The 70,357-nt window shown below is 49.8% G+C and overlaps 4 protein-coding genes across 7 annotated transcripts in view; 3 read left to right on the top strand and 1 right to left on the bottom strand.

Annotated features, from left to right (window-relative positions):
- LOC133357856 (transcriptional repressor CTCF-like) overlaps window positions 1-10,935 on the bottom strand; it is a 15,092-nt gene extending 4,157 nt beyond the window's left edge. The window contains 10 exon segments of the mRNA XM_061576000.1: window positions 663-727; window positions 730-795; window positions 1,229-1,399; window positions 2,130-2,268; window positions 2,995-3,229; window positions 4,037-4,121; window positions 4,270-4,503; window positions 4,902-6,135; window positions 6,994-7,185; window positions 10,685-10,935. Of these exon segments, the coding sequence (XP_061431984.1) occupies window positions 663-727; window positions 730-795; window positions 1,229-1,399; window positions 2,130-2,268; window positions 2,995-3,229; window positions 4,037-4,121; window positions 4,270-4,503; window positions 4,902-6,135; window positions 6,994-7,149 (2,385 nt within the window). The 5' untranslated portion in view covers window positions 7,150-7,185; window positions 10,685-10,935.
- Window positions 10,936-12,836: 1,901 nt separating this feature from the next.
- LOC133357941 (zinc finger protein OZF-like) lies at window positions 12,837-18,763 on the top strand. 2 transcript variants are annotated; one of them, XM_061576140.1, is made up of 4 exons: window positions 12,837-13,340; window positions 13,425-13,567; window positions 15,045-15,152; window positions 16,655-18,763. In XM_061576140.1, exons 2-4 carry the CDS (start codon window positions 13,456-13,458, stop codon window positions 17,818-17,820), a joined length of 1,386 nt encoding a protein of 461 aa, XP_061432124.1. In that variant the 5' UTR covers window positions 12,837-13,340; window positions 13,425-13,455; the 3' UTR covers window positions 17,821-18,763. The 2 variants fall into 2 exon arrangements, with proteins under 2 accessions (XP_061432124.1, XP_061432123.1); XM_061576139.1 differs by having other exon boundaries at window positions 12,837-13,567.
- Window positions 18,764-21,468: 2,705 nt separating this feature from the next.
- Window positions 21,469-33,255, top strand: LOC133357972 (anamorsin-like). Of its 2 annotated transcripts, none has more exons than XM_061576205.1 (9): window positions 21,469-21,489; window positions 23,015-23,187; window positions 25,494-25,643; window positions 26,805-26,881; window positions 26,983-27,145; window positions 28,339-28,415; window positions 30,003-30,115; window positions 31,304-31,382; window positions 32,045-33,255. In XM_061576205.1, exons 2-9 carry the CDS (start codon window positions 23,028-23,030, stop codon window positions 32,156-32,158), a joined length of 933 nt encoding a protein of 310 aa, XP_061432189.1. In that variant the 5' UTR covers window positions 21,469-21,489; window positions 23,015-23,027; the 3' UTR covers window positions 32,159-33,255. The 2 variants fall into 2 exon arrangements, with proteins under 2 accessions (XP_061432189.1, XP_061432188.1); XM_061576204.1 differs by having other exon boundaries at window positions 26,983-27,166.
- Window positions 33,256-39,282: 6,027 nt separating this feature from the next.
- On the top strand, window positions 39,283-59,012 carry LOC133357937 (transcription factor E2F4-like). 2 transcript variants are annotated; one of them, XM_061576129.1, is made up of 10 exons: window positions 39,283-39,419; window positions 42,185-42,294; window positions 43,076-43,237; window positions 44,970-45,013; window positions 47,490-47,554; window positions 48,377-48,959; window positions 50,472-50,588; window positions 52,635-52,664; window positions 53,398-53,442; window positions 55,162-59,012. In XM_061576129.1, exons 1-10 carry the CDS (start codon window positions 39,285-39,287, stop codon window positions 55,275-55,277), a joined length of 1,407 nt encoding a protein of 468 aa, XP_061432113.1. In that variant the 5' UTR covers window positions 39,283-39,284; the 3' UTR covers window positions 55,278-59,012. The 2 variants fall into 2 exon arrangements, with proteins under 2 accessions (XP_061432113.1, XP_061432114.1); XM_061576130.1 differs by lacking the exon at window positions 50,472-50,588.
- Window positions 59,013-70,357: the final 11,345 nt, after the last annotated feature.

The raw sequence follows: 70,357 nt of genomic DNA, 5'->3' as shown, positions 1-70,357 counted from the left end.
AAAGTCCAAAGCAACAGGTCTGCACTCACGCTCACGACGCGCGCCACCACTACACTGAGTCATGTTTTTGGTTGTGGCGTGCGGCATCGCTGCACGTGTGTGCCAAAATTGGACCATTCGATATGGCAATTCGACTAATACTGTAAATATGCCAAAGCGCAGCCATGCAGAATTATCCTCAATTATGAATGATGAAATACCGAAATAATCAGGTTTTACTGTACATCAAAAAGATTATTGCGCACTCAAAACACATGCATACGATCGTGCATATCAGAATCGATTATATTTAATTCATGTGGCCCTGGGGTCAACAACCAAAAAAACAAGAAAAGCATTTTCTTTCAAATTCGGTAAAAACCCAATATTTCAAGAGCCGCAATGCATGTGAATATGAGATGGTCCTTGATACATAAACATTACGAAGCAGTCCTTCAAAATCCGCATGCAGGTCCGTAGGTATGTTCTTGAATCGAATCAGGTTCATGAATCATGACAATGGATCGAATTGAAATGGGGATGCATAATCAGAATAGAATGGAGCTATTCTGGAGGGTCATCACTCATGTGTCTTAGTCTAGAAATTAAGTAAATAAACTTTTGCCCAGATACTTAATACTTAGGGCATTGTCCCGGGTAAAGGGGACACACGCAGGCTCTACCTCCACGCTGGCGTAGTCACACATGGAGCACTTGAAGGGCTTCTCGTGGGTGTGCCGGTAGCGCGGTGGCGCACCAGCTCCCCGCTCGTCACAAACGCCATGTCGCACTCCATGCACTTGTGCGGCTTTGTGCCTGCAGTCGACCAGCGCACACACGCAGACATTGCACCGGGAAGCAGGCACATCTCATCAAAGCCCGTGCGCTCACATGGTCACACCGGTGTGTGGCAGAGGTCGCAACCGGGTACCCGATACCCGTACCCTACCCGATACCCGGCTACCCGTACCCGGCCAGGTACGGGTACCCATTTGCGACCCTGGTGCGGCCGGGTACGGGTACGGGTAGGCCGTGAGTCACCGGTGAGTCACTGTTTGTCACTCATTTCGGGTAGGGTACGGGTAGGGAACGGGTACCCGGCCGGGTACGGGTACCCATTTGCGACCCTGGTGCGGCCAGGTACGGGTACGGGTAAGGAATCAAAACCTGTTTGCGACCTCTGGTGTGTGGGCGGATGGCCCAGCGTGGCCGTGACCGTGCGCGAGAGCCTGCCTGTGCTCGCACGTACCGGTGTGCGTGTTGACATGGTTGCGCAGCAGCGTGACGGTGCGGAAGGCGCGTTCGCACAGGTGGCAGCAGTGTGGTCGCTCGTCCGTGTGGCTCTTCATGTGCCGATCCAGGTTGGAACGGCGTGGGCATGTGTAGCTACACAGCTCGCATTGGAACGTCTTTTTGGCTCCTGGACACACAGTGATGACAACATATGCTGCTGAGTCCACATCTATCGATACATCCCCCTACAAGCGGATTTCATCAGCTCAATGACGATTCAATTCAACATTTTTTGTTTATTTTAAATTCTTTTAATTGTTTCTGTTTTTATCTCATGTAGAGTTTTGTTTAGTATGTTCAGTAAGTTAATCTAATATAATTTACTTCAATGACAAATAACCTATTCTTATCTTCTTGGTTCTTTCGGTAAAGTCACGTAGAAGGGAAATAATAAAATACAATTCTCACAGTGAGAATTGTATTTTATTGTTTATTTGTATTATTTTATTACTATTTTATTATTTCCCTTCTACGTGACTTTACCGAAAGAACCAAGAAGATGAATCCCTGCAGTCACGAATTGTATTTTATTGTTTAGATTTTTATTATTTTATTACTATTTTATTATTTCCCTTCTACGTGACTTTACCGAAAGAACCAAGAAGATGAATCCCTGCAGTCACGAAAGCTTTAAATCGAAACCTATTATTCTTAGACAAAATTCAAAGCATTTATCAGGAATATCAAAATAGCCTTTGATCTATGAATTTTTGCATATCCAATGACCTGTATACTCCTCAGCAGAAATTTGTATTCCCATTCCATCAGAGGCTAGTTATACCCCGTGCCATACGGTCTGCTGGCCAGTTATATGCGAGGCGTAATCCATGCAGAAGTCGGGTGTAAGCGTTGCGAACCTTTCTTCTTAATGCGCGTGGGCTTGGGTGGCTTGGGTGCGATCGCCTTCTCCACGCCGACGTCCTGGCTGCTCACCAGACGCCCCTCCTCCTGCTCCTCAAAGTCGTACACCGAGATGTCGGCGTCGGCCGCCTCTTGCTGAAAACAGAAACGTGCACGCCAACACACATACGCACACATGCTTACATTAATACAGGAGCAGTTACACGTACACATTCACACATTGACATGTGTCTTCGGTGCCCCCCAAACCCACGAGGTTCAGATGAAATTTAAACTAAATTCAATAACATGTACAGCAACCTTGGGTCAATCCACTGCTAGACGAGGGGCTACCGATGCAGGTTGTAGGAGTTATTTGATAATTCTTCGTCATGCTGGTCAGTGCAGGTGTTTTTAAGGTAAGGACATACAGCACAATGGCTTTTGCTGCACTGCCCTCTGCTGTCCACAAAAGTCCCGATTCAATGAAATGGGAAATAACCGTTGACCAAGACCATATCCAGTTTCATACTTTTGCATTTATGAACATTTTTCAGACCCGACAGATATTACCTGGCTTCAGCTTACATAAATGGCAAGGAGCTGTGCTGAGTCATGTTCAGACAACCTGGGCAGGTGCTAATTCTTTCACAAAATCAACCATCAGCCATTACATATTTATACAGGCAGTATGAACGAGGTACATCAAAAACAGCTCCTGGTGCCATCGAATTAATTACCAACATCAGTTATGTATTGTCAGTTGGATTTCAAATTCAACATGAAACACGGATGAAATCAGTTTAAATTAAAGAGGCTGTTAGTGACACGTCCTTGCGCAGGCCACGAAAGAGATGTCTGTTTGCGTGCAGGGTTCCCTGCCTTGTATCGCAGCTTGTTCTTGCGCCCTTTCCGCACAGGCTTCTTTACGGGAAGCTGGTAGTCTGGGTCCTTCTCCTTGCTGCGTTCCTCAGGGTCGGGGGCAGTAATGAGCAACCCAATCCCGTCCCCGTCAACACTCCCGTCCTGCGAGCCCATCGGGGCCCGCTCCACCTCCAGCTCCCCGTTGGGCCCCACTTTCACCACTTGCACCCCCTCCGGCAGCGGCAGCGTGTGGCTATGCAGACACGATCAAAGAAGTGTTAAAACGCACAATTTCTCCCAATCAGACATTGCTTTTCAGTGTCATGTTAAAGATTAAGACATTTTCATAAGGAACTCTGGTAGCAGCAGTGCACACCATATTGTCAGAGCACAGCCATGAGAGATGAGATAAGTCAACCAGTTTTGAAAATGCTTTACCAAGTCTATTCACGTTATTGGCACATCTCACGTCAATCAGATTTTTACCTTCAGAACTGGAGTTAAGCTGAAGTTGTACATGATGATTGTTTGACCAGTCATTGGTAAATCGGGCTAATACTAACTCACTGCACTTGAGAACCCCCGCTTTAGTCTCGCTTGGTTTCCCAAATTCTAACTCAACCTCAGCAGTGCTGACTCAGTTGCAGAGGTCGCAACCGGGTACCCGATACCCGGCTACCCGGCCAGGTACGGGTACGGGTAGTTGTTTGCGACCCTGGTGCGGCCGGGTACGGGTAGGCCGTGAGTCACTGGTGAGTAACCGTTTGTCACTCATTTCGGGTAGGGTACGGGTAGGGAACGGGTACCCGTACCCGGCCGGGTACGGGTACCCGGCCGGGTACGGGTACCCATTTGCGACCCTGGTGCGGCCGGGTACGGGTAAGAAATCAAAACCTGTTTGCGACCTCTGCTCAGTTGTAGGACATTGCATGAACCACCAGAAAACTCATGGTAAATGGCTATGACGATGAATTTCACGATAAGAGTTAGAATGTACAAGTTAAATGCACCCTTGATGTCGCAATGGAAAATGGTGGCGTAAGCAGAGGCATGCACTCACCTGATGCCTCCCTCACCACCAGACTCGACCCCCTCCTGCACCGGCACGATCTGAGCGATGATTCCCTCGTTTATCCCTTCCTCCCCTGTCCGCACACACGAGCCACACAAGCCACACAAACTCATTCATGCGACGTGACTAAGTAACGTTCAAATGCAGAACGTTAGCAACATTAAATGTCAACTTGGTATCTGAGCGACGCAAGAAAACGCCATGACCTGTGCGGCACACACCCGTCGGCACCACCTCTGCCATGAGCCCGTCTGCGGTGAGCTCCTCCCCGTCGGTGACAGTTACGGTGCCGTCCTCGCCGATGCGCACCACCTCGGTGAGCATGCCTCTCTCCACGGGTACCACCTCGGTCACCAGGCCCTGCTGGTCCACGGGGACCATCTCCGTGAGCAGGCCCTGGTTCTCCATGGGCACCACCTGTGTCACGATGCCTGAAGCCTGTGGCGCGTCCCCACCTCCACATGCACAAAGTACATGTTGAGTATTATCAAGACAGGTGCGCATGCTTTTAACACTCATTACGGCGATGTCTGCAAGCACATTTCTCTACTGCACGTGGAACGACTTGCTTTTGTCTAGGCCATCTGAAATTCACGATATGATTTCATTAAGTGAATTGTTATGTGTGGGGACAGGAGAGGCAAAGCCGCATTGATACATTGACTAATATAAATTCTTAAGTTCATTATGCATTAATTGAATCGTGCAATTACCAAAATGTAAAACAATTAGTATTCCTGAATTCAAACATCTCTGAATCACAACAACGCATGGAATCTCTGGAAGGGAAGTGGGCGAATCATAATGCCTCCAGTGCGCAATGCGGTCCCGAGCTGCTGACTTTGACGCTCACCTGCCTGCACCTGCACGAGCGTGATCTCTCCAATGGAGGTTCCTCCTCCTTCTCCCGTCTCTTCCAGGCTCACTGGGTGCAGTGTGATGATGTGTGTGTCCTCAGAGATGGAGGCGCTCGCCCCACCACCCACGTGTTGCGAGGCCACGGCCTGCAGGGCCCGCAGCGCCGCCGAAGTCACGTCCGTCACGCTGGCCACGCTAGTGCTCACGTCCAGGGGACTCGCCACGCTTATGGTTGTCACGAACGCGACGTCCTCTGGTCCGGACACACTCACAACAGTAGCACCACCAGCCACTCCGCCTGCTTCCAACGATTCAATCAAGCCATTGCCCGAGCTGGTCGTCGCTGCCACTTCAGTATCGGCGTTACTGGTGTTGCTGCCGTCAGCCACGTTTGTCATCTCTGTGCCCACGATGACGGCGATGACATCAGTGGTGTCGGACGTTTCCGCTTTCAGCTCATTAACGTCAACGGACTCCACAACAGCGTCGACTTCAGCCGAGTTGGTTTCATCACCGGTGTCTCTTTCTGTGAACCCCTGTTCATTTGTAGCGACGTCGGCATCTGCTGCAGTGCCCACGTAGGCTGTGAAACCTCCCTCGGCGGAGATCTCCTGTACAGAATCGTCGTTCTCTTTAGGCTGGGCTGCGCTGCTGGCAATAGAATCATCTGCAACTGCAGTGGCAAAATTGGTTTCTAAAACATTCGTCACTTCACCTATGCCAGATGTGGCAGTATCCATGGTCTCCACGCTCAGGACCCTCAGCGATCCGGCATCGGCAAAGGCATCATCACTCTCTTTTGCCTCCGTCCCTTCCGTGACTTCCACAACGTCCATCACCGCAGCGGTGTCCATGAATTCAATCACCTCGGCGCCATCTGTAGCAGCATGGAAAGGCAGCGTCTCATCCTTCATTTCCACATCTTCGACGGTCACGTCAGCCACTGTTACGTCAGCAACGCTGTCGACAGAGGTGGCTTCCACCGGAGCCGTGACGTCGGCGGCCATGTTGACAATCTGTTCGGAGGCACCGTCGATCATCACGTGAACCATCATGTCGGGGGCCATGTGAGACATCTCGATAGAGATCACCTCGGCGCTGTCCATAATCGTGGCATTGGCGTTTGTGTCAGCGGGCTCGGAAACTACAGTGCCACCTGCTGATTCAGTGCCATCTTTCACTGCAAGAGCCACTTCTGAAACCAGAGGCACTTGGTCCAGGTCACCATCCTTCAAAATCAAATGCATGTATCAGTTAGGAGGGAATTTCACATTTACTCAGCAGGATGTATCAAACAGTAAAAAGAATACACTGAAATATTACACATGCACTAAATTTACTCACAAAGCTTGGTCAACTTAACTAACAACTCTTCTGTATGGGCTGCCAAAATCCTCATCTCCAAACTCCAAATGATCAAGAATGCAACCACTTAACTTTCACCCATACCTGGAAACAAAAGTATATTCCCCCTCCTCATACCCTTCCACTGGCTCCATATCCAATAACACATCAAGTAAATGATAGGCCTCATTGTTCAACATCCATATCCTCATGCAATACAAAATAATCTTTAACATTAATGTGCAGAATATTAATACATAAATAAGCAAACAATATACTTATTTCTGTCCCTATCCTCATGGACTCTCTCCCGGCTGCTTTTCCCTGCATATTGTTTTATTTGTTTCTCGTGTGCAACAAAGGGTCTCTCAACTGTCTCTCTTGATGCTTCCTCTCTCTGGAACTTGCTCCCCATGGTCGTCTGTATTGTGAAGACCATTCTTCTGTTCTGCGAGGTCTAAACTTGAGACTTACATTCATGGCCGAGTCCCCTTCTATTTGAAGGCTCAATTTGCCCCTTTACCAAATTGTCTCCTCTCTCTCGCTCTGCCATGATGGCCTTCAACTACCTGATACCTCTGATATCCTGCAAGAATAATTCAAATGAGGCCTTCCTTTTTGTACAGAATCTTGAGATATCATTCGTAAATCTAAATGATACTGCAGTGCATACAGTGGGGTGACGTAAGTCACAAAATAAAACTAAAATCGGCCCAGCGAGCTGGCGGCTTCCCCCTACATACCTCCGACTCATCGGGCTTCTTGGGTATGTTTGACGTGGGGTCATCATCCACGAGTCCCGTGCCCTGGGTAGGCGGCCCCCCTTCCTTCAGCCGAGTGAAGCCGTCCAGCTCCTCCTCGCCAGAGGGTGTGGCCTCTGCCACCTCCTCGCTCGCCATCGGCCACGGCTCCTATTGGCCCACCCCCCCCAGATTCTAAAGCAGAGGGACAGGAGACCCTGTGTTAGCAAAGTCATACAAAATCACAATGCGCAGACAGTAAAACATCACGTCTATTGACAATGTTAGGATAGGTTTTTTTCCCCTTTTTTCTGGCAAAAAAATCCTTTTACAAGGAATCATGTCTGCATTAACCACAATACTTGTGGTCAGAATGCAAACAAAAAACACTGATAATATTATATGCATGTATTATCTATTCTCATATTTGGTACTGACAAAGGAGGTCCCATGATATTGACAACGTAAATTTTTTTCTTTCCCAATTTGCGGATGCCTTATGGGTAAGGAAATTAACCGATGCAAGTACAATAATCTTATTTCTGGCACGAAATTATTACCTTTGTTTTCTGTCAGCTGCACTTTATATTTAAAAACCGCAGGGACAGTAAATGGTGCCCACTATGTGATACGAAAAACCGGGGCGGGAGACGGGAGTGTCTCTTCCTCCCACCCTACCATCTTCTCAGTGTAGTGTGCGTTTACAGTAATGGAGATGAACAGTGAATATTTATCACCATCATGTAACAATCAGTAATTTTACAGGGGACGTGTGTATCTTCCCACCGTGGGCATATGGGGCAGCCCTCAGGCATGAGTGTTGTCTCCATATGGGGCAGTCCATAAACTGTGGGTGAATGCATGTAACACTATAAGTATTCAGATTTTTCTTTAACCTGTTTTTACTAATTATGGAGCTGCCTCACTATGGGTAACCCCCACAAGGTATAGGCTCTACGTGGTCCTATCATGGAGCTAACTCCGGGCCCTGGTTGTACCCTTAAAGTGCAATCATGAGTCTACCCAAAGACACAAGTCTTGAGTTGGTAGACTGTACACTGTTTCACTTGATTTCATGGAATCAAATCTACACTTGTTTATTCTACTTTTAAATAGAAGTGTTTTATTTTATTTTACAAGAACCTTTTAATACAGGATTTTAAAAAAACGTTTACATTAGCAGTGGAGTTACTTTGTAGAAGTAGTTTAAAACGTTGAATTAAGACTATTAAATCCTTGTCAAACCACTGTGCGATGAAAGCCTCTACACACCGTGTTAGTCATTTGTTTGGGTATGTTGACCATATTTCGCCACGCTGGCCAGCGTAGGATGAAATAGGCGGAGCCGAGGTCGAGAGTCTAACTCGGCTCAATGGGCTCATCGTGCGGTGCATTGCAGAACAGCAACACCGCCGAGTTAAACATAAATCCGAGTTTCTCCACGAAACCCGTACTACACTGATACTATCTGTGTATGAGGGCTAAAAAAATTGTATATTGAGCCCCCCCAAATCCAAGCACGATCTGCCATGGTGCCATCACGAGACCTTCAACAAACCCAGCTACTGCCCCTGTATTGGGGGGGGGGGCTCTCATGCGCACTGTGCAGTGTGGGTTGGCATGACGATCCTCAGCAATGCGCATTCTTGAGCATCATGCGCAAAGCAGTATTTATTGTAACATGTGCGGGGGGGGGGGGGGTATGTCTCCGAGTGGGCATATGGTGCACCCCTAGGGTCCAGGTGTTGGGGGCTCTGCCAGTCTCCACATGGGATATTTTAAGGACCCAAGGGATGCCTCGTTATAGGCGACTGCACTCTCAAATGCACTACCATGGGGCCCTCTGGGGCAGCTCACGGATGCCAGGTGTTGACGATATGGTGTTGTCATAAACCCACGGTAATGCCCTCCACCAGTCGTACTGTTGTCCCTACGGTCACAAATCCCTCCGCAGGCCCTGGTGTTGTATCTCTATAGCACCCCCCCGCGGCCCCGATGTTGTGTCCCGATTTACCCGTGGGTCACCAAAGGCCACCACCATCACTCCTGGGCCCTGCTCATTAAACTCGGTAATTGTGCCCAAGTCGCTGTGGCGCGGATTAAACCGCGTAGTTTCCAATCGTATCGCGATGTATTGGCGCAACCTCGCGTCGGCTGCGAATGGGGTTTTATCCAAACAAAAGGGGGACATGTGAAATTTAAAGTCTCAAATGTCACCAACTCAATTCACTCATGATAATTGTTTTTTTACCCTTTTATCTGGCAACAAAACTGACACATTTTTTACAAGGAGTCATGTTTGCATTGACCACAATACCTGCAGTCGGAATGCAAACAAAAAAACATAATGTATGACTGTCCTTGAAGTTGATTGGTCCACATCCGAGACAGCTTTACTTAGAGCCTAGTCTCACATGGTGTTGGACCAGATGACGCCAAAAGGCGCACAACTCAAAGACAATGCACCATCAGGGTATGAGAGCTCGGGGTAAGCATTTACACCATTGGAACCTCCTTTGCCAGTAGCAAAATATAATTGGTTTTTTACCCTTTTATCTGGCAACAAAACTGACACCTTTTTTACAAAGAGTCATATTTGCATTGACCACAATACCTGCAGTCGGAATGCAAATAAAACACATAACTCTGATAATGTATGCACTGTCCTTGAAGTTGATTGGTCCACACCCGAGACAGCTTTCCTTAGAGCGTAGTCTCACATGGTGTTGGACCACATGACGCCAAAAGGCGCACAACTCAAAGACAATGCACCATCAGAGTATGAGAGCTAGGGGTAAGCATTTACACCATTGGAACCTCCTTTGCCAGAGTTGTTTTTTATTTGCATTCCGACTGCAGGTACTGTGGTCAATGCAAACATGACTCCTTGTAAAAAAGGTGTCAGTTTTGTTGCCAGACAAAAGGGTAAAAAAACAATTATCATATTTTTATACTGGCAAATAAGGTTCCAATGGTGTCAATTCACTAATTTAACCACAATGCTGTCAAATACCCTCCAAGCAAATTCCCCTCCACCTCGTCGACATGGCGCCCGAGAAACATTGCAACGACAAAACAAAAACTCTTCCAAATTTCGTCTATAACATCAAAACTAAAACATTTTTTTTTAAAAGACGGCCACCCGTGGATGTTCACCGCAGAGGTTGCAACCCTGGTGGGTGCTGCTGGTGGACCCGGGCAGTCGAGGCCAAGGAGTTTCCACCTCCACCGCCTCCTCCTGCCGCTGTTGTTTGTGGGGACCAGAAGGGCCTCGGCCTCCATTTTGATTTTTTTGCACGAAGAGACGCAACGAGACGCGGGCAAGACGACAATCGGCGAGAGGGAGACGGACCACAGCCGCTCGGCATCTCCCCCCACATCATCATCATCACCACAGCCTCAGCCCTCGGCCGCGTCAACCACGCACGCACGCACCCGCCTCGCCACACATAACTCTGCCCCTGTGCGGCAGAAGCGACAATAACAGCTCGCCGTAGCGGAGGGGCAGAAATATATTTAAATATACGTAGCCGTGCTGGTGGTCTCTCGCGCCTGCCCGCCGATATCAGCAGGACACCTAGAGGCGGCCTCACGCTCGTGCAAGCCGCGACAACGCCGCGCCTCACCACCACCACCACCGCGCCGCGGCGCCGCCATGCGACCAGCCCCCCCTGCTGTCGGTCGCAACACTCACCTCGGCTCCTCCTCGCCGCCGCCGCCGGTGGGCGCTCAACTCCCCTCACCACCGCAGCCACCACCGCAGATTTGTCGAGTTTGCGCCGCACGCCGTTTGCCGAAGTGGCGGGGAAGACGGATGAGGAGGAAGATGAAGAAGAGGGCGGCGGGAGGGAGGGGACCGAGTGCGGCAGCGGCAATGGGCGAGAGGGGGAAGAAGGCGCTCTCGCGAAATGGCGGCCGCGTGACACTCAGTGCGCATGCGCGGGCCCGAGCGAGCGCGAGCGCGCGCGCGCGCAGCGGCCGAGGGCGGGAAAAACACAAAGAGGTGGCGCGCGAGAGCCGCTCGCGCCAGGGGGGGAGGGGCTGAGGGGGGGAGGAGGAGGGGGGGAGGGGTTTCCTCACCGTCTCGCGGGTAGCGCGCGCGCGCGTGCCCCCCACCCCCCTCGGTCTCACAGCAGCGAGGCGAGGCTCGCGCAGGGGGGGGGGGGGGGATTTGGACGAGGCGCGTGTGAGAGCGCGCGCGCGCCGGATCACGTGGTCGATCTCTTAACGATTTTAAAAAAATCCCCCCCCCCTCTCCTCCTCCTCTCTCTCTCACACACTCACAGCCTCGCCCATCGTAGATGCAAGGGGAAGTGGGTGGGGGCGGGTTAAGTGGGATGGGGGGATTGGTGAGTGGGGGATTGGGATGGAGAGTGGGAGGGTGGTATAAGTGGGGGGGGTATGAAAAGTGTGGTGGGGGTGGAATGGAAAGTGGGGAGTGAAAAGTTGGGGGGGGGGTATAAATGTGGGGCGGGGGGGGGGTTGGGGGGTATAAATGTGGGGGGGGGGGGGGTGAAAAGTTGGTGGTGTATAAAGGGGGGAGGGGGGGTTGTGAGTGGGGGGATTGGGATGGAAAGTTGGGGGGGGGGTATAAATGGGGGGGGGGGAGTGAGAGTGAGGGGGTTATGATGGAAAGTTGGGGGGGTGTAAATGGGGGGTGTTGTGAGTGGGGGGGGGGGATGGAAAGTTGGGAGGTAAAAATGGGGGGGGGGGGGTGTGAGTGGGTGAATTGGGATGGAAAGTTGGGTGGGGGGGGTATAAATGGGGGTGGGATGGTAAAGGGATTGGGGGGATGTGAGTTGTGAATTGGGGGGGGGAGGTGGGTTGGTGTGATCAATGAGGAGAGACTTTTTGGTGGAGGGATTTGTGGATTGCGAAGGTCATCTTGCATGGGGGGGGGGGGGGGGGGGGGGTGGGAGCTCCTCTGCCCGTCCATATTCGGCCAACTTACACGGGGTTAGAGGCCGTCCATAAATGACGTCACGCACCTAGGAGGGGGGGTCAGACATTTGTGACGATGTCTGACAAGGGGAAGGGGGGGTTTGAGAAATTTGACGTCACATCAAAATGCGCAACTTTAAATAAATATGGACAACACGTTCTACCTTTGATCTTTCAGTAAAGTCACGTAGAAGGGAAATAATAAAATAATAAAACATTATATTATTTTATGATGTTTTATTTCTATTATTTATTTCCCTTCTACGTGACTTTACCGAAAGAACCAAGAAGATGAATCCCTGCAGTCACGAAAGCTTTAAAACGTTCTACTTAATTAAATCGACTTTCTAATAAATTCTAGATTTGAAGCTTTCGTGACTGCAAGGATTCATATTCTTAGGGTTTTTCGGTAAAGTCACGTAGGTAAAACATCAAAATTAATAATTAATTTTTATTAATTTTGATGTTTTACCTACGTGACTTTACCGAAAAACCCTAAGAATATTTCTAATAAATGTTTTCTCCTACATCAGAGTGCAGCGCCACATTATTTTGGGGGGGGGGGTGCAGAGCTTTGTGACGTCATATTTGAGGGGGGGGGTCTGACTTTTTGTGACGCCTTGTGACGAAGTGGGGGGGGGGGTCAAAAATCGTTCAAAATCGCGTGACGTCATTTATGGACAGCCCCTTAGTGGGGGGGCGGGGTTAGGGGGGGGGGTGTAAACATCCGTCATTGGTCAACATAAGCGCCGCCAATGGAAGACTTCGCACGCGCGTGCGGCCATCTTGGTCAAGGTTAAGCGCCGATGCTGAGTTGGTAATAGGGCGGCCATCTTACTTAGGGGGTGATCTGGCGGCCATCTTACTAGGGGGTGATTTGGCGGCCATCTTACTAGGGGGTGATTTGGCGGCGGCGGCGTTGGTGGTGTTGGTGGTGGTGTTGATCGCGCTTGCGTGCAGAAGCCGCGTTAAGAACCTCCGATTGCCCAGTCCCGGGGGGCACCCCCCCCCCCCAAACCGACTCCTCTTCTTCATCAATTCCCCCTAAGACCGGAGGCATCTGCCAGGCTGCCGTGAGTACCGACGGAGCCTTGGCGCCGCTGGACTACCCCCTCGGACATCTTCAAGAGGTGGAGCCCACGGGCCACGGGCCACGCTCTGTCAGTGACGGTGAATGAAATGGGGGGAGCGACGTCGCGGCCAGCACGGTGTCACCTGGAGGTGTGAGGAGTGCCGTGGGGAGCTCGTCTTGCCTGCCCCCGTGCCTTGTGGCCCGCGTGTTACACCAGATCTGCAGGGTGACCTGACCCCAACCAGGTGGGCAGACAGGCGACCTCTGGCGACCTCTGACCCCCCCATGGGAGACCCAATCTGCAAGTGACTGGACCTTCATTTGCACCGACCTCAAGGTGGACAGAGGCACGGGTGACACGACCCCTGGCGTGAGTGAAGCAGCCTCTACAGGTGACCAAACCAACCAACCCACCCCCCAGGTGACCGGACCTTCTACAGGTGACCAGATCCATGGCCGGGCTGGAGGCACACGTGGGCATCCCGGACCCCTACGTGCTCTTGAAGGCGCCGCAGTGCGACTCGGACGTGAAGCTGGAAGCCGGCGACTGCTGCCACGCCGCCAGTGAGTCTCTCAGTGGGCTGTGATACGCGAGTGATGATGATGATGATTTACACCAGCGGTCGGGAACCTATGGCTCGCGAGCCATATATGGCTCTTCCGGTGACGGCATATGGCTCCCAAACAATTTTGAGTTGAAAAAAATAATAACAAAAAATAAAAAATAAAATCAGTTTGGAACTGATTTTAAAATACTTGTGATATTGCTTAATAATACTGTGTCATTTTAAAGTAATCAGAAATTAGCTTTTAAGATACAATTTCACGGGTCACGGGTCCCGTGACCAGAAGTCGCATTAAAAGTAAGACATATTTAATTTATTATACGTTAAAAATACTATATGGCTGTCAATGAAATATATTTAGAAATATTTGGCTTTTATGGCTCTCCCAGTCAAAAAGGTTCCCGACCCCTGATTTACACGGTGCAAAGTACTTGGGTCGATACACTGTTGGATTACGGCCTCGCCACAAAGTGCAGGGCCCTGGGAGTTGTTTGGCCATGGCAGGATGTTGGAAGGTAGGAAGGTATGGGAGCGTAGTTGAGGGTGGTGGTGGTGGTGCGAAATAGTTTAGCGGATCGTGAAATATAATTTATTGATCTCCACTGCCCTCTGTTGACAACACAGCAGCCGACAGCCCCCCCCCCCCCCCCCCCCACTGAACTACGCAGATCTGTCTTCTTGGTTCCTTCGGTAAAGTCACGTAGAATGGAAATAATAAAATAATAAAAATAAAACCCATATAATAATTCTCACGACGTTTCGGCCACAACGCAAGCAGCCGTCCTCAGGTGGAGAACAGGTCCGTCGAGAAGACAGAGTCTGAATGATACACCCCAGGCTTGGAGCGACTATTTATGGCTGGGATGGGATTTAAGCTGGGATACGCAGATCTGACCAGAACGGGTGATTTGAAATTATCTGAAAATTACTTAATTGGGAAAACACGTAGTAGTGCCCTCGTAAAAAAAAGGAAATTTGGCAGGACCCTACCGAAAAAGGATTTTGAGACTATTTTGATGCTTTCCTGGGTAAACGAGTGGAGTAATGATACTACAAATACATTATTGGCCAGAGGCGTCCATTATAATAATTTGAATACTTTGGGGGAGACGGGACAAATATAAACCCAAATGTGGGCCACAGTGGCGAGATGTTAACTACCTCGCCTGGAATATTGGCGGTTGTGGGTTCGATCCCGACCCTGACACCTGTATATTTGGATTTTGCATTTACAGTACTTGTGGTCGAGTGTATTTTTCTCCGGGTCCTCCGATTTCTTCCCTCCACATTTACAAACGTGCGTTCAGAGTATTTGGCTGTGGTACATTTCCACGTGATGAGCCACTTAATTGAGCTATCATTTGCGGCCAGGTTGCTTCTGAAAAAAAGCTACATAGTTCAGCGGGCTTTACCTGGTAAAATAAAATAAGTTTTAGTTTCAAACAAAAACCTGATGACGCTGTGTGCGTTCCCAGAGTTATGCTTCCCGATGGAGGCCCTGGCAGAGCACGATGAAGGGGCACTCTTCATGGGCTCCGAGACGGACGTCGTCACCAGCAACGGGGACCTGGACGCCAGCGAAGGTCGGGTCGCTGTTTGTCTGCGATCGTCGCGTGCCTCCTGGCCCCCACCATGCTGCATCGTGTGCGCACACTGAGCCGCTCACTCCGTTACCTATGGGGTTACTGGACCCCGTGAAAGCACATTGGGTGGTTATAAGTTGACAGGGCACGTGTCTGTATGGAGTTTGTATGTTCTCCCCCTGTTGTGCTTCAATTTCCTCCTGATTTTTTTTTATTTAAGGGTTTCGTGACTGCAGGGATTCATCTTCTTGGTTCTTTTGGTAAAGTCACGTAGGAGGGAAATAATAAAATAAAATAAGTAAAAATAAAACATAATAAAATATTTTATTATGTTTTATTTTGATTATTATTTCCCTTCTACGTGACTTTACCGAAAGAACCAAGAAGATGAATCCCTGCAGTCACGAAAGCTTTAAATCGAAATTTCTTCCCATTGCCGAAACTAAACACCATAACTGGTATTGGGCCAAAAACATTCCATTGCTGAAAAACGACCTGCATATGACTCAATTTGAGATTACACATCACTACCCCCCACTGTGAAAAACTTGGCAGGACCCTCCTGTGAAAGTATTGATGTTCTATGAGGCTTTGCTGGGTAAACAAACGTAATTATCAAAATTATCATAATAATAATTAGGCAGTGTAGGTGTGTAATATGCTACCTCCAGCAGCACCCTCCAACAATTTTATCTTAATGATTCTATGTTGAATTTTTCTAGGTTTTATCTTGGCACAGGTAAAACCCATAGGGCAATGAACGCTTATTTTCGATGGGGACTTGCTTACACAATGAAAACCTGGCTACAGAAAACAAAAATGAACAAAACAATCCAAATACATATTCTTGGTTCTTTCGGTAAAGTCACGTAGAAGGGAAATAAAATAATATAAAACAATATGAATATGAATCCCTGCAGTCACGAAAGCTTTAAATCAAAATCCAAATACAGCTACATTGTCAAGTTATGAATGGTAAGGTCGTGCACCATCAACAAGGTAATATCAGTGCAATAAATCCAAGGCCAATAGAACAGATCACATACTGAAACATGGATTTGGGAACGGATTATTTTTTTACATCTAATTTGATTCGCACGGTTGGCTACATATGGTGTGAAATCAGTTCTAAATACATACATTTGTGTTTTCCCTATGTTTGTACTGGTTTGTTCGCCCCATAAGAATATATATTACATGAATTGTAAATCATCTATTCTAAAATGCTTAATTCAATGCGCATACTGTGAGAGTATAAATTTATGAATAAACGAATGCAGTGCTGCATCCTGCATCACTAATTCAGCATTTAATTCGCATCAATGCACCCAGGTTGCCCTTGCAATGTAGGAAATGTTTTACATGTCTCGAGTTTTATTTAATATTCTGGTGAAAGAAAGGACACTGTGCATAATAATACGGGTACCGTGGGGCACTTGAGACAGTGATTCCCAACTCCTCCACGACTTGGCCTAATTCCCCACGCATTGTCGATCCTACAGGGCATGTGGTCATTGAGGACGGTGAACCGAGCCACCTGCTCCTGCAATGTGCACAGATGGAGGAGGACAAGACCAGCGGCTGTGTGGAAGAGGTGGAGGGTGAGTTGCCTCCCGAACACGCCGCCTTCGGCCTGGATGCGGGAGTGGCGGCGGCGGCAGTGGTGGAGGGCAACGCCGAGGCGATGGAGACACCGCTCAGGGCATGCCGGGAGCGGAGCAAGAGAGCCGTGCGCTGGAGCAAGCGGTGTCCCGCCGAGCCGGAAGGGCCCGACGACCCGGGGGATGCTCCGTTCCGGTGCAACACGTGCCAACAGGAGTTCCGCAACCGCCTGTCGCTGGTGCTACACAGCCGCACGCACGGCGCCGGCGAGCAAGGCGGTGACGAACCGCGCACCAAGAGAGTGGCGACGGGCAAAGCGAAGGTGAAGCCGACGGCGGCGGTGCCGAAGAAGAAGCGCCCGGAGGGGAGGTCGAACGGGGAGAAGCCTTACGTGTGCGAGGACTGCGGCAAGGCGTTTGCGCAGCCCTTCCACCTGCTGCAGCACAGGCGCACGCACACAGGCGAGCGACCGTACACCTGCAGCCAGTGCGGCATGTGCTTCGTCTACTCGTCGGTGCTGCGCCTGCACAAGCGCGTGCACTCGGGCGAGAAGCCGTTCAAGTGCGGCGAGTGCCAGCGCGCCTTCACGCAGTCGTCCAACCTGCGCAAGCACATGACGACGCACACGGGCGAGCGGCCGCACCAGTGCGAGAGCTGCCCCAAGCGCTTCACGCAGCGCTCGGCCCTCAACCGCCACCGCAAGACGCACGGTGGGGAGCGGGCCTTCGTGTGCGAAGACTGCGGCAAAGCCTTCATGTTCCGCACCAACCTGGCGCTGCACCGGCGCGTGCACACGGGCGAGAAGCCGTACATCTGTGACGAGTGCGGAAAGCGCTTCTCGCTCTCGTCCGGCCTCGCGCGCCACAAGAAGGGCCACTCGGGCAAGCGGCCCTACGCGTGCCCCGAGTGCGGCAAGGCCTTCATCCGCATGGCGCACCTCAACCAGCACCGGCACATGCACACGGGCGAGAAGCCGCACGTGTGCACCGTGTGCGGCAAGGGCTTTGCGCAGCACTGCGGCCTCAACTACCACAAGAAGCGCTGCTTCATTAGCCTGTGTACCTGAGTCGGCTGCCATCGCCGCCACTGAGGCCAATGCCGCAGTAGCTGTATTTGCTGCTAAGCCGTGTCCACGCACAGGCATGTGGTGAAGTAACGCCGAGTCTGTTACATTTGCGAGTGTGAGTGCCCGGTTATGGGCGCAGCTTCGAAGGCACAGGTGCCTCCTGTAGGGACACTGACAGCAGTGTAGTTTATTTGGCAGAGCTTTTAGACTACGTTTTCCGTTACCATGCACAGTGTTGGAAGGCAGGTTGTTCACTGAGTGACTGTGGTGGTCCCATGTCCACCCATTTTGTCAGTGTGTGACTGTCATCGACAGCGCCGTTCTACGCCGGCACGTCATACACATCCACATCTCACCCACCACATCTGCCGTGGCCCGGTATTGAGGAGACAGCAGTTTTGTTTGTAAATACGTTTCCATGCTGTACATTTAACAACAACAAACTTTTATGTAAACTGAATTGTTTTCAAGAGCTTAAATATTGCATTGAAATGTAGAATCTGTTTACCTCTAACTTAAGGTATAAAAGCAGTGTTTTAGTTCAAGGGAGACGCACGAAGAGCCGTCATCTGGCAGATACTAAACTAGGATTTGTGTCACACGCAAGCTGCCCGGTTTGAGTTTGAAGTTTCCTTGATGAAAGAAAAACACATTTCGGCATCGGTCTGGCGCTCTGTCATATCTTTTTATTAATGTCATTGCAATGATTATTATTAAAACTGGAGATGACATGACGGCCAGTTTTTCGTTCTCATTCACGAAGCTTCAAGCCCATGTCCGGGACAGCCTGAAGCACACGACCTAAGACGCCTTTACAATAAATGGGATTTTGTCTTGGGGGTTGTATCCTCCTCAAAGCCCTACGGTGTGCTTGAATTTTACCTAATTTATGTGTACTGCTTATCCGAGTTTTGTCGTCAGTAAACCACACGGTTACATCTCTGTCTTTACGTGTGGCAATTACTTCTTGTGTCACCATTGCCCAGTCTCACTCCACTGCGAGTTGATGATGGTCTCTATGCACAATTCACAACACATTCCTGCGGAGGGAGCTGGTAGGAACGTTGGGTTGCTCGGTCAATGGCCTGCAGGGTCAACGGCGGCGTGGTGTATTCTGCAAATATGGCCGACTGTGAGGGCGGGCACAAGCCGGCGTGAGTAGGTTAAACGTTGAGTTTTATAAGGGCACCACGGGGTAACCAGCCCCTCCCCACCAAGCCCCATCCCTCCCACCCAGTCCCACCCTCCCCACCCAGCCCGACCCAGCCCCTCCCCACCCAACCCCTCCCCACCCCACCCAGCCCCTCCCTCCCCACCCAGCCCCTTCTTGCACACCCAGCCCCTTCTTGCACACCCAGCCTCTCCCTGCACGACGGACACAATAATCCCCTGTGGGCTGGTGTAACCAGGAGGTTCCTACCAGTATAACTCCCTTCTTGCCTGTAGCCACGCGTTCCACCACTGCACTCGACATGCCCCGAGCCTTAACCCTCCATCAATGATCATACCCCCCCCCTCTCCCAGTCATGCCTTAGCTAGGCCTCGGAACGTTAAATTAGCCAATCCACAGCCATCAACAACAAGCGATCATTATATAATACCCTCGGTATTAGCACCATTGTTGTAGTGCAGGGCTATTGCGAAGAGGCGCTATGTTTCACACGTGGATATAGTATGGCAGTACAGAGTGATTTTGCATTGCCTAATCCCAATTAAGTATTTTTCTCATTTTGACCATGACATTTAGGGAACAATGAACCTCCACTGCTCAGTAAACGGCGCATATTTTACTGTTAATACAGCCGCAGTAATAAGCAGGGCGGCCTGGAGCAGGTTCTAACCACGGACCTCTGCCACAAGCGGCACACGCGCTATCGCTGGGCTGGGTCACCGCCCGCACAACATTCACGGTTCGAACCATTGAGCAATACCACGGCCATAACCTTTGCTATGCACCTTTTCGCGAGTCATGATCCTAAACCATCACCTAAGCCATGCCGCCATCCATCACCCCAGCCATCATCCCCCAAACATCACCCCAAGCCATGCCCCCATCCAAGCCCCAAACCACCCCAGCCATGCCCTCAACCATGCCCCCAAACCATCACCCCCAACCATGCCCCTATCCATGCCCCCAACCATGCCCAAAACCACCCCAGCCATGCCCCCCTCCATGCCCCCAACCATTACCCCAAGCCATGCCCCCAACCATCACCCCAAGCCATGCCCCAAACCATGCCCCCAAATCATGCCTCATCCATGCTCCCAAACATCGCCCCAACCATGCCCCCAACCATCACCCCCAACCATGCCCCCATCCATGCCCCCAACCATCACCCCATCCATGCCCCCAACCATCACCCCAAACCATCACCCCATCCATGCCCCCAACCATCACCCCAAACCATCACCCCATCCATGCCCCCAACCATCACCCCAAGCCATGCCCCCAACCATCACCCCCAACCATGCCCCCATCCATGCTCCCAAACATGCCCCCAACCATCACCCCAACCATCACCCCAACCATCACCCCCAACCATCACCCCAAGCCATGCCCCCAACCATCACCCCAAACCATGCCCCCATCCATGCTCCCATGCATGCCCCCAACCATCACCCCAAACCATCACCCCAACCATCACCCCAAGCCATGCCTCCATCCATGCCCCCATGCATGCCCCCAACCATGCCCCAAACCACCCCATCCATGCCCCCAAACATCACCCCAGCCATGCCTCCATCCATGCCCTTAAACCATCACCCCAGCCATGCTCTTAGTCATATGCCCTCAAAGCGTATAACTCCAGTCATGCCACAAGCCGGCAGACCTCTTCCCATTCCGGCGGACGTCTTCTAATCCCGGAAGATGTCTTCTAATCCCGGAAGACGTCTTCTAAACCCGGAAGACGTCTTCTAATCCCGGAAGAGGTCTTCTAATTCCGGAAGACGTATTCTAATCCCGGAAGACGTCTTCTAATCCCGGAAGATGTCTTCTAATCCCGGAAGATGTCTTCTAATCCCGGAAGACGTCTTCTAAACCCGGAAGAAGTCTTCTAATCCCGGAAGAGGTCTTCTAATTCCGGAAGAAGTCTTCTAATTCCGGAAGACGTATTCTAATCCCGGAAGAGGTCTTCTAATTCCGGAAGACGTCTTCTAATCCCGGAAGACGTCTTCTAATCCCGGAAGACGTCTTCTAAACCCGGAAGACGTCTTCTAATCCCGGAAGAGGTCTTCTAATTCCGGAAGAAGTCTTCTAATTCCGGAAGACGTATTCTAATCCCGGAAGAGGTCTTCTAATTCCGGAAGACGTCTTCTAATCCCGGAAGACGTCTTCTAATCCCGGAAGACGTCTTCTAAACCCGGAAGACGTCTTCTAATCCCGGAAGACGTCTTCTAATCCCGGAAGAGGTCTTCTAATCCCGGAAGACGTCTTCAATTCCCGGAAGACGTCTTCTAATCCCGGAAGATATCTTCTAATCCCGGAAAACCTCTTCTAATTTCGGAAGACGTCTTCTAATCCCGGAAGAAGTCTTCCAATTCCAGAAGACGTCTTCTAATTCCGGAAGACGTCTTCTAATTCCGGAAGACGTCTTCCATGTGACAGCGTCCAAGTTTATTCGAGAAGACGCCGGGCGACAGTGCACACGCGTTCCTACGTCCTGTGCGGTATGGACTCTTGTTTCGTCGCGTTTGTCTACGTGAACGTGTCCCTGGCCCTCCCCTAGGTCGACTCGACCTATAAAACATCGCCACTCGGGAGAGACAAAGGCGGCCGGGCGTGGTGCTGGCCACCCACAACACCAGCTCGCGTGTCGGCCTTCGTAGGTGCTGCCCGCTCACAGCACTTGATTAAAGGGATGATCTTTGTTTTTTATAATCAATAATAATATGGTGTTAACCATCGTGTGTGTGCTAACTCGCGTTGCCTAAGCCGAGCTTGACGCATACTCCTAAACGTTGACGGTAACAAGCCGAGCCCGATAGAATGATGACTTTAATCTAATTCTAGATTTGAAGCTTTCGTGACTGCAAGGATTCATATTTTTGGGTTTTTCGGTAAAGTCACGTAGGTAAAAAAAATCAAAATAAACGTAAAATAACTTAATCTAAGTTGTCTTGTGTTTGGTTCTTTCGGTAAAGTCACGTAGAAGGGAAGTAATGAAACAAAAATAAAACATAAAATAATTCTCACGACGTTTCTTCACCTGAGGACGGCTGCTTGCGTTGTGGCCGAAACGTCGTGAGAATTATTTTATTATGTTTTATTTTTATTATTTTATTACTTCCCTTCTACGTGACTTTACCGAAAGAACCAAGAAGATGAATCCTATGCAGTCACGAAAGCTTTAAATATAATTATTTTATTATGTTTTATTTTATTACTTACCTTCTACGTGACTTTACCGAAAGAACCAAGAAGATGAATCCTATGCAGTCACGAAAGCTTTAAATCGATATAGTCTAAGTTGTCTTTTGCTTGTTGTTGTTGTTTAACTTGCATCCCCCACTGGGATTTTTTCACAGCGTTGGTGCTTTTTTCTGGAGGACTTTGCAGTTTTTTTCTTGGATTTTTCTGTTTGCGCATAGTCATTTTAAGATGTTTTCTTGTTCATGTTTTTTGTTTGTTGCTGTTGCACCCGATTCAAGAGCCGAATGGCTCACAGGGCTACGCCTAATAAATACAACTGATACTTCACATCCAGCTTACCCCCTCCTCAGCTACTCCCTAACAACCAACGCTTTAGGCCAGGGGTGGGGAACCTTTTTTCTGCCAAGGGCTATTTTTGATATTTACAACATCATTCGCGGGGCCATACAAAATGATCAACTTAAAAATTAGCCCGTTGTTATATTTGGTCAAACATTTAATTAACTCGCCCCTAATGTGATGGCCGGAACTGCTTCTCTTTGGTGTGGCATGTGATGTTAGCTGGTATTGATGATGCTGCTGCTACTCGCAACTGCTTTTCCAGGTTTGCTCCTAGATTTGTTGAATTTCGAGTCCCGCCTGCGGTTGCCTTGGCAGGGCCACACCACATGATTTCGCGGGCCTCACACGGCCCGCGGGCTGGACGTCCCCCGCCCCTGCTTTAGGCCCACCACCCTACCTCTTAACCCGGCCTATCCGTAAGCCCTGACTCCCTACGTCGCTTTACCCCACGGCTGACCGCTCTGCTCATCCCCCGCTCAGAAGACCCCCAGGCATGTCGCAGCGGTGGGCCGTGCGTGCCGGCGACCAGGCCCTGCTCTTGTGGGCCGCGCCCGTGCAGCCCGGGGCAGTGGCGGAGGCCGTCGAGGAGCTACGGTCAGCGGTGGGGCCTCGGGGGGCCGTGGCCGTGGAGAACGTGGACATGCTGGCCCAGTGTGAGCAAGCCGACGCACGCCAGACCGGGGGGGTGTCCTTGTGCTGCGTATATCGAGACCAGGAGAAAGATTTCCACCCCCCAACCCAAACGCCGTGTAGCCTGGAAAAGCGGGTGGGCGATGTGGAACCATCGCCGCTTGGGAGACAACATTGGAGGCTGAGTCTACCTAGGGGAGACCCAGGACTGGTTCGGTTAATAGTCACCGGTGTTTGCCGTCAGCGGGAAACCAAACTCTAGTTACCGGGTTCGTAGCGCAGCGTGCTAACCACTACACTACCAGTTTAACACGTAGGCTTTCACGACAAACAGGTCTGGCTGTCGCCTGATGAAGCTAGTTGTAATTACTGGCGAAACGTCGTACTCAGATTTTAAATGTTGTGGCTTGGCTCTCCAACACACCGGTGTGCTGTACTCGTGACAAATTGGCACGTTCTGTTTACGTGACAACCCTTACTATTTATGCAATCTAACCCAAAAAACCTCTATTATCCACTACACTACCACTTCCCATACGTATATACACTCTCACATGCATACACACATAGTACAATATAAAGGTGCTATCATGGCCAAAGGTGTTGATGCCACTAACTCTTCAAAAAGTGTTATACCGTCAGCCTGATCTCTACTGCACAGCTCATATGCTGCATTCAAGATCTGCCCTGACAGTTTCCCGTTACCTGGCCTTGGACTCGCATAGAGATCCATAGACTCACACCGAGACCTATAGATCTTCTTCTTGGTTCTTTCGGTAAAGTCGCGTAGAAGGGAAGTAATAAAATAATAAAAATAAAACATAATAAAATAATTCTCACGACGTATCGGCTACAACGCAAGCAGCCGTCTTCAGGTGACCTGAAGACGTCTGCTTGCGTTGTAGCCGAAGACGGCTGCTTGCGTTGTAGCCGAAACGTCGTGAGAATTATTTTATTGTGTTTTATTTTTATTATTTTATTACTTCCCTTCTACGTGACTTTACCGAAAGAACCAAGAAGATGAATCCCTGCAGTCACGAAAGCTTTAAATATAAATATTTAAATATGTTTTATTATTATTTTATTATTTCCCTTCTACGTGACTTTACCGAAAGAACCAAGAAGATGAATCCCTGCAGTCACGAAAGCTTTAAATCGAAACCTATAGATCTGCTCTCCCACCATCTGCTCATAGGCCTCCTCTTACTTACCCCCTTGGGGATTGTCTGTCACTGCAATTGGCCCTCATTTTCACAAATACACTCGAACACATACCCCACCACACACAGTATCGATAATAAACCCTTAGTAGAAAGTCTTAAAGACATGCATGCATTGGCCGTTTTAAATACAACTGTACATACCCGCAAGTGAATGTAGTACTACATGTGGAGAAAAAGACACAAGCAACTGCAGACGTATTCTTTGTTATGAGAAATGAGCTGTTCGCCGGGTGAAGTCAATGATTTGACTGCAGATCACAAGCGTCTGATTGGTGCGAAACCAACTGCTTCTGGTGGGTCGCGGCGTTTGTGTGCGCGGTGGGGGACGGAGTCGCCAAAAAGAAACGAATTAATTACGTTTCGATTTAAAGCTTTCGTGACTGCAGGGATTCATCTTCTTGGTTCTTTCGGTAAAGTCACGTAGAAGGGAAATAATAAAATAATAAAACTAAAAAAAATTCTAAAATAATTCTCACGACGTTTCGGCCACAACGCAAGCAGCCGTCCTCAGGTGAAGACCAGGTCTGTCGGGGAGACAGCGTCTGAATGAAGCAACTGCAGACATACTCTTTGTTATGACCTGAGGACGGCTGCTTGCGTTGTGGCTGAAACGTCGTGAGAATTATTTTATTATGTTTTATTTTTATTATTTTATTATTTCCCTTCTACGTGACTTTACCGAAAGAACCAAGAAGATGAATTCCCTGCAGTCACGAAAGCTTTAAATCGAAAAATTCTGTGACAGTTGCGAGCTCGCAAAGCAGAACTGCTGACGAGCCCTGGGCTGGCGGCAGAGGTCGCAACCGGGTACCCGATACCCGTACCCTACCCGGCCGGGTACGGGTACCCATTTGCGACCCTAGTGCGGCCGGGTACGGGTAAGGAATCAAAACCCGTTCGCGACCTCTGGCTGGCGGTGTCTCACGAAGCTTCGTTGTCTCCCTCTTGTCCCTGCGTAGCCGTTCCCTACCCGTACCCGGCCAGGTACGGGTACCCATTTGCGACCCTGGTGCGGCCGGGTACGGGTAAGGAATCAAAACCCGTTTGCGACCTCTGGCTGGCGGTGTCTCACGAAGCTCCGTTGTCTCCCTCTTGTCCCTGCGTAGCGGGACATGAGGCGTCGCGGTTTGACGTGGCACTGGCCGGGGTGCTGCCGGGCTCTGTGCTGGTGCACGGGGAGGAGACGCTGGCGGAACTGGCCAGGGTCCTCAAGCCTGGGGGGACGCTGCAGCTGGTGCAGCCGATAGCGACGCGCGGTAACGCACGCGCTGCCACGACCACTCGGGCACCGCCATCACCGCCACCCTCACCATTAAGGCATCGTTACCGGAAATGATTTTGACGCGCAGTAACGGACACGCTTCCACGACCATCCACCCACGACCACCCACCCACCGCAACCATCACCGCCACCCTCACCATTAAGGCATCGTTACCAGAAATTATAGCAGCGTGCGGTAACGTACGTGCTGCCACGACCACTCACGCACCACAACCACCACCGGCACACTCACTGTTAAGGCATCGTTACCAGAAATGATTTCGACGCGCGGTAACGGACACGCTTCCACGACCATCCACGCACCACCACCACCCTCAGCACCACAACGTTGCAGCCATCATCATCACCACCATCCTCGTCATCACCGGTAAGCCATCATCACGAGCAACAACAACAACCACATTACATCTTAGTTCTTTCGGTAAAGTCACGTAGAAGGGAAATAATAAAATAATAAAAATCAAACATAATAAAATTTAATTCTCACGATGTTTCAGCCACAACACAAGCACTGTCTTTCCGACAGCTCTGTTTCTTCACCTGAGGACGGCTGCTTGTGTTGTGGTCGAAACGTCGTGAGAATTTTATTTTATTATGTTTTATTTTTATTATTTTATTATTTCCCTTCTACGTGACTTTACCGAAAGAACCAAGAAGATGAATCCCTGCAGTCACGAAAGCTTTAAATCGAAATTTAACTACATTACAGTTATACAGAGCCTTTCAGGATCAAGATCCCACAAATCACTTCGCAGTCTAATATGAATAATGTTATTAATTAGAAATAACAGTAAGTTACATAAATACATCAATCAAGAGAATCAAATAAGATAGATAAAAAGCTCCCCTTTCACCGACCCGTGCCGACATGCGTGGTGAAGTATGGCCAAACAATTCCTGTGACCGACACAGCTGGAGGAGGCCTTCTTCCAGCGCGAGAGTTGACATATTGTTGTAAAATTTCGATTTAAAACTTTCGTGACTGTAGGGATTCATCTTCTTGGTTCTTTCGGTAAAGTCCCGTAGAAGGGAAGTAATAAAATAATAAAAATAAAACATAATAAAATATATTGTTGTAAGCTAAGCTGAGCGTCGCTCACTGCGTGGCCTGCACGGCCTTCCCCTCCATCCACAGACGGCGTGGCAGCCGTGCGGACCGCCACTCGGCTGGCCTCTGCTCTAAAGCTCGCGGGACTGGTGGATGTGTCGGAGGTCAGTGCTTTCGCTCCTCGCAGAGTCTCGGCTGACCAATCCCCATCTAAGACGTCCACTCACGGGGCCCGCGTCTCGCTGGGCGTGCGTCTCTTGCCCAGGTCGCCTCCGAGCCGCTGTCCGCCGAGGACGTGAAGGCGGCGATGGAGCTGCTGACCCCTGACCTCTCGGGGTCGCTGCTGCGGGGCCGTGTGACGGCACGCAAGCCGCAGTTCGAGGTCGGTTCGAGTTCTCAGCTCACGCTGGGCGCAGGAAAGCGCGCCGGTACGAACCCCGCGCCCATCGGTGAGACCTACACATTCATTCTTTGGTTCTTTCGGTAAAGTGACGTATAAAGATAAAATAATAAATTAAATTAAATACTAGCATGCGACGTTTCGATTGCAACACAAGCAATCGTCATCAGGTATAAATTAAATAGAAACACAAATCTAGTATACTTAGAAATGTAATGTGATACAACAGAGAGTCGGATAACATAACAGTCAACACCCTCTCTGTTGTATTACATTACATTTCTAAGTATACTAGATTTGTGTTTCTATTTAATTTATACCTGATGATGATTGCTTGTGTTGCAATCGAAACGTCGTATGCTAGTATTTAATTTCATTTATAATTTTTTTTCTCTTCTTGGTTCTTTCGGTAAAGTCACGTAGAAGGGAAGTAATAAAATAATAAAATAAAACATAATAAAATAATTCTCACGACGTTTCGGCCACAACGCAAGCAGCCGTCCTCAGGTGAAACCAGGTCTGTCGAGGCGACAGCGTCTGAATGAAACACCACCACGCTTGGAGCATATATATAAGCTGGGTTGGAGGGGGGGGGGGGCGCCTTGACAAAAGAATTTGCATATCAAGAGGAATCCAGCATACCCATATTATTTTATCTTTATACGTGACTTTACCGAAAGAACCAAAGAATAATTCCTGCAGTCACGAAAGCTCCAAAGTAAGACCTACACATCCCAGGCTGGGGTCTCCTCAGTCGTATTTCTCCCACAGCGAGCCATATGACAAAGCGAGCGCATGCTGGCGGGCCACGTGATGTCGTAGTGTCGCGTGTAGAAACTTCATGACATCACGCGGAGTCGTAATGTCCGTGTATTAGTGACCACTAATCTGCATCTCTTGGGGTTCTTGGCTTTATCTTTTCTCACTTTCATGTCCCCAACCTGAATGTCTTTGCAGCTTTCTCATCTCTTAGCTCTCGTTTTTTTTCATCACACGGTAATGCACCCCTTAATGTTTCTACTCGCATTGCTCAAAAGGGATGAAACAGCATTCAATGCCCACTCACTGCAAAAACCTGGCAGGACGCTTTCCTGGGTAAACGAGTGAAATAATCATAATAATAACTGGGTCACGTGATTTTGTGAGTATGTGTGTTTTTGTGTGTGTGTGTCCATGTGTGTGACATGTCCGTGTGTGTGTGGTCTGTTGCCTGCTGTGAAGACAAGCCAAGCAAGGTCGACCCCAAGGCAGCAGCTGTGTGGGCCCTCTCTGCAAACGACATGGGCGACGATGAAATTGTAAGGCAGATACTGACGCGTAAATAGCGACTAAGATCCCCTGTGCACTGGCATGAAGAATATTAACATAACACAATAAGTTATACTCTTAGGTTTTTTCGGTAAAGTCACGTAGGTAAAAAAATTTAATTAATAAAAGTAAAATAAACTAATTAAAAAATTCACGACGTTTCGGAAGCAACACAAGCCTCCGTCTTCAGGTGGAACCGTCACAGCCACGACAGCTGTATCAAGTGAATGAGAGATCACAAGAAATACTACCCCCCTCAACCATTATATATACGGGGTAGTATTTCTTGTGATCTCTCATTTACTTGATACAGCTGTCGTGGCTGTGACGGTTCCACCTGAAGACGGAGACTTGTGTTGCTTCCGAAACATCGTGAATTTTTTAATTTGTTTTATTTTACTTTTATTAATTTAAAATTTTTACCTACGTGACTTTACCGAAAAAACCTAAGAGTATGAATCCTTGCAGTCACGAAAGCTTCAAATCTAAAAACAATAAGTTATGTTAATCCTCTTCCTCGTGTGGCTGATGTTCATTGACAGCAACGGCCATAATTTGACATTGAGGAAGTTAATGAGTCAGATGATTACTTCAGGAGTAGCGGAAGTGGTCCATTGGTGTGATGGAGCCTCCGTCATAGTTGTGAATTTGGCATGAAGTCATTATATATTTTATGGTTCTGGGTGGTGACCATGGTCTCCGCACACTGACAGTAGATATTTGTATTTACTGTTTGTGCATCATCGTCGAGTATTTGCTGATACCATGGTTTGTGTACGGATGCGGTTCAGGCTTTTGTGGCCCCATGACCATCATGCAATTTCGAAGCCAGGGATCTTCCTCGTCAATTTTTTCACGTGGAGGCGTTTTCTAACTTTGTGACTTCCATTTGGCTTTACGAGCTTCATGTGAAGTGTCGAAGTCATGCTGGCAGGAGGTCACGGAGCAGACCCAGGTTTTATGGGTTAAAATGATTGGCAGGACACCACCTGTATGTACGCAAGTACGTTGAACTTCTTTCGCACCATACATAGCCAACCATGCTAATCGCAGGTGCGGGGGAAGGACAAAAAACCAAACACGAAAATAAGTTATAACCACCAGCCTCCTTCACAAGCCTCATCCAACACACTGTTCAGATTTACACCACTTACGTTGGCCATGCTTCTGTGTGTCCCGCACACAAGACAAATACAAAGATCCCCCCCATAGCCTTAACATACTCTTGGGGCAAGTGCTGTTAGCGAGCACCTATGAAGGCCGACACGGCACACGAGGGGGTGGGTGGCCAGCACCACATCTGGCCGCCTTTGTCTCCCCAGTGCTGATGTTTATACATCACACCAGATACTCATTAGATGCTGAGTCGACCTAGGAGGGGGGCCAGGACCGGTTAAGATAATCCTCACTAGAGTTGGCTGTGAGCAGGACTCGAACTCGGGATGCCGGGTTCGTAGCGCAGCGCGCTAACCACTGGGCCACCGCTCCTCACACGCACAGGCCACTCGCTGTTACACACGCGTGTTTGTCCCGTGCACTTCGCTGCGTCCTCATTACTCCGTGCGTCGCGCTCACAGGAGCTCATCGACTCAGATCAGCTGCTGGAGGAGGAGGATCTGAGGCGGCCGGATCCCTCGGAGCTCAAGGCGCCGAGCTGCGGGCCCGGCAAGAAGCGAGCCTGCAAGAACTGGTGACGCAAGCACGCGCGGGGAGGGTGAAGGGATGCACATTACATGGCTAATAAGCTGCAGTCTTATGAACAGAAGTACGTGTCTGCAGCCTTTTTGTCAACCCACTGCCGTGTGAATTGTTCCTGGCAATCTTCACCGGCAACACAAACAGCTCTGGGCAACTGTCGCAACTGGGTATGGCGATGGCAGAGGGCAATGGAGTTGTGTGGTGCAACGAATGTGACAATCGGCTGCGATCTGAGTAGAAGTTCCTATCCCATTCGCCCACTAGGGGGAGCAGCGATCAGATTTGTCCACGCTCGGGCGGCTATATTTCCACGATGGGGAAGATCTTCTTGGTTCTTTCGGTAAAGTCACGTAGAATGGAAATAATAAAATAATAGAAATAAAACATAATAAAAGAATATGCAAATTACTTTGTCAAGGCGCTCTTCTCGACAGACCTGTTCTCCACCTGAGGACGGCTGCTTGCGTTGTGGCCGAAACGTCGTGAGAATTATTTTATTATGTTTTATTTGTATTATTTTATTATTTCCATTCTACGTGACTTTACCGAAAGAACCAAGAAGAGGAATCCCTGCAGTCACGAAAGCTTTAAATCGAAATTTAATGGGGAAGATGTTGCGGCAACTGTTGCCAGTGATGATTGCCGGCTGAAGATTCAATTGCCCCCCCCCCGTGTACCGTGGAACTTAGTTAATCCAATGCCGACTGATCAATCCAAGCACGTTTTTTTTATTTTACCAGGTAAAGCCCACAGAGCTATTTGCTCTATTTCAGAAACGACCTGGCCACAAATGATAGCTCAACGAAGTGCCTTATCAAGTGGAAATGTATAGCAGCCATATACTCTAAAGCGCATGTTTCTAAATGTGGAGGGAAAAACCCGAGTACCCGGATAAAATCCACGTGACCAGGCGGAGAACACGCAAACTCCAAATATACAGGAGTCCGGCTTGGGATGAAACCCACGACCTCCTGCACACCAGGCGAGGGAGATAACATGTAGACTAGCGAGGAGGCTGTCGACCGTCGAATAAGTTTCGCCAAAGCTGTCGCGCACAATCTTGCCTTCCCGCGCATGTCACACCGTGAGCGTTCGCGCAAAGTCTTCGTGTCATTCTCGAATGTGACCACAAGCGCTGGCGCCGCTGTCTGCGTCCCCCCCCGTCCCCCGCAACCGACAGCTCGTGTGGCCTGGCTGAGGAGTTGGAGCAGGAGGCGACCAAACAGAAGCCGGCGCTGCCCAAGTCGTCCTGTGGCAGCGTACGTGAGCACCAACTGCTGGCATTTCCACACACGCGATGTGGCGCAATCACGTCTCGCACACACGCTGCGTTGCGCACCCACGTCACACACACACACACTGCATCGCACGGTCACGTCACACACACACTGCATCGCACAGTCACGTCACACACACACACACTGCATCGCACGGTCACGTCTCACACACACGCTGCGTTGCGCAGCCACGTCACACACACACACACACTGCATCGCACGGTCACGTCACGCATACACAGTGTCGTGCAGTCACATCACACAGCATTGAGCAGTCACGTCGCACACACACACTGCATCGTGCAGTCACGTCAGTCAAGTTACACATACAGTGTCGCGCAGTCACGTCACACAGCATAGTGCAATCACGTCACACACATTGTCGCGCGCTGGCAGCAGACACACACAACATCGCATGGGAATATCATGTTTGTGACCCAGGTTAAATCCTGGTCGCATTGTACTGTGACAGCGCACACGTACACACCGTCTTGTACGTTCACGTTACACACCCACGTACGCGCACCCACATACACACAGTTGCATCGCGACACCGAATTGCGACAAGCGGTTGAGTTGTGAGGGGGCGAATTGTCTCAATAATTTCCACCTCCCCCCCCCCCCCCCCCTACGTGGGTGTGCAGTGCTACCTGGGCGATGCCTTCAGGTGTGCAGGCTGCCCCTACCTGGGCATGCCGCCCTTCAAGCCCGGAGAGAAGGTGTCACTCTCCACTCGCCAGCTCACACCGGACGTCTGACCCGTCTCCCAGGCTCGGTCACCAACCACTACATCTACCTTGCGACTGACTGCCTCACCCTCTCTCCGTCAAAGAAATATGTCAGCTGATTTGCTGCAGCGTCTTGAGAGCGTGGTTGATATTTAAACGCGATGAAATCCAAATCGAATTTCATCAAGTCACAAAGAGATCCGTAGACTCACACAGAGACTCATAGAATTACGTAGAGGCTTGCATAGAGACCTATAGGCTCTTTGTCCCTAGTCAAGTCTGGGTTGAGCATTTTTTTTTCTCTCGCTGCGGACATCTTTAGGAGTTGCATTGGCTACTCAAAACTTCTCTCTTCTAAACTAAACTATTTTTATGTTACCAGAGTATTTGGCTGCGATACATTTCCACATGATAGGCCGCTTTGTTGAGCTATCATTTGTGGCTTCTGATAAAAAGCTATAAGGCTCAGTGGGCCTCACCTGGTAAAATAAAACAGTTTAGGTAAGCCCACTGAGCGATACAGCTCTTATTACAGGTAGGAACAACAGTTCCACACTGCCCACCAGGGATTATTTGTCTGTCGTGCATAGCCACGCCCTCGATTTGTATTTCATAGAGCGCTTCGGGTGGGCTCAGCACCACGTGACGCGCCGCCCCACTTAGCTTGCGCCGCGTGACACGGATCGCACGAATGCGCTGTCCAACCAAGTTCCTACCTGCCCACTCCGAAGGAACGTGTTTTAGACATGACCCAGCCACAAATTATAGCTTAACGAAGTTACTTATCACGTCCAAGTTTATCACAGCCAAACGCTGAATATGACCAACTCTTATCACATGTTCACCGATTTCGTCCAGCGTCTCGAAATGTGATCACGTTTGGACGCGAATATAATTGCACATTGTGTTGTTAGTGGACCCAGCCGTGTTTCCTACCCCAGCTCCCGGCTATGCACCGGAGTTCCCCAAATGCCGGTCCCCACGCAAACGCCTTGGAAAATATTTTCGAGTTCACCAGATCGGCGAATATTTCGAATGCAAGTTATTTCGTTACAAGGCCCGACGCTCGCTACATACTTTGCACGTGATGTAAAAAGTGCCGAATCAAATAAAATAGAAATCTTGAATGCGTGTGTTTGTGCATGTTTGTGGCTCATACGGGTGAGTGGTGAATTCTAGATTTGAAGTTTTCGTAACCGCAATGATCCTTACTCTTTGATTCTTTCGGTAAAGTCACGCAAGTGAAAACAATAAAATAAAAAATGAAAAAACTAAGTTAAATCACGACGTTTCGGGCGCAACACAAGCGTCCTTCATCAGGTGGAGACCACAGCGAAACCAATCTCTGAAGTATGCCAAAGAGATGGCTGTAACAAGGGATTACCCTATATAGCTGAGGGGGGCGGGCAGGGTGAGTGTGGGGCCAGGGAGAGCGGAAAGGATGTTCCTAGAGTTCGAACTAAAGCTGTGCTAGTACGTTGGCTGGGGGGGGGGGGGGGTGGCGGCAAATCTGCACGATCGAAACACTGCACGTCAAATTTCCGATTTATGGTAGTGTGCAAGGCTGGAGATGTGGGTATGAATATAAACTATAAGGCAGCTAAGGTTTAACTTGGTGGCGCAGTGACTGGTGTACTTGGCCACAAACCTGGCCCCCTGAGTTCGATTCCTGCTCAGGCCTAACGGCGGTGACGAATCTCTGAACTGGTCCTGGGCCTTCCCTAGATCGACTTGACCTTAAATGAGTAGCTGGTGAGACAAAGGCGGCCGGATACCGAGGTGGACCAACTTTGGTTGCCTCGTACCAACCCTCGCCTGTGTTAACTGAGGTGATGTAAGGTGGTTGCGAGTATAGTTCAGGTTAAGTTTGTGCGGAAGAGATGTGCGAAGGGGATGAAATGACAAACATAGAATTATGTTATATTCTTGGTTCTTTTGGTAAAGTCACGTGTTTATGTGAGGATTGCTTGTGTTGCAATCGAAACGTGAGAATTTTATTTATATTTTTTATTTTATTGATTTCCTTCTACGTGACTTTACCGAAAGAACCAAGAATATGAATCCCTGCAGTCACGAAAGCTTTAAATCAAAATAGAATTATGTTATTACGCTTTGCTACCCCAAAAAAATCTCCACGGAGTCGCGTTACGTTATTTCAGGATGATCCTGCCAAGTTTGTTTTTTGCAGTCGGGGGCGATGATTGCTATGAGTTGAATTCCCGTGCCCAATTATCGCCCCAATAGGATTCGAGAAGGGCTCTCAAGAGATGGTTCGGCTCTAAGGGACGTTGGAAATTCCTGGTTGTCTCATTTAACCCGCTGTCTGTAGCCGCTGTCAGCTCGCCTGTGATGAATTACACGTACAATCGTGCACTCCGCTAATAGATTCAGGTAGCGAGAAATGTTTTTTTAAAATCATTATTTTAATAGAAGGCAATGACATACCTGTCAACCCATATGGGAGGGGGGGGGGGTCAGACATTTGTGACGATGTGTGACGAGGGGGGGGGGGGTGAGAAATGTGACGTCACATCAAAATGCGCAACTTTAAATAAATATGGACAACACGTTCTACTTATCTTCTTGGTTCTTTCGGTAAAGTCACGTAGAATGGAAGTAATAAAAGGAAAAAAATGTATGCGAAATTAGTATTATTTAATTATTTCCCTTCTACGTGACTTTACCGAAAGAACTAAGAGTATTTACCGAAAGAACCAAGAAGATGAATCCCTGCAGTCACGAAAGCTTTAAAACGTTCTACTTAATTAAATCGACCTTTTAATAAATGTTTTCTCCTACAACATCAGAGTGCAGCGCCACATTAAATACGCACTACAATGACGATAGTTTAAAGAGATTTGAAGCATGTTTTATTTTTGGGGGGGGGGGGGGCAGAGCTTTGTGACGTCATATTTGAGGGGGGGGGTCTGACTTATTGTGACGCCGTGTGACGAAGGCGGGGGGTCAAAAATCGTCCAAAAGCGCGTGACGTCATTTATGGACGGCCCCTTACCCCGTATTCTTGTACAGGGAAATTGACTTTTCAGGTCCATACGGCGCACAGCCGTTTCAAGACGGGCTAAAAAGTTGTCTATTTGTGTTTCTCCCTTGTGATGGGACTTTGCAGGATGAACGTTGAGATGTATAAGGGGCGCCGGGTGACCAATAAGGTCATGCATTTGTCTGTAAACACATTGTCCTGCGGAGGGAGCTGGTAGGAGCGTTGGGTTGCTCGGTCAATGGCCTGCAGGGTCAACGGCGGCGTGGTGTATTCCGCAAATATGCCCGACTGTGAGGGCGGGCACAAGCCGGCGTGAGTAGGTTAAACGTTGAGTTTTATAAGGGCACCACCGGGTGACCAGCCCCTCCCCACCCAGCCCCATCCTCCCCACCCAGCCCCTCCCCACCCAGCCCCCCCCCCCACCCAGCCCCTCCCCACCCAGCCCCACCCCCCACCCAGCCCCTCCCCACCCAGCCCCTCCCCACCCAGCCCCTCCCCACCCAGCCCCTCCCCCCCCCACCCAGCCCCTCCCCACCCAGCCCCACCCCCCACCCAGCCCCATCCTCCCCACCCAGCCCCTCCCTGCACGACGGACGGATACAATAATCCCCTGTGGGCTGGTGGAACCAGTGGGTTCCTACCACTGATAAGGAGTTGACAGCTAAGAATAAAGTCGTGAGAATTGTCTTTTATTATGTTTTATTTTAAATTTTATTATTTTATTATGTCCCTTCTACGTGACTTTACCGAAAGAACCAATAATAAGAAAAAGTTTAGCTGTTTCGCAACCACCTCGCCCCACGTGGTGCTCAGCTGTTGTTGAGTCTACCACTTCTCCGGAGGACGAAACACAAACGCAGTCTCTCTTATTGCTCGGTTTAACGCGTAGGCTTTCGCGACCAATATCCATAATAGTTTTTTTTGGCGGGGGGGGGGGGGGGGGTTAGATCGCGTAAGGGGCCGTCCATAAATGACGTCACGCGATTTTTAACGATTTTTGCGTCGGACCCCCCCCTCAAATATGACGTCACAAAGCTCTGCCCCCCCTCCCTAGGTGCGTGACGTCATTTATGGACGGCCCCTTACTCGTCTTCGAAATAATTTTTTGTTGTCTATTGATCCAGCCCTGTCTACCTCTACCCCCTCGCAAGGATTCGCGATGAGAGACATACTTTTGACTTTTTAAACAACGTTTATATTTCCGCCAGCAGCAACAGCACTGGAGGCGATTCCGATATGAAACACACAAAGTCACCAGCAACACAAATGAAAACAAACGCTACAAATCCACGCGCTGTGGCGCTAAAAGCACCGCGCACAACACGAAAGAAAAGCCACGTGGTGGTGGTGATGGTTATGGTGGTCATCGCGCACGCCACGGTGACGAGCGAGCGCTTCAGAAGGTGAACACGAGGGTGCCGTCCACGCTGGTACAGAGAGGGGCTTGTCCGGCTCCGTTCGAAGAAGACGTGCACATGATAGAGAGCGAACAGGGCGAACCGGCGACGCGTCCGAGTTTACTGAACAAACCGAACGTATATGGGACTATCGTTTTTAATGGCAAAAGAACGGATACGAAACTAACATGAAAACAAATGTATTTTAATAGCTTCAAAAAGTCAAAAGTCTCCATTTGTTCGCCATCGTTGTCAACACACGCCTGGAATCTTCTCCAGGTGGTCTCCAGAGCCCGGAGGCACATGTCTTGTGGTTATTGTTTGCAAATTCTCAGAAGTGTAAACATTTTTGTAAGCACCCTGTATACACACACACAGCGTTGCAGTACACGAGGACGTCCGCCATCTTGCTCAGGGAGAGGCCTCCATGGTTGCTATGGTAACGCGAAGTTTCCCCCTGAGCAAGATGGCCGTCAATGCACACCGCGTGCTCGTTGTTGTCCCGTGTGGGGGGGAGGGGGGGCGGCGACGGGCATGCCGAACGCTTGTAGCAAATGTAATCGCGCGTCATCACCTGACTCACCCACAAAGACAAAGATCTCCCAGGTAGCCTTAGCAAATTGGGGGGGCAAGTGCCGTGAGGGAACAGCACCTATGAAGGCCGGCAACCACGCCCCCGGCCGCCTTTGTCTCCCCAGTGGCGACGTTTACACATCGCAACTGGTTACTAATTTGAGGCCGAATCGACCTAGGGGAAGGGCCCCAGAACCGGTTCAGACAATCGTCACCGGGTGTTGGCCGTGAGCGGGAATCGAACCCGGTTTGGGCATAGCGCTAACCGCTGCACCACCGCTCCCCCAACAACAACAAACACCATTCGCCACTAAGTGTCGGTGACGTCACCACGGCGCTTGTGCCAGGCTAGGTGCACGTTGAGGCCACGTGAAGTGTCGAACGCCTGCTGGCAGGAGGTCACGGGGCAGACCCAGCAGGTGCCACGGGTCGACTGACTGAGATGACTGAGACGACTGAGATGACTGGCTGATGCACCACCTGTGCCTCGTTGTTGTGAGCGTCGCTTCTCCGCTTTCCATTGTTTTTGGAGCGCGACTGCCTCCAACTGCCCAGTAGCGTCCTTCACGAGCCTCCTCCACAGAGGCCGATCTTGACACCGCTGGTACCACTAATCGGCAAGTCCACTCAGCTCACGTCCTCCTGTACCACATCACTCCATCTCTTCTCTAGCCTGTGCCGCGCCCGTTTAGCCCCCTCGATCTGGCCGAACAAAATCTGTTTCGGCATGCGGTGGCTGGGCATGCGGGCTACATGACCCAGCCAACGCAGCCTTGCCTGCCGGAGGAGATCACCGATGGGACTTTGTCCAGATCTTTCAAGGATTTGGGAGCTCCTCACACAATCCAGCCTGGTTAAACCCAGGATGGATCGTAGGCAGGCCAGCCTAAATGTTTCTAACCGGCGAAGATGCTCCACTATGTGGGTCCACGTTTCGCAAGCGTAGGGAAGGGAGGGAATGACTGTGGCCGAGAAGACCTGAAGCTTCGTGCAGAGTGACAGACCAGGCAGCTTCTACAAAGCGTTATGCAACCGATGAAAAGATATTGCCGCTCGACTGATTCGGAGTGAGACCTCTGCTGTCAAGCCGGAGCCGGTCATGAGCACACTGCCCAGGTATGGGAAACTCTCCACTCTCTCCACTACTGCCCCATCATCGATTGGGAGTTGTGGGGGTGGAATGTCCGATGGTACAAAATACCCAGGTAGGTGCTTAGTTTTGGTGGGGCTGATGGTAAGGCCCCACCTCTTAGTGGCATGCTCCAGTCTCAGCAGCAGCGTCTCCAACTCCTCCTCTGAGTGAGCAGCTATTACCAAATCATCGGCATACATAACGTGGTTGACCAATAGGGAGCCATCCCTTGATCGCACCCGGGCATCGATCAGCCTGCCATTATATCTGTACCAAATGGAAATTCTTCCGGTACAGCTATTGAAGGCTTCACGAACTACGCGGTCAAAATAGATGTTAAATAATGTGGGAGCCAGAGGACATCCCTGTCGCACCCCAAGGTGTACAGGGAATGGCTCTGACTCCCGGCCACGTAGTTTTACCCGGGCCCGCTCACCATCTTGAAGGTCCTTAATGATCGTGAGCAGAGGGTCGGTGACTCCGAAAGCATGAAGAACAACCCAGAGCCCAGGCCTACTGATGGTATCACAGGCCTTGACCAGGTCAATAAAGCAGAAATGTAGGTCTTGTTGGAATTCCCTACACCTCTGCTGTAGCAGACGGACGCTCCAACACACACACACATACTCTTAGGTTTTGTCGGTAAAGTCACGTAGGTAAGAATAATAATTATAAAATAATAATAAATGAAAAGAACAAAATTGTGATTTAATTTAGTTATTTTCATTTATTCTTTTTTTATTGTGATTTAATTTAGTTATTTTCATTTATTTTTATTTTATTGTGATTTAATTTAATTATTTTCATTTATTATTATTTTATTGTGATTTAATTTATTAATTTTCATGTATTCTTATTTTACTATTATTTTTACCTACGTGACTTTACCGAAAAAACCTAAGCGTATGAATCCTTGCAGTCACAAAAGCTTCAAATCTACACACACACAGACAGACATCCACCAACCACCACCCCCACCACCTCGCGTGCCTATCCGTACTAGCAAATAAAATGATATGAGAGCGCCGCGCATGCGCAGTGAGCGCGGCGTGAATGCGGGGCGGCATGGCGGACGGGCCGGGGGTTTCGGGCACGCCGAGCCGACACGAGAAGAGCCTGGGGCTCCTCACCGCCAAGTTCGTGTCGCTGCTGCAGGAGGCCAAGGACGGCGTGCTCGACCTGAAAGTGGTGCGTGTCGCTCGCCCGTCACCTGGGCCCCCTGTCACTCGCTCGCAGGCGTAGCGCGGCGCGAACTCGGGCAGTGTTGTTTGGGAAGGCCCGCGGAGCCTACGGTCTTTCCTAGATTCCCCGCGGGGGGACGAGGCGAGCCGTGCAGCCTGGCCGGATCCCACAGAGGGGGTCGGGGGGGGGGGGCGCGATGGAGCTGAAGCTGATGGAACTTAATCGCTCTGACGAGACCCGTTGTCACCGTTGTCAGAGACCCATTTGACGGGACCCTCTTTACGATAGACCCCGTGAACGAATAATCAGGGGAAGCCCCCAACAGGAGGAGCCTTTATCCGCATCTCATAACGAGGGCAGCTGAATCAACGACAGGCTTCTGTCAAGGGGAGGCTACTGATACGACCCCTTTACGGAGGATGCGGGCTGAGGGGGGGTGGGGGTATAATCCCTTGTACGGGGTCCTCTTGAGCAATATCTTGTCGGCGAGAACGCATTTGAACCCGCAGATAAGACTTCGTGTCTGTGAGCCCCTGGCTTGCTGTTGAGTTCGTGAGTCGCCATGGCAATGAGCTCTCCCCACCCCTCCTCCTCCCCATTGCTCCATCATCGCACTTTGGATTTGTCGATTAAATAAAGGAATTGGCAACGGTGGTGACTCCTCCTGATGCACACAACCTTTTGTGTTCTTGTAATCGCTAGGCCAAGATTGTCCGAGGAACAGAGAGGACGTTCGTTTTGGGGTTTGGGTTGACTTGTTAAGAGACGTCGTCGTTGCACGTTTTGTGTGGGGTTCAGGGCTTGGGAACATTGTTGAGGTTTTCAGGGGTTTGGCACAAGGGTACGTACTTTTGTTTTCATCTTGGCTACAGAAGTCCATTACGATGATGTATGAAGCCAGCTCACCGGTGTTATTCATTCCCACATTATACACCTTGTAGAATTGATGGTGCATACATATGCAGCAGTACAATTATATGCAAATGTAAATAACATATGTGAAAGTTTTTCGAGACGCAGTGCAGAAAGAGTGCTCATTTATGGGTTTTTTTTTAAAGAAAGACAGTCCAAGGCAGATGTGATCGAGAGCAGGGAGTTTTGACAGCACTGACCACTTAGGGATGGGAGTTCCATAGAATAGTGCAGCAGTATAAATTTCGATTTAAAGCTTTCGTGACTGCAGGGATTCATCTTCTTGGTTCTTTCGGTAAAGTCACGTAGAAGGGAAGTAATAAAATAATAAAAAATAAAACATAATAAAATAATTCTCACGACGTTTCGGCCACAACGCAAGTAGCCGTCCTCAGGTGAAACCAAGCACGTGTGCTGTTTCATTCAGACGCTGTCGCCTCGACAGACCTGGTTTCACCTGAGGACGGCTACTTGCGTTGTGGCCGAAACGTCGTGATAATTATTTTATTATGTTTTATTTTTATTATTTTATTACTTCCCTTCTACGTGACTTTACCGAAAGAACCAAGAAGATGAGTGCAGCAGTAGAGAATGAGTGATCTCCCACTGAGCGAAGGTTGACTGTGGGGGCTTCAGTATAGGGCCTTTGTTATTAGACCAGAGAGTTTAGGGGAGTAGAGAGCTAAGAGAGATAAAAGGTAGGAAGGAGATCGCGTGTAGTTTACCAGATACAGGAAGGAGTTCTTAGGGTTTGATCCCGACCCGGACGCCTGTATATTTGGAGTTTGCGTGTCTCTCTCCCCAGTGATTGCATGGATTTTTCTCCGGGCCCTCTGGTTTTCCCCTCCACATTTAGAATTGACATGCGTTCAGAGTTTTGGGCTGCTATATATTATTTCCACGTGATAAGCCACTTCGTTGAGCTATTATTTTTAGGCCAGTTTGCTTCTGAAAAAAGAGCTACATAGCTCAGTGAGCCTTAGCTGGTAGAATAAAACAAGGTAGGGCAGTATATTGAGATGATGAGAAAGACATAGGCGAGTAGGTGCAGGTACTGGAGTGAGTTTTGACAGGGGAGAGATGGGGGCAAGTCAATGGATAGTCTCTGTAGTCTTCAACTGTTGCAGCCCATTGAGATTTGTCGCGATGTGGCCACACTCGTGTCGCGCTACATGTGTTCGGTCTTCCAAGTGCCACCGCTATGTCCTGAGCTGCATGTTGAAAGTGGTGTGAGCGTGATAAGGCGTACGGAAACCGCGGCCAGTGTCGTTGCTTGCTGATGCTTGTTATGTAGCGCCTGTAAATGACCGAGTCTGTTTGCCAACAGCAAGCGCCGCTGGGCTGGGTGGCAGAGTGCCAGAGAGGAAAAGGTCACGCAGGGAGGTTTTTTTCACCATCGTAATCGAGGAATTGGGAGTGGAGCGGTGGTGGCGTAGTGCTTACCGCACGACACTGAACCCGGTGACCTGCGTTCGATTGTGATCCACGGCTAACATCAGGGGGGGCGAGCCATATCAGAACCAGTCCGGTCCCCATTTTCCAACCCGCACTGACTAGTGTGGTGATGTATGGTAAAACGATTCTCATGACTAACACGGCGTGGCGAGAGGCCTTGATCTCGCGTTGGATTGACAAAGGGTTCGTACCACACGTTATACATTTTAATTGAAGATATTCACTCATTGCCAGATTGTGGTAGCGCTCATTTCTTTCAGATATCAGCACATGGAAGACAACAGAACTGGTATGCCATCCTATAATTTCCCCTCCGGCCTAAATAGGCGCTTACTAACAGCATATATATTCGTGCGGTGTAAAGGGTTAAGTGGACGATGTGTGTGTGTGTGTGGGGAGTCCAGGCTGCAGACACGTTGGCTGTGCGGCAGAAGAGACGGATATACGACATTACCAATGTGCTGGAGGGAATCGGCCTCATTGAGAAGAAGTCCAAAAACAGCATCCAGTGGAAGTAAGTAAGGTCCTCTCCTCCGTCATCGGCATCTCATGGTCTTTCAGTGTTAACAATCCTGCTAGCTCCTGCACACAAGCTGACTCGTTGCTCCATTATTTCTGTCATGGATTCTCACCCTTGGCAAGCAATTGTGTCAAATATGTAAATAGGGTATGGGCCTTGCCTAGCTTGACGAGGCCTTAAATCTTAACGGAGTACCTGGTGCATTGCGTAAACAGCAGCACTGGGGAGACAAACGAAGCAGGGCCTGGTGCTGGGCGCATCACCCTCTCACGCACTGTGTTGGCCTTGATACCTACGACATTATGATTGCACGTGACTTTACCGAAAGAACCAAGAAGATGAATCCCTGCAGTCACGAAAGCTTTAAATCGAAAAATTATGATTGTACTAATAATAACAGGTGCTTGCTAGTTGCACATTCCTTAACAGTCTATATAGGCTACATGGGGATCTTTTTAAATCCTTTATATTAAGTTCGCTTGCTTGCTTAGGACCGTGCAAATCTTTAGGTCGTTTTTTAACCCACTTCCCGTGATCCAATCGAGCTGACATTTTGCACACAGACTCGTTGTGCGTGACAATGCATTTTCGTGAAAACAATTTTCAGAATTTTTACACTGTTTAGGGAAATTTTTTAAAATATTTAATTACCAATTGTTTAATGCTGCCAGAGGACGAGAGGACTCTAGCCGCCCCGATGCCACGCGTATAAAGCATTTATATTGAAAAACGTTGTTTTTACGGGTTTACTTGTTCTCTGCTTGCGACGTGCCAGGGGACTGGGTCCAGGCTGCAACACGCGCGAGGTGTCGGAGCGCCTCGTGTGCCTCAAGGCCGAGATGCTGGAGCTGGAACGCCGCGAGCAGGAACTGGAGACGCAGCGGTCGTGGGTCCAGCAGAGCATCCGCAACGTCACCGAGGATGCCGGCAACGCCGCATATCCTCCCAGCCCCGCTCGCACCTACAGCCACGCCCCGCCTGGAAGCACGTGTCCAAACTTTGTCATTTTGGCGGACGAGCCAAGTGTGTCTCCGTTGGTCAATATTTAGAAGGTGCATCGGCATGGGGGATGTTGACGTCTGCAAAACATCCGTCAGATATTTTGTGTTTCACTTTAGTTTGTCTTCATATTTTTTTTTTTATTAGATAACTAAACTATTTCTTATTTTACCAGGTAAGGCCCACTGAGTTATATAGCTGTTTTTCAGAAGCGACCTGGCCACACATTATATCACGTGGACATTTATAGCTGCCAAATACCCTAAATGTGGAAGGAAAAACTGGAAGGACCAGGAGGAAGATCCACGCAACCATGGGGAGAACATCCAAACTCCAAATGTACAGCAGGTTTCAGGATCGAACCCACGACCTCCTGTATACCAGCCGAGGTAGTTAACATCTCGCCACCGTGGTGCCCCAGATATATACGTTATTAATATTAGTATGCGTGCATTTGCAGTCACTGTATGTGCGCACACCGCAATAAATGCTACAATGGACAGAATGGCAAACGAAGGTACCATCAGGATTCTTAGGCTTCAGTGCTGTTGCACAAGACTCGCATAGCCAGAAAGAGACACATTCAGGATTCTTAGGGTTCTGTATAATTGGCTGACAGCCTTCATTGAGAAACAAGGAGGTGAGATGCCGATTGAAGGTAGCGGCGATCAACGAGAAGTTGAGAGAATAGGCCGAAGCTGGTTTGAACGTGCAGCCGGAAGGTTGGAAAAATACCATTGAATAATGGAAAGCTCAGACATTTAAAGCTTTCGTGACTGCAGGGATTCATCTTCTTGGTTCTTTTGGTAAAGTCACGTAGAAGGGAAGTAATAAAATAATAAAAATAAAACATAATAAAATAATTCTCACGACGTTTCGGCCACAACGCAAGCAGCCGTCCTCAGGTGACGGCTGCTTGCGCTGTGGCCGAAACGTCGTGAGAATTATTTTATTGTGTTTTATTTTTATTATTTTATTACTTCCCTTCTACGTGACTTTACCGAAAGAACCAAGAGGATGAAAGCTCAGACAGTGAATGTTTAGGGGAAGGTGGAAGAGGGGAAGGAGTAAGAGGATTAGACTGCGAGAAGTTGTCGATAAGGACATGAGAGCATGTGACGGCTGCTTATTATGATTCCGCTTGTTTGCCCAGGAAAGCCTCACAAGACCCTTTTTCAGGAGGGTCCTGCCAATATTTTCATTAGTTTCTTACAAGTTGGGGGTGATGTCGCCACCTGTAACCCCCAATTGAGTAATTTACAAGCAATTTGTCTTTGCATTGGGATGTTTGAGCAATTGCGGTTACATGGTATGTTTTTGTATCTATGGGAGGAATCCACAGAATTTGGAGAAAACTCATACAGATGAGGGGGGGGGGAACGTACAAACTCCACGTAGAAAGGCTGTCTGACTCGGGAATCAAACCCAGGCTCCTTGCCATCAGGCACACGTATTACAGTTGTACAGCGCCTCTTTTAAAGATGAACCACCCTCGGTGCATGTTACCGTGGAGATGGGTGAAAGACTCTGTTGGACCCAGAAAGCGGGCCCCACCCGGCACAAGTCTCGCGTGGGAATCGACGCGGTTGACGTTAAGCGGTATTGGTAGCCGAGGGTTTGGGACGGGTTCGGCGCTGTCTTGTCGCAAGCTGCTCCTTAACGGCCTGCACGCTGGCGTACCTGCCCTACGAGGACCTGTGCCGCTGCTTCCGTGGTGAGTTGGTTACTCTGTTGATATGTGGTGTGCGAGTGTGTTGCGCACACGTGCATATATCCTGAAGCGCGTTTAACGTGAAAGCTTTGGTTATTTTTCGATTTAAAGCTTTCGTGACTGCAGGGATTCATCTTCTTGGTTCTTTCGGTAAAGTCTACGTGACTTTACCGAAAGAACCAAGAAGACTTTGGTTATTTTACGCGGGTATTATTTTCACGTGCCAATGCATCGCTAAATTTTTTATTGATAAAGACTGCTCACGATTATGTTTAATATCCACGCACGATGTTACGCTGGAACTTTTCTGAGCTTCAGGCAGCAAATTCAGAAATGGAATTCAAAAGTGGAGGCTAAACGACAAGAATTTTAGCATTAAAATTGCCAAGTGGCCTCACAAGAAAGTTAATATGGATCACCCCTGTCTATAATATTGGTCGCGAAAGTCTACGTGTTAAACTAACCATCCCTGTGTTAGTACATATTAGTACAAGTAACCCTATTTCCGTTTGATATGTCTGTAACCGAAGTATAATTGTGCTGTGGCCTAAACTTAATCTGCCCGAGCCGACTTGCGCAAACAGGGAATTTATGACTAAACGTTGCTTTACGTTTATGCACTATTTTAGATTTCTCATGTGACAGTTGATTTTGGGTGGCGACATGTTAACTACCTCGCCTGGTATACAGGAGGTCGTGGGTTCAATCCCTACCCTGACTCCTATATATTTGGCGTTTGCATGTTCTCCCCATGGTCGAGTGGATTTTTCTCCATGTCCTCCGGTTTTTCTCTCCACATTTAGAAACATGCATTTAGAGTATTTGGTTGCCATAAATGTCCACGTGATAAGCCACTTGGTTGAGGTATCATTTGTGGCCAGGTCGCTTCTGAAAAAGAGCTTTATAGTTCAATGGTCGTTACCTGGTAAAATAAACGTTTTTTTCCGATTTATATTCGCTTCATTGCTGTACTTTTTCGATTTAAAGCTTTCGTGACTGCAGGGATTCATCTTCTTGGTTCTTTCGGTAAAGTCACGTAGAAGGTAAATAATAAAATAATAAAAATAAAACATCAAATAATTATCACGACGTTTCGGCCACAACGCATGCAGCCGTCCTCAGACGCTGTCTTTCCGACAGACCTGTTCTTCACCTGAGGACGGCTGCTTGCGTTGTGGCCGAAACGTCGTGAGAATTATTTTATCATGTTTTATTTTTATTATTTTATTATTTCCCTTCTATGTGACTTTACCGAAAGAACCAAGAAGATGTACTTGTTTTTCTTTTATAATTTTCGTGACCATTGTGACTCTTGCAAATGAGACTCAGCCTGGTCTCACTTGAGTTTTCACCCGGTTAAACAACATCAACTTTAAGCGTGCCTTGCTGTATGCACGATGCTTAGGGCTAGACATCACTTCCGGGTGCTGCACCCTGATTGCAGAGCGCTGGTGCAGGCTGGGTAATTGGTAGGCATGTGACCATTCAATTACAAATACTCCCATCCCACCCTCTCCTCCATCTGGGGATTGACGATTTGTAGTTTCATTCACTCAGCTGCCCTTAACGTAACATTTGGATGACTCGGATTAAGCAGTTTTATCTTCGGGACTTCTCCTGCCAGTATACAGGAGGCTGTCTTTGGTGTAGGCCAATCAATTTTAAGAAGAGTGCATATAAATTTGCATACAGTAAAACCTTGGCTGGCGAGCATAAATCGTTTCGGAAACGTGTTTGTAATCCAAAGCACTCGTGTATCAGTTGTGATCACGTGACGCTCGGCAGACAAAGCGTATACACGTACTACTCGTATTGCAAGTCCTCGCTCGTTTATCAAATTAATATTTATTTAAAAAATTTGCTCGGCTTGCAAAACACTCGCAGACCAAGTTACTCGCAATCCAAGGTTTTACTGTGTTTGTATGTTTTACCACAAGTATGTGTGATTAATACAGACTTGATGCCTTGTAACAGGTGTCTATTTGGTGTTTTAACATCTTAACACCTGTGATTTTGCCGGAAGGGGAAAAGCCTTTTCTTCTTTAACCATTTCGATGACATTTGCGTGAATACTCGATAATTGTTACTCGTGCACGCGATTTGACGCTTGCATAGCGAGCCCGGGATACGTGTAAAATAAGAATTGCCGGATCGATGTGTGCCGAGCGATTGATGCGTGTGTGGTTGCCAGAGGTGTGGACTCGAGTCATGTGACTTGGACTCGAGTCAGACTCGAGTCATGAATTTGATGACTTCAGACTCGACTTGGACTTGCATAACAATGACTTTGTCCCACCTCTGAGGTGTGGACTCGAGTCATGTGACTTGGACTCGAGTCAGACTCGAGTCATGAATTTGATGACTTCAGACTCGACTTGGACTTGCATAACAATGACGTTGTCCCACCCCTGGTGGTTGCAGTCTGGTGAGCCATGGTTAATTGAGTGCTACCGCCCTGATGCACATGTTTCTCCTGCAGCGGACACACTGCTCGTCATCAAGGCCCCGGTGGGAACGGAGCTTGAGGTGCCCTTCCCGGACAATGTAGGTGCCTGTTCAAAAAGATATTTTTTCCTGTCATAGTTTTTAAGTGCCGCATTGAGATGAGTGCGGTGTTGGCTGATACGAAAAACGACAGAGGCCAATATTTGAGACGCATTTTTAGGCCAAAAAATGCTAATTTATACACAATGGATATTTTATATGCTGAATAACTATGAGTAATCTTCTTGGTTCTTTCGGTAAAGTCACGTAGAAGGAAAATGATAAAATAATAAAAATAAAACAATAAAATAAAAATAAAACATAATAAAATAATGTTTTATTTTTATTATTTTATCATTTTTCTTCTACGTGACTTTACCGAAAGAACCAAGAAGATGAATCCCTGCAGTCACGAAAGCTTTAAATCGAAAACTATGAATAAGCCAACTAATCATAGATATCCATTGTAATTTATATGACTGCATTCACCCCTGATTAACTCAGTGACAACATCACATTTACCCCTGTATTTAAAACCGAAACAGGCGGATTTCTCCACAATTTTTGGCTGTCGCCTGGTGAGACTGGTTGTAATTACCGGCGAAACGTCATACTCGAATTGTAAATATTGTGGGTTTACTCCCGAACACACCGGTTTGCCGAGTTGGTAACTAATTGTCATGTTTTGTTTACACGACAAACCTTATTAATTAGCTGTGTCGGGTGGTGGCGGGTTTAACGACACATTAATATTTACGCGATCTAACCTAAAAACCCTCTCGTTGACCTTGCTTTGTGTTAAAAATTATGAATTGCTTCTGCGTGTATGCATGCGTGTGTATATTTGTGCGGGTGTGTACGCACCTACGTTCCTGTGCTCAGGTCTCCGGAGGCCAATCCAAGTTCCAGATCCACCTGCGCAGCCAGTCGGGCCCCATCAACGTCCTGCTGGTGAACAAGGACAGCGGCGGCAGCTCCTCGCCCGTCGTGGTCCCCGTGCCGCCTCCGCCTTGCTCCCCGCCGGCGGGGGAGGCACCGGCACGCGCCGCCACTCCGACCACCGACGGCGCGTTCGCGGCGGCCCTGCAGGCACGCTGCGCCGCCACGAGCCACGCGGAAGATGCCGCGCTGTCCATCGCGACGAGCGCTGTCCCGTCCGGTGCGACGAACGCCGGCGACGACGGCGGCGGCGTCGACGACGCAAGGCCACGGCTGCCGACAACGCCGACTGCGCCGTCTGCCGGGGAGGCGGACGAGGGCGGCGGCAAAGGCGGAAAGAACGGCAGGGAGGGGAAGGAGGAGGAGAAAGAGAGAGGAGGGCGGAGGAAGAGCGGCTCGGAGTGGCGGCGTGGGAGCCCGGGGCGGAGGGAAGGGCTGCGCTCGGGGGACCGGGGCCCAGCGGGGGCCGTAGCCGCGGCGGCAGAGCCGAGCGGATGCGCCGCCGCCAAACTGGACCTGGGCTCAGGTGTGCGCAATGTCACCTGCACGCTCGCTCACAACTTTTCACGCCCTCCATACTCGCATACTGGCAAACAAGGAAACTTGTATGCGAAGCGCTTGGGGGAAAGGGAGGGGGATGACGAAATTAGAGGCTGAGCAGGGGTCATCAATAACTCGTCAGTGTTCTTGGTTCTTTCGGTAAAGTCACGTAGAAGGGAAATAATAAAATAATAAAAATAAAACATAATAAAAGAATTCTCACGATGTTTCGGCCACAATGCAAGCAGCCGTCCTCAGGTGAAGAACAGGTCTGTCGGGAAGACAGCGTCTGAATGAAACACCCCAGGCTTGGAGCGTATATATATATGTTGTATTTTTATTATTTTATTATTTCCCTTCTACGTGACTTTACCGAAAGAACCAAGAAGATGAATCCCTGCAGTCACGAAAGCTTTAAATCGAAATTTAACTCGTCAGTGGTCATGGATGATCAGAGTAGTGCGTACGTATGTTGAACTTCTCTCGCACCGTACGTAGCCAACCGTGCCAATCGGAGATGCGGGGGAAGGACGACAAACTAAAACACAAAGAGCAGTTCTACAGAAATGAGTTTTCAATCTAGATTTAAAAGTGCATGTCTGCAGTGGCTTCATAATATTGGAAGGAAGGGCGTTCCATTTGGCCACAGAACGGACAGTAGATGTGAGTTGAGAAGAGGCACAAAATAGAGGTTCAAGGAGAAAGAAATCCGAGCACCCGACCGCATGCGGGAATTGACCTTTATTGGTATTGGAACTGAGCTACGTATGACCCATGAGCTCTGACTCCATCTGTGGGATGAGTTGGTGACACCGTAGAGAGGAAATTGCCGTGACCGGTGCGTGCTTGTTGGGGAGCGGCGGCACGGTGGTTAGCGCACGCTGCTACGAACCCAATGATGCGGGTTCGTTTCCCACTCAGAGCCAACGTCGCTGATGAAATGCTAAACTGGTCATGTGCGCTCCCTTAAATCGACACGGCCTTTAATGAGTAACCGGTGCATTGTGTGAACATCGGCATTGGGGAGGGACATAGGTGGCCGGCGTGATGTCGGCTTTCGTAGGATGCTCTCTCGCAGCACTTGCCCCAACCATCTGCTCAAGGCTACGTGGAGATCTTTGTCTCATGTTCTTAGGTTTTTTCGGTAAAGTCACGTAGGTAAAAAATTTACAATTAATAAAAGTAAAATAAAAGAAAAATCACGACGTTTCGGAGGCAACACAAGCTTCCGTCTTCAGGTGGAACCGTCACAGCACGACAGCTGTATCAAGTAAGAGAAATTCCAAGAAAACAGTCCTTGTGTGAAAGCGATGGGTATTACCTTGTTATCTCGGCATCTCTTTAGGAAGGGCCAGCGTCTCGAGAAGCTGTGACTTCTTGTCTCGTCGTCTGTTTACCTACGTGACTTTACCGAAAAAACCTACGAATATGAATCCTTGCAGTCACGAAAGCTTCAAATCTAGGATCTTTGTCTCTTTGTTGTGTCTGCGCTGGACAGACGGCGGGGTGCCAGGCGCGAGCTCTATGCCGGTGGCAGTGCCACAGGCGGCGGGGGGCCCTCTCGACGCACCCCCACCTCACACATTCCAGCCCATTAAACCAGAGGGCTCCCAAGGTACAAAGAAACGCAGGCCCGCCCGCCCGCCTCGTGCTCTTCGTGTGTCACGCCGCTTCTGAGGGTCCCTGCTCTTGTTGTGTAGATAATGTGCGCGCTGCACATTAGCAACAATTGCCACAGAGCCAATTGGTACCTCTACCAATTCTATCGCTGTGTGTGGTGTGTGTGTGTCGTCGGTAGTTTCACGTTTATTTTGTTTGTGTAAGAGTGACTGGGGGGCGTGCGTCTGCTGGTAGGTGGGCAATGATTGCTGCTGTGTGCATCATCCCAAATGAGTAACTTGTGGTGGGATTTTCGGAGGTGGATAATTTCAAGTGCGGTTAAATCACCATAACGGACCCGCACTGCACGGGTGAGGCCCTCGTTCAGCGGTGGGATTGTAGGAAAGGGCTGTGCACGAGGTCGCAACCGGGTACCCGATACCCGTACCCTACCCGATACCCGGCTACCTGTACCCGGCCGGGTAAGGGTACCCGTTTGCGACCCTGGTGCGGCTGGGTTACGGGTAGGCCGTGAGTCACTGGTGAGTAACCGTTTGTCACTCATTTCCCAACGTCTTGTCTCTTCTCACAATTCAAGTTCCTAAAATCAACCCACCCGCGCCTGCAACATGGCTTCATCCCAGAGGTCGCAATCAGGTACCCGATACCCGTACCCTACCCGTACCCGGCCAGGTACGGGTACGGGTACGGCTGGGTACGGCTACCCGTTTGCGACCCTGGTGCGGCCGGGTACGGGTAAGGAATCAAAACCCGTTTGCGACCTCTGGCTGTGCATGGTCCTCACGAGCACCGTTCGACGAACTGCGAGTGTGAGTCACCATTGATTGATGGCGGGTCACACTCGCAGCTTGCGCTGCCACTGCTGCCACTGCTGCTGCTCCTCCAAGGGCTGGGCGTAGGTGCTCCGTGCATCTTTATGAACGGCCAAGTGGCTGAGCCCTCTCTGGTGGTTTGTCCGTTGCTGGTGGACAGGAGACGCGGTCTGGCCAAGCGCCAGCAAGGGAAGTGGTCAGGCTCGACGGTTGGCAAAAGCCGTTCTGGGGTTGGGGAGGGGGGTTCGGGAGAAGCTTTTCTTTAACGTGCGTCCAAAAACTATAAATTACAAAACTATTTTAAGTTTACAAGGTAAGGCCCACTGAGCTAATATAGCTCTTTCAGAAGCGAATTGGCCGCAGATGATAGCTCGGCGAAGTGGCTTATTATCACGTGGACATTTATAGCGGTAGCCAAATACTCCTAAACGCGTGCTGTGGATTATAAATGGGAAGGGGGAAAATAGAGGACCAGGAGAAAAATGCACTTGACCACAGGGAGAGAGACATACAAACTCCATATATACAGGCTTCAGGGTCAGGATCGAACCCATGAACTCCTGCATACCAGGCGAGGTCGTTAACATCTCGCCACTGCAGCGCCTCATACGTGCGCTCATTCATTCCTTCAAGCAAGTTTCTTGACAGTACTTGTAATGAGTGAAATAAGGACATTGACGAATCGGGCAGAGCAAAAACTGAAAGTTACACAGAGAAGCATGGAAGGTTGCATGCTTGAAATTACACTTGGAGACAAATAGGAACCTATAGATTTGAGAACAGTGGCACGTCACAGACACCATATTGACCGTTACGAAAATGTAGTGGGCTTGTACAGGACCCGTCGCTAGGAGTAGAGACGATGGCCGGTAGTCAAGACTAAATGTTTTGGTGGCAGCCAAAGGAGGGATCGCACCCGAGAGGGCGTCCAACGGAGAGATGGAGCAATGAAAATCCGCTCGTGTGCAGGAGCTTGATGGTTGAACCGTTGCATCGCGGCGCTGCGAGAGGTCGCGACGACTTTGGGGGAGGCCTTCATCCAACAGTGGGTTGATTGTGGCTGACGATGGCGACGATTAAATGTGTAAATGCTGTAAAGTGTTAACTTTGCCGATGAGGTGTAGTGTGATGGCCTAAGATACAGGGCTGTCTAGGAAGAGTATCGGCCTGTTTAAAAGTGCAGTGATGGCCAAACGCCTAACCTCTTCAATGCCTTTTCCGCCCTGCAGGGTTCGAGGACATGTTTGAGTTTGCGAAAGGTACGAGCACACCCCGCACACGCTCGCTACGTACCCCGCACACGCTCGCTACGTACCCCGCACACGCTCACGATCTACCCCACACACACGTCCAAGGCGATGCCTTTAACGGCCTTAGCTGAGCCTTTCCGGCACGGATCAGACGGTCTAGTTTGGCACCGCTTTAGCGCTAGGTTTGAGATGTGGGCCCGGCGTGTGGCGCGTTTGCCGCTCGTTGCAGAGGCTGCCCTGGTCAATACTGCGGTGTGTCTTTACCGTAAAACACTCCGCGCCGGCTGCTTCACAGTGGACGTTAGAGAGCCCATGACGTCATCATAAAACTTGTAAGCCATTGTGTGGTGGCGTCACGGTCCAAATTTGCCAAATTTAGACAAATTACCTGCAAATAACTCGATTGGGATGACACCTAGCAATGATTGCGCCCCTCATCCTTCCTCTACTGGTAGACTAATGCCTGAAACTTGGCAAGACCACTTTCTCGTGTTGAGTTGCCTTGTACCCACAGGGACAGCTGCCGCTGGGGGGGGGGGTGCCCTTTGCAATGTGTTGAGTTGAGATGCAATGAAAGTCGCTCATCACGCGTAAAGTGCCCTAAGACGCCGCAGCATAAAGGAGGGCGGCTCGGCAAAGTCAAATCATAGTCGTTCGTTGTCATCGTTGATATTGTGGGTGCTCGCTGGCCAATTGCCGACGGGAAATTTTCACCGATTCGTGCCTCCCCTCTGCTCCGCAGACGTCGTGGACTCGGAGCTACTGAAGGAGCTGATGTCTGTAGACAGTAAGTGTCCGATCGTGCGTGGTCCGGTGGGGAGCGGTGGCGCAGTGGTTAGCGCACTCTGCTATGAACTCGGCAACCCGAGTTCGTTTCCCCGCTCGCGGCCAAAGTTGGTGACGAATATCTGAACCAGTCCTGGGCCTCCCCTCGGTTGGCTCTGGCTTAAATCGGCATCTGCTGCAGTGTGTGAGATCCAACATTGGGGGGGAGACGGAGGTGGGAATTGATATTCACCCAATGCCGATAAATGGCACTGCAAAATACTCATTTGGGTTTACACCGGGCAACGTCGCCTTCTCCCGCGAAAACTTGGCAAGACCGCTCCTGAAAGAGCGAGTCTTTCCGGACTGGAATTTGGGAACCACCAGTGTCGGATAGACTGCGAGAGACGCCGGGGGGGGGGGGGGGGGGGGGGGGGGCACACAAGGGCCTGCGCGCGCGCGTGTGTGCATCGTCACCAAAAAGCATTCCACGTATCTTCTTGGTTCTTTCGGTAAAGTCACGTAAAGAACCAAGAAGATGAATCCCTGCAGTCACGAAAGCTTTAAACCATTCCACGTATGTTGGTTAACTGTGAATAAACCAACTGGTAATTGGTGTACTGCATATTCTCAGATTGACATAACCAATTGTAATTTATCTGAGTATATTTAGTCCCCCCCTCTGGTCTTCACACCTGATAGGCTCACAGTAATGGCATCACCTTGACTCTGTTGAAGACCGAGACAGGAAGACTTGTTCACAATTCTGTAAAATCGCCGGATGAAGCTGGCTGTAATTGGCAGCTGAACGTCGAACTAATCGAATTGTAAATGTTGTGCATTTAGTCTGCAACACACCGGCGTGCTGACACTCTACACTACATACTACACTACATACTACACGACTATACACGACACTATACACTACTATACACTACACTATACACTACACTATACACTACACTCTACACTACACTCTACACTATTCTCTACACTACACTCCACTCTACACTCCACTCTACACTACAGTCTACACTACATACTAGACGACTATACACGACACTGCTATACACTACACTATACACTACACTATACACTACTATACACAACACTATACTCTACATTATACACTACACTCTACACTACATACTACACGACTATACAGGACATTGCTATACACTCCACTATACACTCCACTATACACTACACTATACACTACACTCTACACTACACTATACACTACACTCTACACTACACTATACACTACACTATACACTACACTATACACTCCACTATACACTACAATATACACTACTATACACTACACTATACACTACACTATTATACACTGCACTCTACACTACACTCTACACTACACTCTACACTACACTCTACACTACACTCGACACTACACTACTATACACTACACTACTATACACTACACACTAATATACACTACACGACTGTACACTACACTATACACTACACTACACACTAATATAAACTACACTACTGTACACTACACTATACACTAAACTATACACTACACTATACACTATACTAGTAACTAATTGGCACGTTTTGTTTACGTGACAAACCTTGACACTTTGGCCGTGTCGGGTGGTGGTGGGTGAACCACGCATTTATATTTACCGCGCTCTTACGCAAAATCCTTTACTGTGGATGATATTGGTCGCGAAAGCCGACTGCGCCGCGTTAAACTGCATCCTCTGCGTTGCAGCCTTCTCCCCACTGCTGCGGCTCTCCCCGCCGCCTGGCGACCAGGACTATTACTTCAACCTGGACGAGAGCGAAGGCCTGTGCGACCTCTTCGACATCCCGCTGCTCGACCTGTGAGGTCGTCCCCCGCTCGCCCGCTCGCTCGCTCGCTCGCTCGTCTGCCACTTGTCCTCTCACCTCCTGATCACGGGGCCCTCTGCCCACATTCATTCCCAACCATCGGCTCGCCCTCACGTTGGCGCGGGTGACGATTCGTCATCGGCACGGGTGACGATAGCCATTCGACGTGTTGTCGTGATTCGGTGGGGTGGGGGGCCGCGATTGGATTGAAGAATCGATAATTTTTTAGTCTTTGTACCGTCTCGCCTCATTTGTTATTGTCTCCCTCAATGTCTCCCGTCAACCTCATTTTTATTGTCTGTCACTTGTATTGCACCCGTCACTTCTGCCATCTCGTTTGTACTGTGTCTGAATGTACGATCTGCTCACTTTCAACTCGACGCCCCCGCGTGGCGTGAGTGTACAACAGAGACGACTCCGATCATGGAAGCGATCACCTTGTTACGCGCCTACCCTCGCATTCACCCACCCCCTCCACCCACAACAACCCCCCCCCCTCCACACTACACCCGAGTCGGAGCAAGCCTAAAACTCCCTTCTCTTGAGCTGCACTGCCCGTAACGAGCTGCGGCCCAAGGCCTGGCCACAGCCGCTTAATTTTAAGCACTTAACTGTTTTTAGACCTTCACCTAATGATTTCATAGCAATGACGAGTGGTTCTTTTTAGTTTAACGAGATGGTGCCAGATGCCTCTCCGACCCGTTGGAATGTTCAGTGTCCTGCCCATGTGTCTTTTGTTCTCTGTCCTGCCTTTTGGTACATTCACTGTCCTGGCCATGGCCTGTATGTTCACTGTCCTGCCCATGCGTGTGTGTGTGTGTGTTCACTCTCCTGCCCGCTTGTATATTCACTGCCCTGCCCGTGTGTGTGTGTGCTCACCGTCTTTCCCTTGTTGGCAGAGTAGGGGGCACACGTGATGCATCTGCTATTCATCTGAGTCAGTCAACTCATGACACCTAGGTGTGTCCCATGACCTTCCGCCAGGCAGCCCCAAATGTCACCTAGCCTGGCACAGGCACCGTGGTGATGTCACCACTACTTGGTGGTGAATGGCAGTTGCCCATGTGTGTATATTCAAGCCTGCCCGGGTGTGTGTGTTTACTGTTCTGCCCATGCGTGTATATTCACTCTTCTGCCCATGTGTGTATATTCAGGCCTGCCCGTGTGTGTATATTCAGGCCTGCCCGTGTGTGTTGACTGTCCCTCTCGCATTGTTTTATACCAGACTCTCGTAATTAGCTCGGGACCGCACCCCGCGTAGACGGTCCCATTTTGTATATTAATACGGTAACAGTAAAGGCATATTTTTCTACTTTAAAATAAGCAGCGCGCGTATGTGTGTCTGTGTTGTGTGTTTATAACAAATGGCGAGGGCCGCAGTGTCCCTGTGTGTGTGTGCGTGTGTTGTCACTGCTGCGGTTTTATCATTGTAATCGGAGCGTCGCTTTGGCCGTGTGCCCCACCGCACGGTGGTGAGGGGACGGTGGGGGGGGGCAGCTTTTTGGCCGTGGGAGATGAGAACCCTGCAGGACGGTCACGAAGCTGCTCCGAGTCTTCTTCTCGTAAAAGAAGAGGCCTTGCGGCGAAGCACGGGACGTGGCTCCGGACACTTATTGGGAAGAGCGAGGCCGTCGCTGCTCGTGCCACACCCTGATGACCGCCACGTGTGGCGCTGACCGACCAACCACCGCCCCTGCCGCTGCCTTTAGATTTCACAGAGCAAGGAATGTACTGACCCTGGCCACACGGGGGTGCCAAGGTTGGCTCGTGAGACTTGTCGAGTGGCCTACGGCACTGGCCAGACCTGCCGCTGTCACCCGCCCGCTCTTGTGTGGGCCGGCGAGGATCAGGTGGTGGATGACCAATTGGCGGTGCCACTTTTTTTTTTAAGTGGTCGGAGGCTGCCACTGTTATGGGGGCGTGGGGGGGGAGCTAAGGTTACGGCATTTATTTCCCCAGGGGTATTAAAAGCCAGTTTTTTTGTGAGGCGTCGTAGCCGAGTGGCACGGATCACTGTAGCAAAGGATGCAAATTCGAATGCCCAAATTGTGCAGCATTGCTCCTTAAAGTTACAACAACTTCAAATGTTGTAATTGATACTCGCTAATGTTTATCGAGTAATAATTATAGCAAACAAAAATATTTTAATTTAAAAAATCCAACGTTGTGACGGGAATTGCATGTTCTTCCCTGCGGCGAGTGCTGCCCTCAGGTGGTTACCGCCTCTCCGAGAAATGCTAGGTTCAACACCAGTTTGGGATGCTCCGGTGTGGAGTGTAAAAGTCATCTCGAGTACGTATATTGCATTCTCGGTGCAACGTAGGTATTGCGTTAATACGTTTTATTTTGACTGCTGCGCAGGCCGCTCACTTACCCCGTGAGCATTTGCATTTTTAGTGGGGAGGGTTCAAGTCTGTTGGTTACCAATTGCAAAGGGGGGGGGGGGGGGCATCGTTCCCCCTGCCCCCCAGCTCTTGCAATTGAGCTTCTCCCTGATCTCTACAGAGTTCTTACCTGGTTAAAGGAAATTTACTTAACTAGTGGCACTGCCTATGGGTGGACCATCGCACCTGGTCACATTGAAGACGGTAGCGGCGATTAGGGGGTGTAACGATACCTTGAACCATCGATTCTCTAAGCTCGCGACGCATTTTATTATGATCACGGTCGTTTACTCAGGAAAGCATCGCCGAGTCCCAAAACTCCTAATCTGGAGGCTCCTCCCAAGATGTTTCGCATTTGCGGCCGACGATTGATATTTATATTGTAAACCTTAATTTTAATTTTCAAACGTGTGATATTTTTTTTTAAATGTCCCACTGTCGGCGAAGCAGAGCCGGCGGTAGTATATATTTTTATTGTGGTTCATGCTGCATTATTAATCGGGGCGGCCTCTGGATTCGAACCGTGTGAACCTCAGAAACAAGTGACGGAATGTCCTGCCGCTCGGCCAAGTGAATCTAATCGCCTAAGAATCGATGTTTTCAGCTTCGTACGTGCTGTGTGCGCTTTGAATTGAACCTTATTGCGGGACCCCGAGGTCCCATAAGCCCCCGGCTCTCACATAAACTGCGTTGCGACGTCATTTTATGTCTGTTGAAGGCGAACGATACGGCAATCTATTCCTCTCGACGAGCTCTACACGATGCGCTAATCAACGTTTCAAAGTTTTGTTTCTTCTGCGCATTCGTCCTAGCTGCGCTTGGACGACATGGCAATAAAGTTATTGCGATTTTGAGTTCCGTTTATTCAGGACCCTGGGGTCCCGCCATAAGGTTCAATTGCCGTTTTGATGAATCGTTACATCCCCACTCTCCCAGTAATCATGGTGGGGAGGTGGAGGCAATGTGGAGAGAGCTTTCACGGCAGAGGATCCAACTGATGCTGGAAGGTGCCATGGAACACACCTGGCGAGCGCGCGCGCACACGCATGTCGTGTGTAGTGTAATGTCATGTGTGGTGTAATCATGTCGTGTGCGGTCACCACAGTCGTAAGTTTATCCAGAGTCGGGCACGAAGAGATGATGAAGATGTAGCCCGGTCTGGAGCCCCTGACGATGACCTTATTGGTGCATGGCTTCACCATCAGCCGACAGACCAAGGCGTGTCATGTCTGTGGATGCTATATTGTACACAATGTATGTGTGGCTCAAGGGGGTTTGTTTGTAAAGTCAGTAATAAAGCTTACTTTGATTAATTTTGCCTGCAGTCTGTTCGTTAGTGGGCACGTGACCGTTACTTAGAGTTGTGCCAAGAATGCGTGGAGGGTTTCACGTGAGAACATTTTTTTCAATCTGTATACATTAGAAAGTATAAGTAATGTGACCCAACCAGTCAACCTCACTTCGCCTCCCAGAAGAGCACGCCAATCAGATCTTTCACATATCTTGTGAGTTCGCACAATCCAGTCAGGATGGATTGTAGGCGGGTCAGTCTGAATGTTTTTTCAAGCCAGCGCGCGCTGATGTTTCCGTAAAGGGTACCCATATTTTACAGTCATAGAGACCAGGGTGTGATGATGGCGGAGACGATCCAGAGCTTCGTGTGGAGCGACGAGGCCAGGCAGCTTCCGCACAGCGTCGCGCAGCCAAATGAACGATAGCGCCACTCGACTGATATGAAGTGAGACCTCCGCTGTCAAACCGGGGCTGGTCATGAGCACACTTGCTCAGGAATGGGAACGCCGGTGAGACCCTACTACTACATGGCAAGCTCCAGCAGAGTCCCTCAACGCGTACACATTCCATTGTTAATGTTTTTTTACATCTGAGTGTATCGACTTTGTTCCTCTCTCTGTTTCTCCATGCTTCTTTGCACACTTTTCAGCGTTTCAATTTCCTATCGTCTGTGTCCGCGTGTCTTATCCAGGTAGCAGGTAATACGAACTTCATCGAACACCCTTACACCTTTACGTCTGTAATTGTAATAAAGTGTTCGTTTTCCGAGTGCTCTTATCATCCCTGGGCTTGCCTGTCAACATTTTGATCTCGGTCCTTCAACAAATGCTCTGTAATATGCACAAACACACTGTTGTGTTTCAATTGCTCAATTGCATTGCTCCAACAGACATCTTCGTTTGTAACTTTCTGACCCCCACCCCGGACATCTGTGAAAAAAAGAGCTTAATAGCTCACCGGATTCCTCCAGTATATATGTGTAGTGGCATAGCGCTGGCTGCTGGCAGAAAAGGGGATCTGCGGCGTGCGGCAGTCCCGACGTTGGCCTCGGCAAGGTAAGGTAATCGGATAATTTGTATGGGATAAGGGTAAAAGGTAGGATAAAGGTAGGCTCGTTGCTTTTTACCTTACCTGCAAAAGGGTAAAAGGGAGAGTAGAGCGATTGTATTGTGGTAAGGTAAAAGGTAGGGTAAAGGTAGTCTTGTTTTTGTTTACCGTTCATCTTTTACCTTACCTTGCCGAGGGCTATACACGAGAGGGGGATCTCGGGGAAAGGTCACAGAAGGGGCACACCAGGAACCCGCTGGTTGGTTCCAGAAAGGGGTCGGGGGCGGAGTGAGGCCACGCTGACAGTATACTAGGGGCCCCTGTGGGGGCTCAACGGGACTGTCGTTGGAGTGGGGATCCTCGTCGTGTTGTTGAAGTCCATCGTCGCCATTCTCGTCGTCTTCAATATTCTTGTCGTCATCTTCGTCTCTACCATCTCGGGACGCCGCGAGTCAGACAGCCTACCAGCTGTCCTGGCTGAGGAGCGTCGCCGATAATAGACGGACTGATTATTAAGTGTGTTAATCCCGATGGTGCTCACTATGAGATCTCTTTTACCAGTGGCAAAATATAGTAGTAGGTTTTTACCCTTTTAAACTGGTACAAAACTGACACCTTTATTCAAGGCATCATGTTTGCAATAACCACAACACAAGTAGTCAAAAAAGCAAACAAAAAGATGCAACTCTGATAATGATAATAATATGCACTGTCCTTGAAGTTGATTGGTCCACACCCGAGACGGCTTTCTTTAGAGCCTAGTCCCCATTGGTGTTGGACCAGATGACACCAGAAGGCGTACAACTCAAACAGTGCAATATCAGAGTATTGAGAGCTCGGGGTAAGCATTTACACTGAGATCTCTTTTACCAGTGGCAAAATATGGGGCTCGTTAATAAAGAAGTGCCTCCAAGTCTAATCATCTCCGAGTTAGTTACTACATATGTATCAAAGATTCTGATTCTGAACTGCATCGGGGCCTCGATGCTGCTGCGTGGAGGAGCAGCGTCTGTTTAAAAACAAAAACTAAGGCCCACTGAGCTATATCACTTTTTTACGAAAGCGACCTGGCCACAAATGATGGCCCAACTTATTGGCTTCTCGTGGGGACATTTATAGCGACCATATGCCCGAAAGGCATGTTTATCAGTGTGGAGGAAAAATACGGGAAGACCCGGAGAAAAATCCACGCGACCACGGGGAGAACATGCAAACTATACATAATCGGGCGTCGGGGTCGGAATTTAACCCCTGACCTGCATACCAGGCGAGGAAAATCACATTTTTCTTCTAGATTTGAAGCTTTCGTGACTGCAAGGATTCATATTCTTAGGTTTTTTCGGTAAAAAAACCTAAGAATATCACATTTTTCTGTTGCGTGTAGTCACTTTAAGATGTTTCTTGTTCATGTTTTGTTGCGGTTGAACCCGAGTCAAGAGCCGCGTGGCTCACAGGGTTATACCCAATAAATGAAACTGAAATAAACTGAAAAACATCTCGTCACGTAATGCCTGTATTCAATAAATCGGAGATGCTTGGAAAACTGCTGTCACTTAGTAACTTTTGTGAGAGAAAATCTCCTTGTACGGCTGGCTTCTTTTCCCCGATATGCGTTGATCACTGAGTGTAATCTCACAAGCTGTCCGATGTCATCTGTTTGCTGGGCAGTGGTGCCTGCCTGTAATCCAAGTTTCAAGTTTCGTTTATTAGGTACGAGCTTGACTACCCGGCTTCGCCCGGGACTTGGATTCACCACGCCCGGCCACCTTTGTCTCCCCAGTGGCGATGTTCACGCACACCGCACCAGTTACTTGTTTAAGGCTGAGTCGACCTAGGGGAGGCCCAGGACCGGTTCAAATCGTCACCGGTTGTGGCCGTGAGCGGGAATCGAACTCGGGTCGCCGAGTTCGCAGCGTAGCGCTACCCACTATACTACAATGCGTTACGCTACCACGTGCGCGGGTCACGTGACAGATTTGACGTCACAACTCAGTTTCCGTGCAAAAAAATATGCATTATTGAGCTCCCCCCCCCCAAAAAAAACCACAAAAGTGTATTTTAATAATTTGTGCATGGTGTACAGTCTGGAAAGTACCCACATGGCAAATTTCAAGTTTGTTGCATGTCGGGAAGTACGCTAAACATTTTGAACAGACACACATTCACAACTTTGCCATTTATATATATGGAGATAGCCATGCGGCTCTTGAGTCGGGTGCAACCGCAACAAACAAAATATGAACAGAGAAACATCTTAAAGGGACGACGCGCAAAAGAAACATCCTGGATAAACCAGCAAATCATCCAGAAAAACCCCACCGTCTTCTTGGTTCTTTCGGTAAAGTCACGTAGAATGGAAATAAAAAAATAATAAAAATAAAACATAATAAAATAAGAGAATTATTTAATTCTCTAATTTTATTATGTTTTATTTTTATTATTTTATTATTTCCATTCTACGTGACGTTACCGAAAGAACCAAGGAGATGAATCCCTGCAGTCGCGAAAGCTTTAATTCGAAATTTAAACCCCACCGTATTACAAAAATCCCAGTGTGGAGGCAGCGGCAGCAGCAGCAGCGAGGGGTTAGTGGATCACCGCACGCACAGATGTTGTGAAACTCCCTTCGCGTTGGCGTCGAGGTGCCATAACCCTGCTTCGTCGGGAGATGGCAGCACAACAATTGTACGAATTGCCGTCTGTTTCCATCTGTACGGGGATCGAGTGGCGATGGATGTTGAACTTCTTTGGCACCCTACTTAGCCAACCGTAACATTCGAAGGTGGCATATTCGCGATAAGGGGCCGTCCATAAATGACGTCACGCACCTGGGGGGGGGGGGGTCAGGCATTTGTGACGATGTGTGACGAGGGGGGGGGGGCGGTGAGAAATGTGACGTCACATCAAAATGCGCAACTTTAAATAAACTTAGACGACACGTTCTACTTAATTAAATAGACTTTTTAATAAATGTTTTCTCCTACAACATCAGAGTGCAGCGCCACATTAAATACGCACTACGACGACAATAGTTTAAAGCGATTTGAAGCATGTTTTTTTTCAAAATGGAAATATGGTTTTGGGGGTGGGGGGGCAGAGCTTTGTGACGTCATATTTGAGGGGGTGTCTGACTTTGTGACGTCATATTTGAGGGGGGGGTCTGACTTTGTGACGTCATATTTGAAGGGGGGGGGGCAGAGCATTGTGACGTCATATTTGAAGGGGGGGGGTCTGACTTTGTGACGTCGTGTGACGTCGTGTGACGAGGGGGGGGGGGGGGTCAAAAATCGTCAAAAATCGCGTGACGTCATTTATGGACGGCCCCCTAACGCCTATTTTAATTGCCGTTACTAATTGTCGCGGGCGCGCATAATTAGTGGTAATTACAACTCTACACCTCCCACACCTAACGTAACTACCAAATACAATCAGCAACGCGAACGATTTATTAAACTAATTTAAAACGACCAATCTCACCATCGTCGAAACCCAATGTCGAAACAACGTCAAACACAAACGTTCTCCTCACCCACCATCCACCCACTGCTCACCCACCCCTCACCATCCCCGCATCCACCAACTCACCTCACCCTTGCCTCACCCTCTCACCTCACCCACTCCCCTCACCCTCACCCACCCGCTCCTCACCCCTCACCCATCCACTCCTTACCCACCCCTCCCCACACCCACCCACCCCTCACCCACCCACTCACCTCACCCACCCACTCCTTACTCACCCACACCTCACCTACCACCTCCCCTCTCCCCTCACCCACCACCCTCCCCTCACCCACCCACCCACCACCCTCCCCTCACCCACCCCTCACCCTCCCATCACCCCTCACCTCACCCACCCCTCACCCTCCCCTCACCCTCCCCCCTCACCCCCACACGCTCACCCCCACACCCTCACCCACCCCTCACGCACCCACCACACTCACCCACCCCCCACCCACCCCTCACTCACCCTCACCCACCCCTCACCCTCCCCTCACCCACCCACTCACCCACCCCTCACCCACCCCTCACCCTCCCATCACCCCTCACCTCACCCACCCCTCACCCTCCCCTCACCCTCCCCCCTCACCCCCACACGCTCACCCCCACACCCTCACCCACCCCTCACGCACCCACCACACTCACCCACCCCCCACCCACCCCTCACTCACCCTCACCCACCCCTCACCCTCCCCTCACCCACCCACTCACCCACCCCTCACCCACCCCTCACCCTCCCCTCACCCCCCACCCCCCCTCTCACTCACCCACCCTCACCCCCCCCCCTCTCACCCACCCCTCCCCCCACCCACCACGCACGCACACAAATCGCTTTAAACGTTACCCGATTACCAAAAAAATAAGACGCGAGGAACTAGTCGTGGTGTGATGTGAGAGCACAAATCAAACAAGCGCGAGCGTGGCAACGTGCTCGTGTAGGTTAAAAAAAACCACGATAACAATAACAAAAACTAAAAAACACAAAAAAAACACAAAAAACACAAAAAACCTCTGAACTGACAAGCGAGGGCCGCCCCCACGCCTCCTGCGCAGTTCGTGAAGCGACGTCGACGTCGTCGTCAGCGGCCGCCCGCGTCTCTCCTCAGGTTCGTGGTGCGGGATTCATAGCTCGACACCCACCCACATGCAACTAAACATCTTCACGTTCTAGAGTTCACAGCGAACGATTGTGAATGTCCACTGGTTCGTGTGGACGACGACGAGGTTGGAGTTTAACAAACAAACAAACACAAAACGGCGGGTTGGGTCCCTTCGCCCTCCATCTTCTCCTCCTTCACGGAGGCTGCGAGATGGCGGTGGTGGTGGTGGGAGGTTGTTGTTGTTGTTGTTGTAGAGGAAACGTGGCCGTCTTTGTATCTCTCCACGTGTGTCTGATTGTGTTGGTTTCTCACCCTAAGCCTCGTGTCTGGCTGCGTTTTCATATTGTGTGTGTCTCTGCGTGGCCATCTGTGTGTGTGTGGCCGTCTTTGTCTCTCTCCGTGTGTCTCTTTTTTCCCCGTCGTCTTTGTCTCTCTCTCTCGGTGTCTGCCCCCCCTTCTCCTCCTCCTTCCTCGTCTTTGTGTGTGGTCATCGTCTCTACGCGATCATCTTTCTCTCCGTGTTTGTGCACTAACAGATCTCTCTCTCTCTCTCGGCATGACCGCCTTTGTCTCTCTCTGTGTGTTTTTTTGTCTCGGTGTTTGTCCTTCTGTGATGTTTTCTGTCTCCCTGTTGTCTCTCTAATGCCACGTCTGGATGTCTCTGAGCGATGGCCCACGTGTTTCCATTCCGTATCCTTTTCTCTTACTTTCTCTTGCCCCGTATTTCTGGTTCACCGTCTCTTTTATTAAGTCGTCTCAGTGTTTCTTTGGCCTCCAAATCGTGGTCTCATTGGGGCCCCGTGTTCCTTGGTCACTCGCTTGCCCCCATCATGTCCCATTGTCCACACGCCTCTCCAATCCCCTGTTGTGTTCATTTGTCCACCTCCCTCCCCGTGTCTTCAAATCCTCGTTTCACTGTCTCTTTGGCCTCCAAATCGTGGTCTCATTGGGGCCCAGTGGTCCATGGTCACTCGCTTGCCCCCATCATGTCCCATTGTCCACACACGTTCTCTACTCCAGTCCCATGTGTTCAAATCCTCGTTTCACTGTCTCTTTGGCCTCCAAATTGTGGTCTCATTGGGGCCCAGTGGTCCTTGGTCACTCGCTTGCCCCCATCATGTCCCATTGTCCACACACGTTCTCTACTCCAGTCCCATGTGTTCAAATCCTCGTTTCACTGTCTCTTTGGCCTCCAAATTGTGGTCTCATTGGGGCCCAGTGGTCCTTGGTCACTCGCTTGCCCCCATCATGTCCCATTGTCCACACGCCTCTCCAATCCCCTGTTGTGTTCATTTGTCCACCTCCCTCCCCGTGTTTTCAAATCCTCGTTTCATGGTCTCTTTGCCCCCCAAATTGTGGTCTCATTGGGGCCCAGTGGTCCTTGGTCACTCGCTTGCCCCCATCATGTCCCATTGTCCACACACGTTCTCTACTCCAGTCCCATGTGTTCAAATCCTCGTTTCACTGTCTCTTTGGCCTCCAAATTGTGGTCTCATTGGGGCCCAGTGGTCCTTGGTCACTCGCTTGCCCCCATCATGTCCCATTGTCCACACGCCTCTCCAATCCCCTGTTGTGTTCATTTGTCCACCTCCCTCCCCGTGTTTTCAAATCCTCGTTTCATGGTCTCTTTGCCCCCCAAATTGTGGTCTCATTGGGGCCCAGTGGTCCTTGGTCACTCGCTTGCCCCCATCATGTCCCATTGTCCACACACGTTCTCTACTCCAGTCCCATGTTGTTGTGTTCAAATCCTCGTTTCATGGTCTCTTTGCCCCCCAAATTGTGGTCTCATTGAGGCCCAGTGTTCCTTGGTCACTCGCTTGCCCCCATCATGTCCCATTGTCCACACGCTTCTTTAGCCTCCTGTTGTGTTCATTTGTCCACCTCCCTCCCCGTGTCTTCAAATCCCCTTCGGTCCCCTCGGGCTCGCTTATCGTCTCGCCCTCTGGACACTGCGGTCTGCATCTGGTTGGCCAGGAGGGGTAGGGGGGGGATGGTCGAGTGTGGTGGACGGAGGTGTTTATCAGGGTGGACTAGACGAAATCCTGGCTTTGGTTGAGTCAGGCTGCGTTCACGGAGTTAGGCTGGGTTCACCGAGTCGTCAGGTTGAGTCAGGCTGGGTTCAATGAGTTAATTCTAGATTTGAAGCTTTCGTGACTGCAAAGATTCATACTCTTGGGTATTTTTTTCTGTAAAGTCACGTAGGTAAAAATAAAAAATTATAGAAATAATAGAAAAAAATCACGACGTTTCGGAGGCAACACAAGTCTCCGTCATCAGGTGGGACCGTCACAGCTGAATAGGCTGGGTTCAATGGGTCAGGCTGAGTCAGGCTGGGTTCAATGAGTCAGGCTGGGTTCAGTGGGTCAGGCTGGGTTCAGTGGGTCAGGCTGAGTCAGGCTGGGTTCACTGAGTTAGGCTGGGTTCACTGGGTCAGGCTGAGTCAGGCTGGGTTCACTGAGTCAGGCTGGGTTCACTGAGTCAGGCTGGGTTCACTGAGTCAGGCTGGGTTCACTGAGTCAGGCTGGGTTCACTGAGTCAGGCTGGGTTCACTGAGTCAGGCTGGGTTCACTGAGTCAGGCTGAGTCAGGCTGGGTCAGGCTGAGTCAGGCTGGGTTCACTGAGTCAGGCTGGGTTCACTGAGTCAGGCTGGGTTCACTGAGTCAGGCTGGGTTCACTGAGTCAGGCTGTGTTCACTGAGTCAGGCTGGGTTCACTGAGTCAGGCTGGGTTCACTGAGTCAGGCTGGGTCAGGCTGAGTCAGGCTGGGTTCACTGAGTCGGGCTGGGTTCACTGAGTCAGGCTGGGTTCACTGAGTCAGGCTGGGTTCACTGAGTCAGGCTGGGTTCACTGAGTCAGGCTGGGTTCACTGAGTCAGGTTGAGTCAGGCTGAGTCAGGCTGAGTCAGGCTGGGTTCACTGAGTCAGGCTGGGTCCACTGAGGCTCACCCGGCCGTGAGGTGGCCAGTGGACGGCATCGCAGCAATGGGTTTCTCAGATATTTGAGCGCTAGTCCCTCGCCCGAGGCCAAACTCCTTGGTTCGTGGAATTGGCCAGACGGCCCGATGTATCGGGATCGTCCCCACAATGGTATTGAGGGTTTTCTGGATTGCCGACGGGCACAATGTTATTCTTGTAATCCTTGTTAAGCTCATGTCACGTGAAGCAATGGCCGGGCCCTCCTGGGTTTGCAGATCTCTGGGGTCGCCTTGTTGTTGTTGGTCTTCGTTCCTCCGTTGCTGGTTGTTGGTGGCGCCCTCTGGCGGCCCGGCGTGGTTTGCTGGCCACCCACCCCTTCGTAGGTGCTGCTGCTCCCTAACAGCACTTGCCCCAACAGTCTGTTACAGGCTATACGGGGGATCTTTGTCTTTATGTCCTGGGCCTCTCCTAGGTTGACTCGGCCTCAACTGACTACCTGGTGCGGTGTGTAGTAAACATCGCCACTGGGGAGACAAAGGCGGCCTGGCGTGGTGCTGGCCACCCACCTCTTCGTGTGCTCGTGACCGGGCCTTCATAGGTGCTACTCGCTAACAGCACTTGCCCCAACAGTCTGTTAAGGCTATACGGGGCACCTTTGTCTGGCGTCGACGGTGTGGTGGTGCAGGCGTTGTAGCCGCAGTGTTCCCCGGTGGGTGTGGTGGGTGACACGCCGGAGGCGAGGGCTGGTGGACCATGTAGTGATTTTAGTAACTCCCCAACTCGAGGACATTGCACTTGGAGCGAGCCGGGTCTATGAACCCGTCTGTGCGGACATTTTTTTGGGTTATTATGCGTCTCCTACGCGCCGCGGCGGGCTTTCTCCGAGCCCTCCGATTTGCTGCCGCACGCAAACTCTTGATCTGCTGGGGAATTTGACCAAACAGTCGGAATGTTCAGAGTTTCCGCTCGCAATCGTTGGTAAGATTGCAAAGAGTACAGTGTTCATAAATGTCAGTGTTGTGATCAGACTAGATGGGATCAGATACATTACTGAGAATAATTTTCTCTGCCTCGCCACTTAAACATCGTAAAGGAAAAGTTGCAAAGAATGCTTGATTTTTTTTTTAAATGCACAAGCCAAGCAAGTGCAGTCTGTAGGTTAGCCCAAGCCAGCTGGCCAGGCAGCACTACTAGCCCTCCCACTGACCTTATCCCAACTTCCAGCAGCTCAATGCATGGTCCCTTTTCGTGTTCTGTTCGCGTTTCAGTGTTGGCGTTCACAGTGCCACAGGGGGTAACTTCGCCACCCACCACCTCCCCACTATAAACCATTGCCCCCTCCTGAAAATTGTGCATTCAGTAGTAGCCGTCTCCTTGCCTGTGTAGTAAGTTGATGAGGAGACGATGAGGAAGTTGAGACACACTGTTTATTAACTCCGGGACAGATACAATAGTTGAAGGGGTATCGGCCCCTTCACCCGTACTATGGGAAACCCACCCTAGTACTAAGCCCTCTGTCCTGTCCCCCAGTCCTCCTCTACTGGGCTACGGGAGGCTGACTGATCTGGCCCTGGCAAGCACAGATCTCGGCACCAGCTAACCAGCCTTGCCCTGATAAGGGCAGCGGTCTGGAAGCTCTTGGGCCGCGCCACTGGCTTACCCGGCTCGGCCCTTATAAGGACGGCGAGACCGGGGAGTCCCAGGGCCTAATCTCCGAGTCTTGGATCTTCACGGGTCAGCTTCGTGTCGAACTGCCTCGAGCTCTTTGGGTTCCACCTTTTATAGGGATCGCCTCCGAGGGCTGGGGGCGTGGGCAATAACTGATGCGGACGTCGGTGTGACCCCCCGTGTATGTGAGTGCCGACAGCCCTGTGTTTGTTGTCCGCCGTTTCTCCCGTAATAACCCCTACATCACCCCTCCCTGTACAGCTCGCAGCCGTCCCGGCTGCAACAATCCCTCAACCCCCAAGAATAAAGATTAACACCGTCAATACACGTGTGCCTCGTAACAGTAACAATAACAAGAACAAGCGTAACATCAACCGATGGTTCCCTAAAAAAAAAAAAAAAAACCCCCCACCCGGAACCGCAACACATATACAGAACGGTATAACAGCACATGCAATCAGCATATCGCGATCACACGCGTACATTGAAGCACAATAGCAAGCAAATCTGCAGGCGACCAACACACCATCAATCCCGTCGTAACTTTTCAACCACAACACAGTTATTCCCTCTCATGCAACGACCGCATCGCACACAGCACCTCGCAGCATAATACAGCCCAAAAAAAAACATTTTTTTTTTTTCAATTAAGCCCATCGCGCACGGTGACCCACGAGATGGTACAGCACAGGATACCCGACGCTCCCACGTTAATAATTAACTTTACCATCAAGATAACAACTCCACGCAGCAGCGCACACACTCCCTTTGAAACTCAGCAACCACAGCAGACTCTCCGTCCATTCCCAACACACGCACACACTTACATGGACAGCAAGCAACAAGCAGATAGCGTGGTCATCGTTATTACACACACATACAACCATTAAAAAAACATATATACAATGAGCGGGTTCCGCAGCAACGGAACACGCGCGGAAAGCTAATCATAACAACCGGCGCGTTTTGGCGCGAGTCCGTGCAGCGGGCCCGTCACAAGGGGCCGGCTTGGTAGAGTCAGTGGCAGGTGTCGCATCAGCAGGTGCCTGGTCGTCCGGTTTCCCGGACGTGCCAGCGCCGCCCCCCACGGGGGAGGCTGGCAGCCCAGAGGGCTTCAGTCCTGGGGCTCCTGAAGACGGGACAGTCATTAGTGGATCAGAGGCTGGCATCGAT

Source organism: Lethenteron reissneri, chromosome 60, assembly GCF_015708825.2.
Source record: "Lethenteron reissneri isolate LAM-NWPU_2019-01 chromosome 60, ASM1570882v1, whole genome shotgun sequence".
NCBI classification, from domain to species: Eukaryota; Metazoa; Chordata; class Hyperoartia; order Petromyzontiformes; family Petromyzontidae; genus Lethenteron; species Lethenteron reissneri.
Note: the sequence above shows the minus strand (reverse complement) of the source record. Positions and strands in the feature narration are given on the sequence as shown.

Excerpts from the sequence above, each read along its gene's own strand:
- LOC133357972 (XM_061576204.1), top strand. The coding sequence starts at position 23,028 with ATGTCGCAGCGGTGGGCCGTGCGTGCCGGCGACCAGGCCCTGCTCTTG. Across the intron at positions 26,882-26,982 it reads GACTGGTGGATGTGTCGGAG|GTCGCCTCCGAGCCGCTGTC; the intron begins GTCAGTGCTTTC and ends TCTCTTGCCCAG. Across the intron at positions 31,383-32,044 it reads CCAAGTCGTCCTGTGGCAGC|TGCTACCTGGGCGATGCCTT; the intron begins GTACGTGAGCAC and ends GTGGGTGTGCAG.
- LOC133357941 (XM_061576140.1), top strand. The coding sequence starts at position 13,456 with ATGGCCGGGCTGGAGGCACACGTGGGCATCCCGGACCCCTACGTGCTC. Across the intron at positions 13,568-15,044 it reads CGACTGCTGCCACGCCGCCA|AGTTATGCTTCCCGATGGAG; the intron begins GTGAGTCTCTCA and ends GTGCGTTCCCAG. Across the intron at positions 15,153-16,654 it reads GGACCTGGACGCCAGCGAAG|GGCATGTGGTCATTGAGGAC; the intron begins GTCGGGTCGCTG and ends TCGATCCTACAG.
- LOC133357937 (XM_061576129.1), top strand. The coding sequence starts at position 39,285 with ATGCGGGGCGGCATGGCGGACGGGCCGGGGGTTTCGGGCACGCCGAGC. Across the intron at positions 43,238-44,969 it reads GAGGATGCCGGCAACGCCGC|GCTGGCGTACCTGCCCTACG; the intron begins ATATCCTCCCAG and ends AACGGCCTGCAC. Across the intron at positions 48,960-50,471 it reads CAAACTGGACCTGGGCTCAG|ACGGCGGGGTGCCAGGCGCG; the intron begins GTGTGCGCAATG and ends TGCGCTGGACAG.